The sequence below is a fragment of the Panthera onca genome, chromosome E2 (genome assembly GCF_046562875.1).
Source record: "Panthera onca isolate mPanOnc1 chromosome E2, mPanOnc1 haplotype 2, whole genome shotgun sequence".
NCBI classification, from domain to species: Eukaryota; Metazoa; Chordata; class Mammalia; order Carnivora; family Felidae; genus Panthera; species Panthera onca.
This window is the reverse complement of record NC_138353.1, coordinates 12,320,761-12,392,849: the sequence shown is the minus strand read 5'-3', so window position 1 is coordinate 12,392,849 and position 72,089 is coordinate 12,320,761. Positions and strand designations below refer to the sequence as shown.

Here is a 72,089-nt window from a genome sequence, read left to right as displayed (position 1 = left end):
CTCTAGAGCTTGTCTTTGGAGCCATTGTGGTCCTGATGAGTATGTGCCATATTAGTATGTCCCTAGATTGGGGGGGGGGGGGTTGCCTGAGGATTGCCGCATTAAGTGTACAATACAGTATTGTCACAATGTCCTACAGCAGATTTCTGGAACTTACTCATCTTCCATTGGGATGAGGTGAAACTATACCTGTTGAATAGCATCTCCCCCAGCCCCCTCCCCTCAGCCCCTGGCAACCACCATTCTACTTTGTTCCTATGAATTAATTTGAATGGAAATTCAATACCTCATCTAAGTGGAATCATTAATATTTGTCTTTTTGTGACTGGCTTGTTTCATTTAGCCTGTTTTCAGGGTTCATCCATGTTGCAGCACGTATCAGAATTTCCTTCCTTTTTAAGGTTGAATAACATTCCATTGCTTTTTTAATGTTTATTTATTTATTTATTTATTTAAATGTTGATTTATTTTTGAAAGAGAGATGCAGGTGTGAGTGGGGGAGGGGCAGAGAGAGAGAGGGAGACACAGAATCTGAAACAGGCTCCAGGCTCTGAGCTGTCAGCACAGAGCCCGACCTGGGGCTCAAACCCATAAACCATAAGATCATGACCTCAGCTGAAGTCGGATGTTTCACCGACTCAGCCACCCAGGCTCCCCGAATAACATTCCATTGTATGTATATACCACGTTCTGTTCATGCATGCATCTGTCCGTGTGCACACAGATTGTTTCAGCCTCTTGGCTATCATTGTGCATAATGCTGCCGCGAACATGGGCTTACAAACGTCTGTTGGGGACCCTGCTTTGAACTCCGTTGGATATATAATAAATCAGATCATGGCTTTGAGTAATGCGCACTATCGTGCCCTCACTTTCGTAGTTTCAAATATGTGATCAATGTTGCCAGTCTTTGCATGGCTGTTTGGCAGACAAGACACCGAGACAGAGGTCAGTGCTCAGGACCTTGGGACCAACAATCGTGGAAGGGAGGTGAAGGAGCAGGACTGGACAGAGGGAGAAGTTGAGCTGTAATTCATTCTCAACAAAGTCTAGGTCCACCCCAGGGGAACTCTCAGTAGCTGAGGTAATCCCCGTGGGAACAGCCACTGAGAGAGGCAAGGCCTTCATTCCTGAACAGGTCTTAGAAATCATGTTTCTGTCTACCACTATGTCCTTCAAAAGTTAAAATTTTTTACTTAAAGTGAATAATTTAAAATTTTTTATTTTTTATGCTTATTTATTTATTTTAAGAGAGAGAGAGAGAGAGAGAGAGAGAGAGAGAGGTGGAGAGAGGGAAAGAGAAAATCCCAAGCAGGCTCTGCCCTGTCAGCGCAGAGCCCCATTCAGGGCTCAAACTCAAAAACCGTGAGATCATAGCTTGAGCCGAGATCAAGAATCAGATGCCGAACCGACTGAGCCACCCAGGCACCCTTTAAGGTGAATAATTTTTAAGAGCTTAAGTGTTTAATATTCAAACATATTAAAATTATTAAATTTTATTTAATATTTTGAGACCAATATTAAAATTGACATTTTAAGAACTTAAACTTAGGAGTCTAATATCTGAATTAGATGGTTGGATTGGCAAAAAGCATACTAATGAAAGGATTTTTCATTTTCCCCCTTCCACTCATTTCTTGAAATTTTTCCTTCACGGTTTGTATAAGGGTAGGAGATAAATTCATGTCAATCATTAATAACTTTGCATTTAGCTACATTTTGCTGAAATAGCTGCTGTGGAAAATTTTTTTCTCCCTGCCACCTTATTTTTTTTTTTGCAAAAATGTATTCTGTGATCCAATTAGTTTTATGATAGCTTTCCATTTTCCAGTCGTGATTATTTTTTCCTTCTTGATAGATGTCAAATAGGGTTGATATTTTACCATAGAATCTTAACATCATAAAATAATATGTAGATGACAAGCCAGTAAACTTAATAATAGTTAATTTCTATACTGATGAAATTGTTAAAGCAATAATAAACAACTGCTATAATAATATAATTAACAGACTGTTGAGCAATACTCTTCAATTTCCACCCACAAACATTCTTTGTGGATTACTAAGGGTAAATTGGGTATTAATTATCATATAGTGATTCATGCCAAGTGAAAGGATGTGTGGACTTAAATTTGGAACTCAATAATTCTAGTCTGGTATGGCAAATAATTAGAAAACATGAACTGCAGTATGAAATGCTGAACGCGGCCAAAGCTCAGCCACCAAGCGGGATTTTTTTTTTTTCTCATTAAACTTTTGTTTTAATGGCTCTCAAAATTCTGTGACAGATTTTTGGTTCAATTGCTTCCACTAAAAAGTACTGATTTTAAAAACAAATAACTTGGGGAGACTGGGTGGCTCAGTTGGGTTAAGCATCTGACTTCAGCTCAGGTCATGATCTCACAGTTCATGGGTTCGAGATCTGCATCGGGCTCTGTGCTGACAGCTTGGAGCCTGGAGCCTCCTTCGGATTCTGTGTCTCCCTGTCTCTCTGCCCCTCCCCCGTTCACTCTCTGTCTCTCAAAAATAAATAAACGTTAAAAAAATTTAAAAAAACCTAGTAACTTAAAACTGCCACACACACACAAACCCACGCACGCATAAATGACCCACAAAACATTCTCCTTTCCTTCTGAAGGTTTTACGATGTATTGTTATCATTAACCAGTCTTTTTTCCCTAAGTTTCTTTACTTATTTTGAGAGAGAGAGAGAGAGAGAGAGAGAGAGAGAGTCCCAAATAGGCTCTGCACTGCCAGCACAGGGCCTGATTCGGGGCTCGAACTCGGAAACTAAGATCATGACCTGAGCCGAAACCAAGAGTTGGACGCTTACCCACCTGAGCCACCCAGGTGCCCCTCATTAGCCAACGTCTTACTATCAAGCTTAAAAGACCAACTGACACAAACAGTTTTGAGACCATGTTTCCACCACTGATTAAGACTGGGGTGGCAGTTATTGGGGATTCCATTCATTTAGCCTTCTGAGCCTTCTGGCCAGGCTCGGTGACCTTGCCAGCCCCAGCTGCCTTCTTGTCCACTGCTTTGATGACCTCCACAGCAACCATCTGTCTCACGTCACTAACAGCAAAAACCGCCCGCCGGGAGGATAGTCAGAGACGCTCTCAACACACACAGGTTTGCCAGGAGCCGTATCAACGAAGGCAGCATCACCAGATTTCAAGAACTCGGGGCCATCTTCCAACTTTTTTCCAGAATGACGATCAATCTCTTTCAGCTCAGCAAACTTGTGAGCAACGTGGGCCGTGTGACCATTCAGCACAGGTGCATTTCCGGCACTGATGTGGCCCGGATGGTTCAGGATAATCACCTGAGCTGTGAAGCCAGCTGCTGCCGTCGGTGGGTCACTTCTGCTGTCACCAGCCACACTGCCATGACGAACATCTTTAACAGATTTGTTCTTGACCCTGAAGCCCACGCTGTCCTCAGGAAGAGCCTCGCTCAAAGCTTCATGGTGCATTTCAACAGACTTTACTTCAGTTGTAACCTTGACTGGAGCAAAGGTGACCGCCATGCTGGGTTTAAGAGCACCGGTCTCCGCTCGGCCCACAGGGACAGTACCAATACCATCAGTTATGTGGACATCCTGGAGGGGCAGACGCAAGGGCTTGTCAGTTGGACGAGTAGGTGGCAGAATGCAATCCAGAGCCTCAAGCAGTGTGGTTCCCCTGGCATTGCCATCTTTGCGGGTGACTTTCCATCTCGTGAACCAAGGCCTGTGAGCGACTGGGCTCCAGCTCGTTGTCACCATTCCAACCCCAAATTGGCAAACATGCAACTGTGCTGGGGTTGTAGCCAATTTTCTTAATATAGGTGCTGACTTCCTCAACAATTTCCTCGTATCTCTTCTGGCTATAGGCTGGCTCAGTGGAACCCATGTTGTCAACACCAACAATTAGTTGTTTCACGCCCAGTGTGTAAGCCAGAAGAAGGGCATGCTCATGGACGGGTCTGCCCATTCTTGGAGATGCCTGCTTCAAATTCGCCACCAGCAGCAGCAATCGGGACAGCACAGCCAGCCTGTAATTACATTTTTGATAAGGTCTCTGTGTCCTGGGGCATCAGGGATGATCACATGATACTTGCTGGTCTCAAATTTCCACAGGGAACGATCAATGGTGATAACCATGTTCGTGTTCAGCTTTCAGTTTATCCAAGACCCAGGCATACGTCAAGGAACCTTTCCCATCTCAGCAGCCTCCTTCTCAAAATTTTCAATAGTTATTTTGTCAGTCCCATCACATTTGTAGATCAGATGCCCAGTAGTGGTAGGCTTGCCCAAATCTACGTGTCCAATGACATGATATGAGCATTTTCCTTTCCTGTTTCGGTTTAGGTTTAGTGGTGGTTTTCATACCTGGGTTCTGGTGGCAAAACCACTATGGAAAAAGGGGATTAAAAAAAAATGCTCTGCACCTCAGGTGAAAAGCAAATCCTTGTTCAGAAGCACAGGCTATTTTAGATTATATGAGATCAACAATGTCTTTCCATTTTCTTTCTTTTTTTGTGAGTATTTAAAAAATTTTTGTTTTTATTAATTTAGTTTTATTCCTTTTTATTGAGGTGTAATTGACATACATTGTATTAGTTGCAGGTGTAAAACATAATGATTCAATATTTTTATATATTGCAGGGCACCTGGGTGGGTTGTATGGTTAAGCATCTGACTCTTGACTTCGGCTCAGGTCATGATCTCATGGTTCTTGAGTTCAAGTCCCACATCAGGCTCCGCACTGACAACTTGGAGCCTGCTTGGGATTCTCTCTCTCCCTCTTTCTTTGCCCCTCCCCTGCAGTCTCTCTCAAAATAAATAAATAAACTTAAAAAATATTTGTATGTATTGCAAAATGATCACCAGAAATCCAGTTTACATGTGTCACCATACAAGGTCTTTCCTTTTTTTTTTTTTTTCTTTGAGAGAGACAGAGAGAGAGAAGGAATTGGGGAAAGGGGCGGAGAGAGAGGAAGAGAGAATCTTAAGCAGGCTCCATGCCCATTGTGGAGCCTGACACAGGGCTTGATTTCATGACCCTGAGATCATGACCTGAGCCACCCAGGTGCTCCAAGGTCCTTCCATTTTCAAGCTGATTTCTCCTAAGTGGTAGCTACCAACCATGTTGGACCAAGACACTTTGCTGCCATCTGCTGGAGTATGATTGCAATAAATTATAATTTACTTTGCAATCAGCAAAAGAATAACAAAATACACAAATATTTACAAAAAAATGGTTTCAAAATAATTAAGATGTCTGTGATGTGAATGGCACCTCTTGAAGTATAAGGCTCTTTCTTGTACAGTGTCCAACATGAACAGCTGTACATGGTGACTGTGGAAAGCCACACACAAGTGGGACAGGTGTTGGGGGAGAATCGACTGATAACAAAGTGGAAGACAGTCAGAAGGCTTCTAGGAAGAGATCCATAGCCAGGAGTAGCAGGACTTGGAAATTAGATAAGAGTGAATTTTAGGACCATCTAAGGTGTGTTTGGGGTTAGGGGTAGTCAATCAAAGTGGAAGGAATTATTGGAAGGTGATCAGGTGTGTGACAAGAGATGCAGGCTCTACTCTGCATTTACTGTGTCCTTAAGAGAATCCTTCCTCTTCCCAAGTTCTTTATCTCCCTTTGGATGTGGGAGGGGGCAGGAGTTGCTGCATTCTAGGAGCTCTGCCCTCTTTGACCTTCCAGGATCTCCAGGAATGGGTCAGGATGAGGGGTGGAGTCACAGGTTCTCCTTGTAGGAGCAGAGATGGCTGAACTTTAGGGGGGACTTGGCCATGTTCTGGCCACACAAGTGTATACACCCACCCCCAGTCTGCACTGGTGTGTGGAGGGACCAGAGGATCTCAGGTGAATGCTAGGAGGAACCCTCAGAAGAGTCTCCCTTACCCCTGGATTCCTCCGTTTGTATCCACAACCTTTTGGCTATGCCAAGCTCCCTCTATATTCCAAACTTCTCTGCCTTTTCCAAGGATCTCCATTGCTTACCCTTTCTCGGCCCTTCCACGTCTCCCCCATCATAGATTCCCTTACTCCCCTTGTGCCCCTTCCCCCTACCACAGCTTTCTTCCCCCTACCTCTGTCTCAGTTCTAGAACTATTTCCCCAGCCTTGCTTTCACTCCCACCCCTTTTTTTTCCCCACCTCTTTCTTTTTGCTTTTCCCAAGCTTCCCACTCTCTCCAAGCTGACCTTCCAGCCCCCTCTTCCCCTGCCTGTCATTTCCTGGCCCTTCTTTCCTGGGTCCATTCCACTGCCCCCACCTGAGATTGCCAGATGAAATATAGGATGCTAATTTAAATCTGAGTTTCTGGTAAACAGCAGATAATTTATAGTATAAGTATGTCCCAAATATTTTACAGTGCATACTTATACTATTTATCTGAAACTCAAATTTTATTAGGTGTCCTGTATTTTTATTTGCTCTATCTTACAAATCTACTCTTGTCTCTCCCCAACTTCCGTGGCCATGTTCACGCCACTCAGACTGGTCTCCTTGAAGACCCTGCAGCTCTCAGGCAGGCAGTCCAGTGCTCCTCCCCAAACCCTCCAACTCCATCCAGCTTATTAGCTCCTCACCAGCCACTCTGGGCGTCCTCACAACCCAGCAACGAAAGGGTTATCACCAGACAATGCAGGGGACCTGAAGGACATTGCACAGCTCTGTGGCCGGTATTGGTTCTGTTTGGTTGTACTAGGGCATATTCATTGTTGTGTGGTTTATTCCACTGATACATTTGTTTATCGTTAGGTCTTTACCATACTGACTTAATTAGCGTAGCTTTAGAATAAGTCTTGAAATAAAGCGGTATAAGTTCTCCTTTTTCTTCAAGACTGTCAGGGCTGGGGTGCCTCAACAGTTGGTTGAACGTTCCACTTCAGCTCAGGTCACGATCTCACGGTTCATGTGTCCGAGCCCCTCGTCAGTCTCTGTGCTGACAACTCAGAGCCTGGAGCCTGCTTTGGAGTCTGTGTCTCCCTCTCTCTCTCCCCCTCCCCTGCTCACACTCTGTGCCTCTCTCTCTCTCAAAAATAAATAAACACTAAAAAAAAAAAAAAAAAAAAGACTGTCAGAGTTATTCTGAGACTTTCCATATATATTTTAGAATTATCAACTTATATTTTTAAAAGTTAGCTGGGATTTTTATTGGAATTGTGTTGAATCTATAGACTCATTTGGAGAGAGTTGACGGGCTAACAGTGCAGAGTCTCCAGTCCATGAGTATGATATATCTCTCTATTTATTTGTCTTCGATTTTTCCAAGCCAGCATTTTATAGCATTTACTGTAGGCCTTGCCTATCTCCCTTTATATTGATTTCTAGATAATTTAGTTTTAATGTTTTTCAATTGAATTATAATTGACATACAATATTATATTCGTTTCAGGTGTGCAAGACAGCGATTCCATAGTTTTATATATTCTGAAATGATTTACTTACCCTCTGTCACCAAAGTTATTATTATCAACTGTATTTTCTGTGCCATATATTACATTCCCCTCATTTATTTTGTAACTAGAAGTTTAAAAAAATTTTTTTTAATGTTTATTTTTGAGAGAGAGTGAGACAGAGCATGAGCAGGGGTGGGGCAGAGAGAGAGAGAGAGGGAAGGAGACACAAAATCTGCAGCAGGCTCCAGGCTCTGAGCTGCCAGCACAGAGCCCAATACGGGGCTCGAACTCACAGACCTGAGCCAAAGTCAGATGCTCCACTGATGGAGCCACCCAGGTGTCCCTATAACTGGGAGTTTTTACCTCTTCACCTCTTTTATGTATTTCCCTTGTTCCCCCGCCCTCTGGAAACCCCCAGTTTGTTCTCTGTATCTATGAGTCTGTTTCTGTTTTGTTTGTTTTGTTTTTAGATTCCACATGTAAGTGAAATCATATGGTATTTGTCTTTCTCTGTCTTACTTATTTCACTTACCCTACTACCCTTTCGTTCCATCCATGTTGTCGCAAATGGCAAGATTTCATTCATTTTTTTTTTACAGTTGAGTAATATTCTATTGTATATACACACCACATCTTCTTTATCTGTTCATCTATAAATGGCCACTTAAATGCTTCCATATCTTCACTACTGTAAATAGTGCTGCAGTTAACTTAGTGTTGCAATTTAGTGTCTTTGTTTTCTTCAGGTAAATACCCAGAAATGGAATCGCTGGATTATGTGGCAATTCTTTTTTTTTTTTTTTTTGATTGTATGTATGGTAATTCTATTTTTAATTTTTTGAGGAAGCTTCATACTGTTTTCCATAGTGGCTGCACCAACTTACATTAATTTACTATCACTACCAATAGTGCACGAGGGTTCCCTTTTTTCAACATCCTTGCCACCACTTGCTACTTCTTGTAATAGCCATCCTGACAGGGGTGAGGTCGTATCTTATTGTGGTTTTGATTTGCATTTCCCTGATGGTGAGTGATGTTGAGCATCTTTGGATGTATCTGTTGGCCATCTGTATGTCTTCTCTGGAACAATGTCTATTCAGGTCCTTCACCCATTTTTAGCCAGGTTGTTTGGTTTTTGTTATTGAGTTATATAAATTATTTATATGTTTTGAGTATCAGCTCCTTATTGGGTATATCATTTGCCAGTATCTTCTCCCGTTTCGTAGGTTGCTTTTTCATTTTGTCGATGGTTTCCTTCATATGTAAAAGCATTTTAGTTTGATGCAGTCCCATTTGTTTATTTTTGCTTTTGTTGCGCTTCCATGAGGAAACATATCCAAAAAAATATTGCTTAGACTGATGTTAAAGAGCTTACTGTGTATGTTTTCTTCTACGAGTTTTATGGTTTCAGGTCTTAAATTTAAGCGTTTAATCCATTTTCAATTTATTTTGGTATATAGTATTAGACAGCGGTCGGGTTTCATTCTTTTTGGATGTAGTGGTCCAGGTTTCCCCAACACCATTTATTGAAGAGACCATTCCCCTGTACCCCCCACATTGTATGTTCTCGCTCAATTTGTCATAGATTAATTGACCAGATGAGTGTGGATTTATTTCTGAGCTCTCTATTCTGAGCCATTGACCTATGTGTCTGTTTTTGTGCCAGCACCACACTGTTTGAATTACTATAGCTTTGTAGTATAGTTTGAAATCAGGGCATGGGATATCTCCATCTTTGTTCTTTCTCAAGATCGCTTTGGCCGTTCAGGGTCTTTTGTGGTTCCATACAGATTTTAGGATTATTTGTTCTAGTTCTGTGAAAAATGCCATTGGTATTTTGATAGAAATTGCATTGAATCTGTAGGTTGCTTTGAATAGTATGGACATTTTAACAATATCAATTCTTCTCGTCTATGAACATGGTATATCTTCTCATTTATTTGTGTTGTTTTCAATTTCTTTCATCAATGTCTTATATTTTCAAGGTACAGGTCTTCCACCTCCTTGGTTAAATTTATTCCTAGGTATTTTTTGGGGGGGATACAATTGTAAATGGCATTGTATATATGCCATTTTGATAGTTCATTATTAGTATACAGAAATGAAGCATATTTTTTATCCTGCAACTTTACTGAATTCATTTGTGATTTTTCTTTTTTTTAAAGTTTAGTTATTTATTTTGAGAGAGAGAGGGAGAGAGAGCATGAGAGAAGGAGGGGCAGAGAGAGAGACAGAGAATCTCAAACTGATAGTGCAGAGCCTGAAGTGGATTTGATCTCATGAACAATGAGATCACGACCTGAGTTGAAATCAAGAGTTGGATGGTTAAGCCACTCAGACACCCCTTCATTTATTATTTGTAATAGGGTTTTATTTTGTGGAGTCTTTTGGGTTTTCTATACATAGTATCATGTCATCTGCAAATAGTGATAATTTTACTTCTTCCTTTCCAATCCGAATGCCTTTTATGTCTTTTTCTTGCCTAATTGTGGCTAGGACTTCCAATACTGTGTTGAATTAAAGTGGTGAGAGGGTCATCCTTATCTTGTTTTTCTTAGAAAAAAAACTTTCAGCTCTTCACCACTGAGTATAATGTTAGTTGTGGGTTTGTCATCTATGGCCTTTATTATGGTGAGGTATGTTTATTCTAAACCCACTTTTTTTGAGAATTTTTAGTATAAATGGATGTTGAATTTTGTCACATGGTTTTTCTGTACCTATGGAGATGTTCATATGATTTTTTTCTTTCATTTTGCTAACGTGGTGTAGCATATCAATTGATTTGTGGATATTAAACCATTCTTGCATCCCTGGAATAAATCCCACCTGGTCATGGTGTATGATCCTTTTAATGTATTGTTGAATTCAGGTTGCTAATATTTTGCTGAAGATTTTTACATGTTCATCAGGGATACTGGCCTTTAATTTTTTTTTGTATTTTTTTTTGTATTTTTTTGGGGGGGGCTTTGGTATCAAGATAATGCTGGCTTTGTAAAATGAGTTTGGAAGTATTTCATCTTATTCAACTTTTTTGGGAATAATTTGAGAAGAATGGGTATTAATTTTTCTTTCTTTCTTTCTTTCTTTCTTTCTTTCTTTCTTTCTTTCTTTCTCCTTCCTTCCTTCCTTCCTTCCTTCCTTCCTTCCTTCCTTAAATGAAATTTATTGTTAAATTGGTTTCCATACAACACCCAGTGCTCATCCCAACAGGTGCCCTCTTCAGTACCCATCACCCAGCCTCCCCTCCCTCCCACCCCCCATCAACCCTCAGATTGTTCTCAGTTTTTAAGAGTCATTATGGTTTGGCTCCCTCCCTCTCTAACTTTTTTTTTCCTTCCCCTCCTCCATGGTCTTCTGTTAAGTTTCTCAGGATCCACATAAGAGTGAAAACATATTGTACCTGTCTTTCTCTGTATGACTTATTTCACTTAGCATAACACTTTCCAGTTCCATCCACGTTGCTACAAAAGGCCATATTTCATTCTTTCTCATTGCCACGTAGTATTCCATTGTGTATATAAACCACAACTTCTTTATCCATTCATCAGTTGATGGACAACTAAAAGGCAACCAACGGAATGGGAAAAGATATTTGCAAATGACATATTGGACAAAGGGCTAGTATCCAAAATCTATAAAGAACTCACCAAACTCCACACCTGAAAAACAAATAATCCAGTGAAGAAATGGGCAGAAAACATGAATAGACACTTCTCTAAAGAAGACATCCAGATGGCCAACAGGCCCATGAAAAGAGGCTCAACGTCGCTCCTCATCAGGGAAATACAAATCAAAACCACACTCAGATACCACCTCACACCAGTCAGAGTGGCCAAAATGAACAAATCAGGAGACTATAGATGCTGGAGAGGATGTGGAGAAATGGGAACCCTCTTGCACTGTTGGTGGGAATGCAAATTGGTGCAGCCACTCTGGAAAACAGTGTGGAGGCTCTTCAAAAAATTAAAAATAGACCTACCCTATGACCCAGGAATAGCACTTCTAGGAATTTATCCAAGGGATACGGGAGTGCTGATGCATAGGGGCACTTGTACCCCAATGTTTATAGCAGCTCTCTCTCTTTTTTTAATGTTTATTTACTTTTGAGAGACAGAGAGACAGAGGCGTGAGTGGGGGAGGGGCAGAGAGAGGGAGACAGAATCTGAAGCAGGCTTCAGGCTCTGAGCTGACAACACAGAGCCTAACGCGGAGCTTGAACTCACAAACCACAAGATCGTGACCTGAGCTGAAGTCAGATGCTTAACCAACTGAGCCACCCAGGCACCCCAGTATTAACTTTCTTTCAAATGTTTGGTAGAATTCACCTGTGAAGCCATCTGGACCTGGACTTTTGTTTGTTGGTTATTTTCACTACTGGTAATTTGTCTATTCATATTTTCTATTTCTTCATGATTCAGTCTTGGAAGATTGTATGTTACTATGGATTTATCCACTTTTTCTGGGTTGTCTAATTTTTTGGCATATAATTGTTCACAGCATTCTCTTGTGATGCTTTATGTTTCCTTGATATTGGTTGTAATTTCTCCTCTTTCATTTCTGATTTTATTTATTTGGGCCCTCTTTTTTTCTTGATGAATCTGCTAAAGTTTTGTTGATTTTGTTTATCTTTTCAAAGAACTAGCTCTTAGTTTCACTGATCTTTCTTTCTTTCTTTCTTTCTTTCTTTCTTTCTTTCTTTCTTTCTTTGTTCATTCCTATTTCACTTATTTCCACTCTGATCTTTATTATTTTCTTACTCCTACTAACTCTGAGTTTTGTTTTTTCTTCTTTACCTAGTTCCTTTAGGTTATGAACTTCCCTCTAAGAACTGCTTTTGTTGGATCACAAAGATTTTGAAACATTGTTTCCATTTTCATGTGTCACAAACTATTTTTTAATTTCCTCTTTGGTTTCTTGATGCCTTGGTTGTTTAGTCTCCATGTGTTTGCGTTTTTCCCAGTTTTCTTCTTGAAATTGACTTCTAGTTTCATAGCATTGTGGTTAGAAAAGGTGCTTGGTATGATTTCCATCTTCTTAAATTTATTGAGACTTGTTTTGTGGCCTAACATGTGATCTTTCTGGAGAATGTTCCATGTGGACTTGAAAACAATGTGTATTCTTCTGTTTTGGGATGAAATGTCCTGTATATATTTACTAAGTCTCTCTGTTTAATGTATTGTTTAAGGCTAATGTTTCCTTGTTGATTTTTTATCTGGATGATCTATGCATTGATGTAAGTGGGGTTATTAAAATGTCCTACTATTATTGTATTGCTGTCTATTTCTGCATTTATTTCTGTTAACATTTGTTTTATGTATTTAGGTACTTCTGTGTTGGGTGGATAATTGTTACAAATGTTATATCCTTTTGTTGGATTGACCCCTTTATCATTATGTGATGCTCTTCTTTGTCTTTTGTTAGTCTTTGTTGTAGAGTCTGTTTTGTCTGCCACCTGAGCTTTCTTTTCATTTCCATTTTCATTGTATGTTTTTCCCATCCCTTCACTTTCAGTCTGCAGTATCTTTAGGTTTGAAGTGAGTCTCTTGTAGGTAGCATGTAGAAGTGTCTTGGTTTTTTGGTGTGTGTTTTTTTTTAATCCATTCAGCCACCCTGTGTGTTTTGATTGGAGAATTTAATCCATTTACATTTAAAATAATTATTAATAGATATATACTTATTGCCATTTTGTTAATTGTTTTCTGTTTTTGTAGTTTCTCTCTGTTCCTTTCTTCTTTCTCTCTATGTTCTTTTGGTTTGACTGGTTTCATTAGTGTTATATTTAGATTCCTTTCTCTTTTTCTTTTGTGTATTTACTATGTTTTTTCTTTGTGGTTACCATGAGGTCCACATATAATATCTTATGTATGGAGCAGTCTCTTTTAAGTTGATGGTAACATAATTTTGAATACATTTCAAAGCTTTGTATTTTTACTTCACACTCTCAACATTTTATGTTTTTGATGACACATTCTGCATCTTTTTATTTTATGTATCCCTTCACTAATTATTGTACTTTAAATTAATTGTGCCACTTTTGTCTTTCACCTTTCATACTTGCTTTGTAAGTATTTTATGCACTACCTTTATTATTTATTTACCTGTTCCAGTGAGATTTTTACTTTAGTATGTTTTATCATTAATTGTGCCTTTTCTTTTTAGTTTAGGGAAGTCCCTTTAACATTTCTCATAAGGCAAATTTAGTAATAATGAACTGTTTTAGCTTTTGTTTGTCTGGAAGACTTCTAATCTACTCTTCAATGTTATATAGCCTTGCTGAATAAAGAATTCTTAGTTGGCAATTTTTTTCTTTCAACACTTTGAATATGTCATGCCACTCTCTTCTGGCCTACAAAGCATTTGCTGAAAAATCTGCTGATAGCCTTATGGAGTTTATACATGGTATGTTGCTTTTCCTCCTACTGCTTTTAAGATTCATTCTTTATCCTTAACTTTTACCATTGTAACTATAATGTGTCTCAATGTGTTTCTCTTTGGGTTCATCTTTTTCAGAACTCTCTGGGCCTCCTAGATCTGGATGTCTACGTCCTCCCCCTAATTAGGGAAGTTTTCAGCTGTTATTTCTTCAAATACGTTTTCTCGTTCTTTCTTTCTCTCTTCTCCTTCTGCGCTTCTGAGACCCCTATAATGTGAATGTTCGTCTGCTTGATATTATCCCTGAAGTCCTTAAGGTATTCTCACTTCTTTTACTTCTTTTTTTTTACTTTGCCGTTCTGGTTGGGTGTTTTCAATTGCTTTGTCTTCCAGATTGCTGATTTGCACTTCTATTTCATCTGTTCTGCTGTTGAAACCCCCTGTGTATTTTTCAGTTCAGTTATAACGTCTGTTTGGCACTTTCTTATAGTTTTTTTAAATTAAAAAAAAATGTGTTTATTCACTTTTGAGAGAGAGACGGAGACTCTCTTTGCTGAGGTTCTTGCTGTATTCATCCATTCCTTTCCCAAGATAAGTAAGCATATTTATGACCATTACTTTGAACTCTTTATCAGGTAGGTAGGTTATATCCTGTGAGGAAATAGGTTTTATCTACATAAATGGGTTAGAAAAAAGCTTAGGGAGGAAAGCTGCCACCATGGGGCAAAAGCACCCAAGGTTAGCTACCGAGATATTGGAATAGGATCACAAGTAACTTGTTATATCACCTGCCGGAAATTACTCTCCATTTGTTGCCAATGTACCTGATCACAAACACCACTTGCCCCCAGACCCTTTGCTTCTTACTCACGTGAGTTAATGATTACTACCTGATTGTTTTCTTCACATTCACCATATTTGCAAGATCTTGAGAGCTCAATAAATACGGAGACTAAAGCCCTGTTTGGGGCTCTTGTCCTCCCAAACATTAGCCTCTCTCATATTCCGTTCTGTGTTTGCTCTCCTGTTGGACAATACAGAACCTCAGATTCATAGTCTGCGACAATCTCCATTGCATTAAGTTCTTTTTATGGGGATTTCCTTTTTAATTTGGTTTGGGACATATCACTCTGCCTTCTCCTTTTGCCTGTCTCTCTGTGTTTGTCCATATGTATGAGTGAAGGAGTTAACTCCCTTATTCTTAGAGGAATAGTCTTGTGTAGGAGCTGTTTTGTGTGGCCCCAAAGCACAGTCTCCCTTGGTCATTGGAGCCAGGCACTCTAGCCATCTCTCATGTGGGCTGTGTATTTCCTGGCCATGATAGGGTTGCAGCTCCTGCATGGGGAGGGTGGGCCTCGGGGAACTAGTTGGCCTGGTTGCAGCTTGGCTCCTGGGCAGGGAATGTGGGGCTTGAGCCACTTGCCTGTCCTGGTTATGGCTTGGTCTCTGCAAAGGGAGGACAGATGCATGGAACTTGACCCATCTGTGGCTTATATGCTATGTAGGAGGTGTAGACTATGGGGTGCTCATCCAGCCAGGTTACTGTGGGGCGGAAAAAACAAAAATCACAGTTGAGAAAGACAGGAATAAATAAGTTGACAACTAGCTCTTCTTACTGAAGGGAAATCAGTAAAAATGTGCTCCAATTCCTCCTCCAGTGCTAGCTGGCTAGAGGGAGGGCACCAAAAATCTTGCCTGTTGGTTCTGTCACCAGCAAATTAGGATGAGAGTGTAAAAACGGTGTCTTCCAGTGCTTCTGCCCCCAGTAAAGTCCCTGCAGGTTCCTGCCTCTCCAGTCACCACTTGGAAGTTAGTAAATGGGTTTCCCTCATTTATGATCTGGGCACCTTTCAGGTTTTTTAAAATTAAAAAAAAAAATTTTATTATTTGTTCTTCCAAATTTTTATTTAAATTCTAGTTAGTTAACGTACTTAAGAAGTAGTAATAGTGGCTTCAGAAGTAAAATTCAGTGATTCATCAACTACACACAATACCCAGTGCTCATCATAATAAGCGCCCTCCTTAATATCTATCACCCATGTAGCCCACCCCCCACCCAGATCTAGGCACTTTTCAATGTGTTGCTTTTGTGCTGGATCTCATGGCGAGTAGGTTTGCGTGCAAGGCCTTTAAGAGCAAGATCTCTATTCCCTATAGTTCAATGATTCTCTTGGTCTTAATCCCCACTGGTATTCAAAGCCAGATGTTTTGGGGGATTGTTTTTCTGGTACTGGCTCCCAGGGTTAAGGTTCCTGGTGTAGAACATTCCCTCCTTCACTCCTTGAGGGAATGTTCCATATTTTTGGGATCCCTCCTGCTTGTGGGGTCACTGTGTCTTGGGTGGGGAGTCCTGGGTTAGGCTGTGTCTCTGCCTCTCTTACCTTTCTTGAAAGTCTCTTTATCTTTTGTTGTGGAAGCACTATTTACCTATTTCTCAGGTTCTTTTCAGAGGAGAATTATTCCATATGAATCAGTAAATTTGTTGTGTCCAGGAGAGGAGGTGGGTTCAGGTCTTCCTATGCCACCATCTTGAACCTCCCCCCATCGCCCCACCTTTTTGTTAAATTAAAAAAAAATTTTTTTTAAGTAATATCTACATCTAATGGGGGTTTGAACTCACAACCCCTAGATCAAAAGTTGCATGTTCTACTGGCTGAGCCAGCCAGGTGCTCCAAACCCATTCCTTTTTAATACTATTTTAAATGGTATTACTTTAAAATTTCATTTTATAATTGTTTTCTAGTTTATAGAAATGTAATTGATGTGTAAACATTGACCTCATATCTCCCAACATTTCTAAATTTACTTATTAGTTCTAATTGTAGATTCCTTTGGCTTTTCTATGTACAGTTGTGTCATCTGTAAATACAGCTTTACTTCTTTTCCAATCTTTGTGCTTTTTCTTTTTCTTGTACTATTGCACAGTATGAGATTGAATAGAGTATGCATTCTTGTCTGTTCCTGATGTTGCTGTATAGTTTGAATATCACCTCTGTTAACACTTCTCAGAGTCTATATCATCCCCCTAAACCCTTCAATTTATCACCTTCACAACAGCAAAACATCAAGGTCATGGGCAGTGGGCCCTCTGTCCAACCATGTAGCCTCCAGGATTCAAGGCCAGCATCTAGGCAGGGATCTAACTGAATTTCTCAGGGCCTAACTGCTCATCAGGGTTAACTCCACATCCTGGGGGCCTGGGTGTATGGGGGAGAGACAAGGAGGTCAAGAAGCCGTGAGATACCTCTCAAATCCTCTGACCAGAGTCAGTTTCCTTGCACATCTGTCTGGGAGTCTACTCTAGAAATGCTTCATCAGTATCTTGTTCTTGATGATATCTTTTAAATCATTAAGTTTGATATTGGGTAAAGTTGTACATGACTACTTAGAGTTCTCCTGGTTGTGTTAACATGTTAGACAATAGGAGGGAAAAGAACCAATTTGTTGGATAAACACATGAAAAAATAGTGGGATAGCCATGGGGGTAGACTGAGTCTTTTTTATTTTTAAATATTTATTTATTTATTTTGAAAGAGAGAGAGAGAGAGCAGTGGAGAGGCAGAGAGAGGGGGAGAGAGAGAATCCCAAGCAAGCTCCATGCTCAAAATGGAGCCAGACAGGGGGCTTGATCCCACAAACTGAGATCATGACCCGAGCTGACATCAAGAGTCAGATCCTCACCCAATTGAGCCACCCAGGCACCTGAATAGGGAGTCTTATTGAGTTTTAGCACTTTCAAGATAGCTGGTAATTAAAACAAAGTTTGGTGGTTTCTCCTTTTTCCTTTTTGCATTTGATGATCTGAGGAAAAAAATACGAGGGTGCTTTGGAAATTGCAAATAATGGATTTTTCATTAATTAGGAATGATCTTAGTGGCATGGAGGAAATCTTAAATACAATTCCCAGATTCCCAGACCCTTAGTGGACAAATACAAGATAAGATTGTGGACCTAGAAACTGGTCCAAGAAGAAAGATACCAGTATTTTAACAGGAAAAGTCACAACAAACACATAAAAGGCTATTAGACCCGAAGGCATGATCAAATCCCTTTCTTTGGCAGCATTTGTATAGTTCTGACACTGGTCTAAAATATGGTAATAAGATTTATTAAATCTTCTCCTTTTTGCTTAACAAAGCTGTAAATAAAATCAAGAAGTGAATATTTTGAATTAACATAGTACAAGCAATGCTTCATAGATTAGCTTTGAAACGAAGGATAATATGGAATGGTAGAGAATCATGAAAATAAAGGCCATTTTCTTAAATTGTATTGTGGAAAAATTTAAAGGTGCAAAGGTGTTGAAATATTGGTTCGGTGATCATTTAAATTCCTACAACCTAGATCAAAATTATTAACAGCTGTCATACTTGTTTATTCTATCTGTATTTCTGCACGAGTTATCTTCTGATGCATAAGAAATTGCAAAGAAAACCTACTGGCTTAAAACAACAAGCATTTTATCTTCTGGTAAGGATTGACTTGACCCATCACTGTCAAGACCTATCATGTGTCAATGGTCAGCTGGTGGATTGGATGGTGGCTGCATGATCTCAGATGATCCCATTCACAAGACTGATGGTTGGCTGGCTGTCATCCAAGCCTCAGTTCTCCTCCACATGGCCTCTCATCCTCCAACAGGCTAGACTGGACTTTTTTCATATAGGAGTGGCAAGGTTCTAAAGGGCAGCAAGAAAGGGCAATCAACAAGTACTTCCAATCAACAAGTACTTTTTATGCCTCTCCTCAAGTTATGTTTGCTAACTTGTCTCATTGGCCAGAGCAAGTCACAAGGCTAGCAGAGAATCTGTGTGGAAGGGCAGTAAGCAAAGGTATGGATAGATAGAGGCAAATAACTTGTGGTTGTTTTTTCTATCTCTATCTATCTGTCTATCTATCTATTGTTGTCCAACCACTAAAAGCAAATGGAAGATGTCATTTTGCTTCACTGCTAAATAAAAATCCTGGAGTAGGCAAGGGGTTTCCCTTCCCTCTCTGCCAGTTATTTTTATTACTGTTTCCCCCTGCAGGTTATTTTTAACAAGCTAAATGATTTGAACACACACACACACACACACACACACACACACACACACCACATTCCACCTGTCATAGGACATCCCTGCCCTCTCGTGTGCCCAGTCATGCAAATACAACATCACCTTTCCCACAGTGTGACACACTCTTGACTCTATCACGCGCCCAATGTTCACATCCAAACCCTCCATCATGTGTGTGCCTCACCATCATGAAAACACACTCGGGCTCTGTCCCACGCCTGTCCCTACATCACGTGAGCCAGGGAGACACCTGACCCTATTTTGCCCACCTTCTCCCTCAAGTCTGTCACACCATCACCTCCCTCAGCTGCTCACGCCTTCCACCTCCTAACCCCACCGTCGGCTGGGGTCAGAGGGCTTTACGTACTCTGTGTTACGTACTCTCTACCTGTGTTGATTTTTCCTTTTCAAAGACTTGCTCACACGCGGAACCCTAGAGCCCGCGGATGCTCTAGGGGACCTCGGAGACCCTCCATCATTCGGGCCCGGTGGCCTATGGGAAATGTAATCCAGTGCAGGAAAAGCAGGAGACTAGGAAAGCCAAGGGCCATTGGACCGCCCCGCCTCGGGGGTTTCTGGTAGTTGTAGTCAGTCTCTCAGTGCGCAGGTGTAAGCTCGAGCCAGCCTTGCACAGGGAAAACTGTCAGCGTGGGGTAGTTTGGCGCACGTCCAGGGCTAGTGGGCCCCTGAGTTCCGCGGTCGGTAAGGCGGAGTGTTGTGTATGGTGGCCAGTGAAGGGTTCCAGCCCTTGGAGCAGGGCTCGGAACATGTCAGGTGGCGTGTGTGTGTGTGTACACGTATGTGTGCCTGGTGCGTCAGAGGATTGAGTGGCGGTAGACGGATGCAGCGGTGTGTGGGAGCCAGTTCTTACTGGCAGATTCTCAGAACACTTGACACTTGTTTTGAACACAGCCATTATTTTAAAATTATGTAAACGTATAATAAATACACTAGAAACTACGCTAACAAATAGTCAAACGCATCACTTTCTAATTATTTTATTATCTGTGCTCTTGAGATTATGTCTTTAGTGTGTGTATGGTGAAAATACTTTATCACGATGTACTACTGCGTATCCCTTCCCAGCTCCACCTTCGGCGATACCACTTTGGTGGCTAGAAATTGGCCATGATGGGACTGTTTACACTATGGGAATTGACAGTCACTACAAATTAGGCTTGATTCATTGTTTTTGTTGATTGGGGATGGGGGAGCTCTCCAAAGTCTGATCTCTTGCTCCTAAGTGTCCTTCCGGCGCCCTCTTCTGGTAGAGCGTGCTATTGCGCTCACTTTGAAGGAGAAATACTTAGGACAATCCCTTTGTTTATCCCAGAGCGTATATTGAAGCGTGCATTCGGGGCTGAAGCGATAAAATGATAACAGAAACAAATGTCATACCACGTTTTCAATTATCAAATTTCAAAAACAAATGTAGATAGCATACAATATTTTTCAGAATGTGGGGAAATGAGAACTCTTGTAGGTCGCTGTTGGGAATGACTACAGCCTTTCTAAAATTAAATTGAGTAGTAGCTATCCCGATGTCTGAAGGCAACCCCCTAACAGCCAGTGTTTTTATATATAGGAACATACCCCACAAAACTTCTGACTTGAAGGGAAAAGATGTGGCCACAGTAATGCTTACTAAAGCCATGTTTGTAATACTGAAGAGCTCAAATCAATCTCAATGTTCACTTCCTGAGGAACTGTTAATCTATGCTGACCAATATGGTAGCTATTTGTGGCTATTTAAATTTAAAGTTGTTAAAATCAAATGAACTTTAATATTCAGTTCCTTCGTCACGCTAGTTACAGCTGAAAAGCTCCTTAGCGAATGTAACCAGTGGCGACCGCATTGGACAATATAGATGTAAATAAAACATTCCCAAAGTCACAGAGAGCTATGGTGGGCAGAGCTGGCTTAGACAATAATTCAGCAATGAAAAGAATGAGTTAGAGCTCTATAATACTGACCTAAAATAGAGGAGTTGTGTTCAAGCAAAGAGGGCAAAGAGAACAGCATGATCCCATTTCTATATAAAATAGGTGATCTTTATACATATATTCAGTGTACAGAAAAATCTGATAGAAGATCTAAAAATGTTAATTTGGTCAGTTCTGTAGAGAAGGAATGAGTAGAAGAAGATTCCTCTACGTCAGAGTCTTAACTACGGAGTACAAACTTACAAACTGATGGTTGCCAGAGAGGAGGGGTGGAGGGATGGGTTCAATAGGTGATAGGGATTAGGGAGCGCACTTGTGATGGGTACCGAGTGTGGTATGGAAAATTTCGAATGATTATATTGTATACCTGAAACTAATATAACACTGTATGTTAACTGGCTGGAATTAAATAAAAATTAAAAAAAAAAAAAGATACCTGTGATTCTTTCCATCAAAGAAGATGGCTGTTGGGTGGGACACCACCAGTGACAGCCACACTGGGAAAAATCTTCACATCCGAGGAACAGAGAAAGACGTCTCAGACCTGGAGGAACTCAGCAGTTATGCCAACCGTCTAAACTGTCTAAGGGAACTCTAAGGAGAGGGCATTCAGCCAAATAACATTTAAATCAGAACTAAGCTTTCAGTGAAGGGGAGAGGAGGTGAACACCAGGCAGTGATACTCCTGCTCTGAGCTTTCAGTTCCTTTCAAAGCCTCCAAGCGCTTTCCCCTCTTGAGGCTTTTGTAACGGCAGGAATTCTCTTCTCCCTGTCTTTGCCTGCGACACGCATCCTCTTTTGAACTGCAGCTTAATTACTGCAGAAAGAAAGATTTCTCTTACTGGCCTTCTTCTACCCCAAGTCACGTCATGATCACCCACCACTGGTTCTCAAAAAAATCTCCTCTTTTTGTTCTTGTCAGTACTTATTACATGGGTAATTTTATGTTTATGATATTGCAACTATTCTATTTCTCTGCCATCTAGTCAAATAAAATGACCATTAGGGCAAGAATTTTGACTCTTTGATTATTCATCAATAGCGGGCATCAAAAAAACTCTGACCTCAGGCCAAATCTGACCCACCACCTGTTTTGCACGGCTAGTGAGCTAAGAATCATGGTTATTCTATTTTTTTTTTAATTTTTTTTTCAACGTTTTTTATTTATTTTTGGGACAGAGAGAGACAGAGCATGAACGGGGGAGGGGCAGAGAGAGAGGGAGAGGTTATTCCATTTTTAAGCGGTTGGAAAAAGAAAGATGAACAATAGTTATGGACAGTTGAAAGTTATAAGGTTCAGATTTTACCACCCATAAATAAAGTTTTATTGGAACACGGCTACACTGGATTGCTTACATATTGTCCATGGCTGCTGTCCCACTGCTATGGCAGAGTTGAGTAGTTGCAACAGAGACCCCGTCTAAAATTCTTAGCATCTGGCCCTTTCCAGGAGAAGTGTGGCAACGCTGGACTCAGTAGAGAGACAAATGCCTGGCAGATCATGGAATCTATTGGTCCAAATTCAGTGTATCACTTAGACGTCAGGCATTTACCTCAAGAGCTGACTTTTACTTTTTTCAAAGTTTATTAATTTATTTGGGGACACCTGGTTGGCTCAGTCGGTTAAGCCTCTGACTCTTGATTTCAGCTCAGGTCATGAACTCATGGTTTGTGGGATCGAGCCCCGAGTCAGGCTCTGCGCTGACAGTATGGAAACTGCTTGGGTTTCTTCTCCCTCTCTCTCTGCTGCTCCCCTGCTCCCTCTCTCTTTCTCCCCAAATAAATAAACAAGCTTTAAAAAATAAATAAATAAAAGCAATCACTTGTTCAGCAGTGGGATGACAAGAGGCCCCCCTAGAGCTAACAGGCAAAAGGAATCGTTGGCTGCTGAAAGGTCAAGTTTGTGGAGTCAGACAAGGAGACACTGGTAGATGAAAATGTCACCGTGGGGACATGGGAGTTTGCACTCATCCACACAAGGGACCTCTGTACCATTCTCAAGACATGTCTGTTTCCACATATCACAGAAAAGTTTCTCTACAAGTTATGTTGGTCTCTCTGGGTTTTTCTCACTAAGTGTTGCTCATGTTATTTATTTATCTTGGGCCAACAGTTTCTCCGGGATATTATCAATTCCCCTTGTAGACACTGTCATTGCTACTGGTGACATTATAATTGCTGCACTGGTGGGAAATGAGATCATGGTGTCCCTTATCTATAACTTGGAGTCAGGTGCTTTCTCACACTCTCAGGCATAAACCTCGGCAGTGACAGACTCATTATCCAGGTAGCAGAGATCTGCTTGGTGAGTTTTTTTTTTTTCTTTTTCCTCCTTTTAGAAAATATCAGAAAAAGTCACTTTCAGTGTTAGAGCTTTATCTTAGAATCCTAATATGCTTCTTACCTGGGAAGCGATGCGTGCGATATTAAATCTGAGGATTAGAGAGAAATACAGTACCTTCAGGAGGGCACTAATATATCTCGTGTTTATACTTTATTTGGAGTTATCCTCTTTCCCTTGATTTCCTTTTTGTTCTTGGCTTCCCGAAACCTCCTGTCTATCCTGTCTCACTATCAGACTTGCCAGAAATCTCCTCCTTTCTCTTCCAACCTTTTAAACCCTCTCTTTAAAGTTGGGGACCACAGACTCTCCACTGTAGGAATATTATGATGAATAAATAAGATACGTGTCTGGCTTTAAGCATGACATTTTTTTCTTGTTTTCTCAGTGGTCAAAACTGGCTTCAGAAGAAAGCCATCCCTTTGGGCAGTGTGAGGAAAAGGCATAAATCATATTCTTCTCAGGTTCTTCTTAGACCAAAGGAGAGAAGTGTAATTGTTGACTCTAACTCTCTTAAGGAGGGAGATATTCCTGAATTTATTTCCCAGAATCAATAATGGACATAAAGCCACTCATTGACCACATCCCCAGTGCTGAGCCAGTGTCATAAATGGGCCATGGCATTAAGACAGGAAATCCTGAGTTTGGGGCTCTAATTCAGGGAACTATCCCTAGGTCTGACCTTACCCTGCCCTTGGTGTGACATGGGAAAATGAAACATGCCATCAGGAAAATGTGCCATACAAGGGCAGGGCCCAGCAAAGAGCCCATGGAATATAGGGTTATTTTTAACATTAGTTGTTGGTACCTGCAGGAGCCACGTGAAGGCTTCCACCTGGCTTCTCCCCACCCGGCTAGAGGCCACTGCCTAAAGAAGGGCTTTAGGTCTGCCTTTTCTGTCTGCGTATATGACTTCCTGCTATTTTCCCTTTAACGACTGACTCATTAAAGGGAAAATAGCTAGCAGTCCTTTGTTGCCCTTATATATAGTACTCTTTTTTGACAAAGGAAGCCTGGATCCTAAATATTTGGATGTCCGTGTTCTTTTTTCTTTTCTGGGTGTTTTTTTTTTTTAATGTTTATTTGTTATTGAGAGAGAGAGAGAGAGAGAGAGAGAGAGCAGGTGAGGGACAGAGAGAGAGGGAGACACAGAACCTGAAGCAGGCTCCAGGCTCTGAGCTGTCAGCACAGAGCTGGTCGCGGGGCTTGACCTCACGGACTGCGAGATCATGACCTGAGCTGAAGTCGGGCGTTTAACTGACTGAGCCACCCAGGCACCTGTCCTTGGTGGTTTCATATTTTATTTTTGGAAAATGTAGAGCATTAACATGGTCTGAAAACTCAAAAATATATGAAATCTTATTATTAGAGAAATGTCCTTCCCTCTCTTAACTCTCTTTTGAGTCTGGGAGCATGCATTTTCCATCCCTGCCTGGTAATCTCTCTCTTGTGGAAAAGTCACAAGGCTCTTGGTGCCCTTGCTCAGTGTAAGGAGAGGAGAGGGGAAGAGCTGTAGGTCAGAAAGCCCCAGGTTCCACGGAACCACTAATCCTGCACTGAACCCCAGGGGCGCCTGGGTGGCTCAGTCAGTTGAACCTCTAACTTCAGCTCAGGTCACAATCTCGCAGTTCATGGGTTAGAGCCCCGAATCGGGCTCTGTGCTGACAGCTTGGAGCCTGGAGCCTGCTTCCGATTCTGTGTCTTCCTCTCTCGCTCTCTCTCCCCCTCCCCCTGCTCACACTCTGTCTTTCTCTCTCTCTCAAAAATAAATAAACATTAAAAAATTTTTTTTAAAAACCCTGCACTGAACCCCAAGTTCGGTTGCCCAGTTGCTTGAAAGGCCAATACTCAAGAGACAGTTTAGATCAGAAAGGAATCTCAGCTTTATTCAGGAGGCGATACATCTGGGGAGAAGCTGAGCACTTGTCCAAGATTTCTGCTTGGCCCAGGGCTTTGTTTTGTTTTGTTTTTTTAAATTTTTTAAATGTTTATTTTATTTTTGAGACAGAGAGAGACAGAACATGAGTGGGGGAGGGGAAGAGAGAGAGGGAGACACAGAATCCAAAGCAGGCTCCAGGCTCTGAACTGTCAGCACACAGCCCGATGCAGGGCTCGAACTCTTCAAACATGAGATCATGACCTGAGTTGAAGTCAATGCTCAACCAACTGAGCCACCCAGGCGCCCCTGGGCCAGTGTATTTTAAAGAGGTTTAGGGATGAGTAAAGGCAGTGAAATAGTCTGTAACTTTTCTTTCTTTCTTTCTCTTTCTTTCTTTCTTTCTTTCTTTCTTTCTTTCTTTCTTTCTTCTTTCTATTTTATTTTAAAGTAACCTCTACATCCAACATGGGGCTCAAACTCACAACCCTGAGATCAAGAGTCGCATACTCCACTGACTGTGCCAGCCAGGCACCCCTGTAACATTTCTTGATTACATGTGGAGTCATTGGTGCCAGCGACAAATATCACCTCTGTGCTCATGGGTTGTACGAGGGGCTCCAGTTTCTGTTCTGTGATGTGCAGGACTCTGTTCTTTCTGCAAAGGAGGGCAAGATCCACAGCTACACAAAGGGAAGTCAGGAAAATCATTTGTGTGACCTAAAAAAAAGAAGAGCATTTTACTAAAAGAAAAAAAAAATTGCTAGGCTAATTATAAATTGAGGTGGCTTCAAACAGATTTGCTGACCTCTGTAGCACAGGAAAATTCTGGTCCTTCTCTCCTCAAGGCCAGTTATCTGTCTGCTGTGGATCAAAGGACTTAGGTCAGCAAATAAGCTGTGTGTTAACTTGAAGGCAGTTAACCCTTAAGACCAGCTGCAGTGCTGTTTACAACTCCTCTAGAAAACTTCTCTGGCCAGGGACTCCACTTTCAACACTAATAAGGGAGCAGAACTTTATTGGGGAGATTTCTTCCATAATCTGCCTTTCTGGGTTTTGGTGGAGAAAGAAGAGAGCATCTGGGGAGAGCTGATTATCCTACATCTGATGTCATCATTTTCTCAATTCAGCAAGACTTTTAATCTTCCTGGATAACCCCCTCCAATGTCATGCCACCTGAGATATGGCTATCTAGTGCTACGGATAGGGATCAAGAAATATCCTCTATGATATAAGGGAGAAGCAAGTGCAGAATATCAAAGCTCTCCAAAATTATTTCCTTCTTCTGCATCCATCAACAAAAATGTTTCTAAAGCTTGTGCATGTAATATTCTCTTATGATGTTTAAAGCCTATCTATGGGGCGCCTGGGTGGCGCAGTCGGTTGAGCGTCCGACTTCAGCCAGGTCACGATCTCGCGGTCCGTGAGTTCGAGCCCCGCGTCAGGCTCTGGGCTGATGGCTCGGAGCCTGGAGCCTGGAGCCTGTTTCCCATTCTGTGTCTCCCTCTCTCTCTGCCCCTCCCCCGTTCATGCTCTGTCTCTCTCTGTCCCAAAAATAAATTAAAAAAAAAAAAAATAAAATAAAGCCTATCTATATCTACTGTAATATTCTTTTACCATTATAAAGTTGTTAGTTTTTTCCCTTTTGTCTTGACCATATTTACCAATGTTAGACTCATTTATATATCTTTTATATTTTTGTCAATTATAGTTATTTTTATTTCTGTTCATTATATTATCTTTAGTGCTGTCTTCCTTCTACTGTCTTCAGTAAAATTAGGAGAATGCATAGTTTAATTTTAAAATGTTTTTTTTTCAGTTTAAAATTATTCCATAAAATCTGTTAAATCAGGCAGCCTGACGACGTTATTCATATCCTCTATATTTTACCTATTTTTGTGAACTGAGTGGCATTCTCACAGAGAAATCTGTTAAAATCCATCTTGTGTCCTTATATTTCCCAAAGCTTTTTGTGTATAAAGAGACAACTGTCAGTTCAAACCTTACAGGGTTGAGCCATTAACATGAACGGATAAACCTGGTTTCACGAAGGCTGTTATGAATTAGGGGGTGCCTGCCCTAGTCAATGGAGTTGACATTACCTGGCTCCATAAACCATTTATTATGGGAGAACAGTGGTCACACCATAGAATTTTCTAATTAAAAAAAAATTTTTTAATGTTTATTTATTTTTGAGACAGAGAGAGACAGAGCATGAACAGGGGAGGGTCAGAGAGAGGGAGGCACAGAATCTGAAGCAGGCTACAGGCTCTGAGCTGTCAACACAGAGCTGACGCAGGGCTCGAACTCACGGACTGTGAGATCATGACCTGAGCCAAAGTCGGATGCTTCACCGACTGAGCACCCAGGCGCCCCAGCATTTTCTAATTTTTAAAAAGAAACAAAAACTTTCAGATCATGTAAAAGTTGGCAGAGAATCTAAAATATTTAAACTACAGAGTGGGAAAAGGAAGTGAAATATTGGGACCATAAACTTACCATTTCCTACCCTTGGGTAGCCTGTGTTTAGAAAACTGTCATTCATAAATGTGCATCCACATACCCTAAATGAAATGCTAGCAAATCGTATACTCTTGGAAGAGAACTAGATTCCTCTTTCAGAGTAGTTCGACTCAATATTTGTACATCCAATAATATGAAGTAGGATTTTGCAAAGAGGAGTAAAGGTGAAATTTGTTAATAATGAATTTGCCATGCTAAAGAAAATAATGCACATATTATTTCTCTCTAGATCATCTGGCTTTGAATAAAACAAGCTCCTTCTGGGCATTGACATTATGGCTTCTTGTGAGTTTGTAGTGGGGATTCTCTTTCTCTTCCAGACTGGAACTGGGCTCCTAGGGAATTCCTTACTCCTTTATTTCTATGTGTTGACTTTGTTCACTAAACACGCTCAGAGACGTACAGACCTAATTCTCAACCATTTGGCCTTAGCCAACTTTCTGATCCTTTTCTCTAGGGGAATCCCTCAGACCCTGGCTGCTTTTTGTTTGGACAATTTCCTGGGAGAAGCTGTGTGTAAGATTGTCTTTTATACGCACAGGGTGGCCCGAGGGGTTTCTCTCTGCACCACCTGCCTTTTGAGTGGCTTCCAGGCTATTACTATTAGTCTTAACAATCCCAGGTGGGCAGAACTCAAACTGAGAGCTCCTAAGTTTGTTCAACCCTCCTGTTGCCTCTGTTGGATTCTTCATCTCCTGATAAATATTGTCGTGCCAGTGAAAGTGACTCACCCAGGGAGTACTAGAAACATTACAAAAAGGGATTTTGGATTGTGTTCTGTCAAAGGGTCCAATTCATTCGTAAGCTCACTCTGTGCATTCCTGTTTACCTTCCTTGATATTTTGTGTTTGGGACCCATGGGTTGGGCCAGTGTCTCCATAGTGCTCTTCCTGCAAAGACATAAGCAGAGAGTCCAATACCTTCACCACACCAGTCTCTCTCCCAGAGCCTCCCTAGAGACCACTGCCACTTTTACTGTCCTGCTTCTAGTGAGCTTGTTTCTTTCCTTTTACTTTCTGTCCTCCCTCTTATCACTCTATATTACTTGCTTTGTCAACCCAAGCCTGCAGCTGGTGAACATCGGTACATTCCTTTCTGCTTGTTTTCCAGCTTCCAGCCCCTATGTGCTCATCAGCCATGAAATTAAAGGCTTTGTCAGTTGTAAGACAAAAATCTCCAAATAGTCCGTTTACAAACAGCTACCCTTCATTCCACAATTTTTTTGAGTACAAAATATTCGGCAACTGTGAGTCTAACTGTGGCCTCATTTAAAATATATCCTGGTTATGTTTCAATGTGAGATTTGTCTCGTGATTTAATTTTCTAAATGCATTTATTTTCTTGTTGAATATTGCCTTCCAATGTAGCAAAATATGTTCTATTCTCTGCAGAAACTGCATAACCCAAGAAAAATGGGCTCACTTATATTGACACTTGGCTTCACCCTAATGACATGGCAGGACCTATATAATAACCTTAATAGGAGACCCACTGGATACTCTTTGTGCCCTACCACACATGATCTGAATTCGCTTTTAAAGGCCTCATCTTTTAATATGAATCAGCCAAAGGCCAGCAGCCATTTGAAGAAACATTCTACCTTGATAGAAAAACACAGGGATGGGGGCGGGGGGGGGGGGAAGTAACATGGAAAAAACAAAGCTTATTAAGGAAGTAGACTAAAGTCCTGCAATTTGTAAGTAATATCATTGATGAGATATGAAATTCCACTGCATGCATGAAGCAAGGATAGGATGCTATTAAAATGAATGATAGAAGACTAAAATGAGCTTTTGGGAATCAGGACCATGACAGAAGAAAGTACTCAGGCAGAGGGGTTGGAAGGTAATATGAAGCAACCTCTAGGAAATTGGAAGAAGGGGAAAGAACACTGGAAACATTAGAAAAACAGCAAAACTTTACTGGATGAATAATAGCGCTGGGAGAAAGAAATGTAAATGTGGAGAGGAGAATAACATCAAAGAAATTCTACAAGATGGTTTGTCACATCCATTAACAGACTAACGAGGCCTATTTGTTTAATGGGAAAAGGATCAAAATAAGCCCATATCTAAATTTTAAAATATTGGAGAGACTAATATTCTATAGTTCCATCCATGGCATTGCAAGTGGCAAGCTTTCATTCTTTTTTATGGCTGAGTAATACTCCGTTGTATGTATTTCACTTATGTGGAATTTAAGAAACAAATGAATATTGGGGGGAAATAAAGAGAGGCAAAGCAAGAAACAGACTTGTAACTATAGAGAACAAATTGATGGTTTGCTTGGGGGGGCAGTGGACTGGGGATGGGTTAAATGGGGGATGGGTATTAAGGAGGGCACTTGTGATGAACACTGGGTATTATATATGAGTGATGAATCACTAGCTTCTACACCTCAAACTAATCTTGCACTGTATGTGAACTCACTGGAATTTGAATAAAACTTGGATGAGAAAAAAGTATTGGAGAGAAATAGCAACTTCCTAAAGATTCTGGAGAGCAAACAACTGGTCATATCCAAAGGGAGGAAAATCAAAATGGCCTCAGGTTTCTAAAGAGCAACATTGAAAACTGGGATGTGATGGAACAATGCTGTCAAACTTCTGAGATAATGATTTACAAACTCAAATTGGATACCTGTCAAACTAAATTAAAAAAAAAATTTTAACGTTTATTTATTATTGAGAGACAGAGAGAGACAGAGCATGAGCGTGGGAGGGGCAGAAAGAGGGGGAGACACAGAATCCAAAGCAGGCTCCAGGCTCTGAGCTGCCAGCACAGAACCAAATACGGGGCTCGGACTCACAAACCGCCAGATCATGGCCTGAGCTGAAGTAGGACGCTTAACCAACTGAGCCACCCAGGTGCCCCTCAAACTAAATTTTTTTAATGTTTATTTTTTAGAGAGAGAGAGCACAAGCAGGGGAAGGGCAGAGAGAGAGGGAGACAGAATTCGAACCAGGCTCCAGGCTCTGAGCTGTCAGCACAGAGCCTGACATGGGGCTGCAACCCACAAACCGAGGGATTATGATCTGGGTTGAAGTCCTACACTCAGCCGACTGAGCCACCCAAGCGCCCTGGATGCCTGTCAAACTAAACTCAGGGATGATATAAAAAAAAAAAGGTGTTTTCAGGGGCGCCTGGGTGGCTCAGTCGGTTAAGCGTCCGACTTTGGCTTAGGTCATGATCTCACGGTCCGTGAGTTCGAGCCCCATGTCGGGCTCTGTACGGACAGCTCAGAGCCTGGTCAGATTCTGTGTCTCCCTCTCTCTCTCTGACCCTTCCCCGTTCATGCTCTGTCTCTCTTGGTCTCAAAAATAAATAAATGTTAGAATTTTGTTTTAATTTCTAAAAAAAATAAAGGTATTTTCAGGAAGGCAAGGTCTCAAAATACTCTATTAATGCTTTCCCAGGAATTACTGAAGGCCAAACTCTGTAAAGAAAGTAAGTGAAAAAGGGGGCGCCTGGGTGGCTCAGGGGGTTAAGCGTCTGACCTCGGCTCAGGTCATGATCTTGTGGTGTGTGGGTTCAAGCCTCTCATCGGGCTCTGTGCTGACAGCTCAGAGCCTGGAGCCTGCTTCAGATTCTGTGTCTCCCTCTCTCTCTCTGTCCCTCCCCCACTCGTGCTCTGTGTCTCTGTCTCTCAAAAAGAAATAAACATTAAACAATTAAAAAAAAAAAGAAAGTAAGGGAAAAAGAAGAAAATATGGATCCCTAGAAACTGGAGATTCAACGATATGAGATAATGAGATCTGTTCAGTGGTAGAGAAAGGAAAGCCTAGGTTGACAGCTGTATAGCCAGTCTAGAGATTACATAGTCCAGTTGGTGGCAGAGGAATGTACTAAAGAAGAAAATTAAACTGATAGAATTCCTGATGGGTTCCACTGAAAATTTGGGAATGAATAAAGAGTTTGTACACGGAGAAGCCAAGTATATTAAAACACATGAATTCTAATTTGGGGAAGTTAAAATTGGTATGAGAATACAAATTTAACATGAAACCTCACATAGCTCAGCGGTTAATAGTCGTAATGTATAAACACTGATGATTTATTTGATCAAAATAGATGTATTTAAGCTAGTGTGGAGGGTTTGTTTGCTTTTCCGTCAAATGAATCTCTAAATGATACACTGGCAAATATTATGGAAATATATTAGGTACGCCCGACTCCCAGGGGCAGTCCTGTGAGCGGGATCAGGAGTTCCCTGTCTCCCTCTCCACTTCCAGCGGGAAGTCACTAAGGACTAACACCTTTTCATCAGATTTCCTCTGATTTACCCTGAAGTGTATGTGAGAAGGATGTGCATTGCCAAGAGATGTGGAATTAGGTTCCAGACTCCAGCTATTATCTTCCTCTATGAGAATGAGATAAAGGGGGAAAGTTGCCAACGTGTCATGCTAGTCTGAAACTTTTCAAAGTGTTCAGATTGCAACAGAACTGCTGAACAATTACAGAATAATCCATGACACAAGAGTTACCTGGAACAAGTGTCCCTGGGGCAGCTAGAGAAGTTATTCCGTTTTTTCAAGGTCACTTGTGGGGGCAAAGTCTGGCAAAAAAAAAAAAAAAAAAAAAAAAGTGGAACAAATTCAATGGGAAACAACCCTTGATCCTGAGGAAGACTTGAACAAAGTAGATGGCAAGAGACTTGCCAAAGAAAGAGAATCATGGGGCACCTGGGTGGCTCAGTTGGTTAAATATCCGACTTCGGCTCAGGTCATTATCTCGTGGTTCATGAGTTTGAGCCCCACATCTGTGCTGACAGCCCAGAGCCTGGAGCCTGCTTCAGATTCTGTGTCTCCCTCTCTCTCTGCCCCTCCCCTGCTCGTGTTCTGTCTCTCTCTCTCAAAAATAACTAAACATGTGAAAACAAACAAACAAAGAAAGAGCATCATATATGAGCTTTCTGAGAAAAGCTAGAAGAAGGATGATTCAAATTTTGTTTATGACATTGAAGTTGAGTTCCCACAGGATGAACAACTGCAGTCTTGTGGCTGGGACACAGAGTAAGCTGATGAATTCTGCTATATAAAAACCTCAAAAAAATATATTGGGCTGGCAGAAAATCTATGTGTATACAAAAAAGTGTATGAACACGGTTCTAGCAAAATCCATTAAAGAACACTAAATGAACATGTTGGGTCATGTTTGGATTGACCATGTTACTTTTCAAAACTGGGACATGTAGAGTATCTACTATTTAGATGCATGAGGAAAATAAGGAAAACAAAATATAGGAATCTGCATTTAAGGAGCTTACAATCTTGGGATGAGCACTGGGTGTTGTATGGAAACCAATCTGACAATAAATTATATTTAATTAAAAAAAGGAGCTTACAATCTAATTGCAAGATAAGCAAAAAACTTGTGAAAAGCTAATTAACAGTATTAGGCAGAAAAAAATATTACGGCCACATGCTCTTTAAAGATTAAAGAGGGTCACAATATTCAAAGATATAATGTCAGAGAATGACCTAGATTGTAAGGAAGTCATGAAGTAGCAATGGAACGACATTAGCACTTAAATCTAAATCACAATCTTCCTGACTCACCAATCAGATGTGGACTCCAGAGTCCATTCAAAGATTAGCGTTTCCTTACCTGGTTGTAGATAATGTAATTGGGGCATTCTCTGTCTCCTACTTGTGTGTTACCCATAGATACTGCATTTTTCCTCTTATCTCACGTTTGATCTGGGTTTTTTAGTTGTGTTGTTGTTACATTTTGCGTTTGTTTGTTGAGGATGTGTTAAGCAATTCAGAATAAAAGAAACCAGGGGTCCTTAAAAAAAAAAAAAAAAAGATTAAAGAGGGTCAGATTACCATAGGGTAGGACAGTCAGGGAAGACTTTGTCCTTTAGTGGTGAGATCAGACTTTGCCTGGTCCTTGAAATGGTGGTATTTGGATAGAAGTTTATATAGAATTCCAGGTGAAGGAAACTGGGAGGGAAAAAAAAAGGCGGGGGGAGGAAGGTAATGGTAAAGAGATAGGGATTAGGATATTTTATTTGAGGAACAGTAAGCAAATTACGGTTTGATAAGGTTGGAGGGCATATATGGCTACCAGGGGATTATTCTGTATGCATTATGTCTTTATATGTATTTAGCTCTGTTTGTTATGTAGTTTTCTCGTCTATTTGTTATGTATTTAACTCTGGAGTAGAAGAATGCCCTGCAGTTGCAAGTGGGTGCCATTTGATGGACAACAGGGGAAATCTGTGCCCCCGGGATCAGGAAATATATGCTAAAGACTTTCTGAAACCCTGAAGCTCTTCCCATACATAGAGGTTTGCTTGTAAAATGGGAAATCTACCCATAATAAATGAACATAATAAAGGCCAGTTTAGGCCTGTTCTTGAGTTTGGACCTACAAAGAGAACATCTTTGTTGAACAAGGTTTATGTGTACAAATACATTTTTTGTCATATTAGAATACTGTGTAATTGGCAGGAATTCTGTTTTCTGCAAGGAAATTAATACTCCTTAAATAAATGTTTAAACATTTTTTTTTAAAGAAATATACTAGGTAATATGGAGAATGGTAAAAGGTAGGATCAGAAAAGTGACGGGGGCAGATCATGAAGGAGATTATAAGCTATACAGGCCATGCTTAAGAGTTTGTCATTTGGCTTTCATTGTGTGAAAGCCTTTTTTTGAATAGTTACTTCATTCTGTTAACTGTTGCACAGCTGGGCTGTGGGAACTGAGTATTTTGTACTGATAACGTGATCCTGACTGCCGTCAAACTCAGCCATCTCTGATTTCCCATCCTGCGGGCCCATTTTTGTCATCCATTAGCTACAATGCTTTCTGGAAGCTGATGCAAAGTTCAAATACCGGAATCTGCATTTACCCTACCAATTTAAAGTGTAAAGAAATTTAAGAAAATAAACACAGGCTTACAAAATCATCGAATGTGCTAGAGAAAAGAGATCTAGACAGGACTTTCAGGAAGTAAAAGATGGCCAAACTGGAAATTGTATTTCTGCAGTCGATTTCTGTCACAGACAGGAGGGGGGGATGTCATGAGGGTACCACCGGAACCGTCATGTTCAAGACCCAACACCATAGCTAAATCTGGGCATTAGAAGCCTTTGCCACTGACACCTCATCGGACTTTTAACATTTTAGTAGCTAATAATTGGGGATATAACCTTCTGTAAATAAGATCATTATCTCCACAACCTTGCCTGACAGAGCAATCAGCAGGAAAATAGCATCTGTCTCACTTCTATCTTCCAAACATCAGCCAAGTGTTAAGAGAACTTAAATTTTATTTGGATTTAAAGAAAAATTTAAGAGAACTTTTAAAACCTAGTCCACTCCCACTAACCTAGCCAAAAGGAACTGGTGAGTTTATATTTTTTAGCATTACAGCTTCCTCAGTTCAGGAAGGCACACTGAGAACACAGTGGATTGATCCTGAGGGTCAATTTACCACATCCATCAAAATAATTGAGAAAAGATTAATCTAGAAACCAAAGCATGAACATTACAAAGTCTGTTAATATAATTCACCGTATCAATTCTGAAAGTAAAAATTCAGATGTTACTCTCTCTAGAGTCTTTTTTTAAATTCCAGGATAGTTAAATGTACAATGATATATTAGTTTCATGTGTACAATATAGTGATTCAATAAATCCATACAACTCAGTGCTCATTATGGTAAGTGTACTCTTAATCTCTCTCATTTATGTCACCCAGCCCCCCACCCCCCTCCCCTCTGGCAACCATCAGTTTGTTTTCTATAGCTGAGTCTGTTTTTTGGTTTGCTTTTTTTCTTTGTGTTGTTTCTTAAATTTCCCAGGCGAGTGAGATCATATGGTATCCGTCTTTCTCTGACTGACTTATTTCACTTGACATCCATCCACGTCATTGGAAATGGCAAGGTTCCACGGTTTTGATGGCTGAGTAATATTTCAATGTATATAGATACCACCTCTTCTTTATCCATTTATCTATCCATGGAAACTTGGGCTGCTTCTGTAACTTGGCTATTGTAAGTAATTAATAAACATAGTGGTGCATATGTCTTGTTGAAATGGTGTTTTAATATTCCTTTTTAAATGTTTATTCATTTCTGAGAGAGAGAGAGAGAGAGAGAGAGAGAGGGAGAGAGAAAGTGAGCAGGGGAGGCCAGGGAGTGAGGGAGACACAGAACTCAAAGCAGGCTCCAGGCTTTGCGTTGTCAGCACAGAGCCCAACGCGGGGCTCAAACTCACGAACTGAGAGAACATGACCTGAACCGAAGTTGGACGCTTCACCGACTGAGCCACCCAGGTGCCGCAATATCTTTGGATAAATACCCAGTAGTGGAATACTGGATTGTATGACATTTCTATTTTTAATTTTTTGAGGAACCTCCATACTGGTTTCCACAGTGGTTGCACCAGTTTGCATTCCCACCAACATTGCACGAAAGTTCCTTTTTCTCTACATCCTCACCCGCACTTGTTTCTTGTATTTTTTATTTTAGCTATTCTGACAGGTGTGAGGTGATATCTCCTTGTGGTTTTTGATTTGCATTCTCTGATGATTAGTGATGTTGAGCATCTTTTCATGTTTCTTTTGACCATCTGTATGTCTGCTTTGGAGAAATGTCTGTTCATGTCTTCTGCCCACATTTTAATTGGATTATTTGTTCTTTTGGTATTGAGTTGTATAAGTTCTTTTTTTCCTTTCACCGATTTTTAAAAATTTTTAAATTTATTTATTTAAATTCAAGTTAGTTAACATACAGTGTAGTATTTTTTTAATGTTTATTTATTATTGAGAGAGAGCGAGAGAGCACAAACAGGGGAGGGGCAGAGAAGGGGGAGACACAGAATCTGAAGCAGGCTCCAAGCTCTGAGCTGTTAGCACAGAGCCTGATGTGGGGCTCGAACTCACAACCTGTGAGATCATGACCTGAGCCAAAGTTGGACATTAACCGACTGAGCCACCCAGGCACCCCAACATACAGTGTAGTACTGATTTCAGGAGTAGAGCCCAGTGATTCGTCACTTACATATAACACCCAGTGCTCATCCCAACAAGTACCCTCCTTGATGCCCATCACCCATTTAACTCATCCCCCCCCACCTCCCCTCTAGCCACCCTGTTTGTTTTCTGTATTTAAGCATCTCATGGTTTTCCTCCATCTCTGTTTTTATCTTATTTTTCCTTCTCTTCCCCATGTTCATCTGCTGTGTTTTTTAAAATCCATGTGAGTGAAATCATATGATATTTGGCTTTCTCTAACTTATTTCGCTTAGCCTAATACCCTCCAGTTCATCCACATTGTTGCAAATGGCAAGATTTCATTCTTTTTGATCACCAAGTAGTATACCATTGTTATTGTATAATTATATTATATTTATTATATATATATAACATAGATATTATTGTATAACATGTTATTGTATAATTATATATTATATAATTATATACTATATGTGTGTGTGTGTATATATATATATATATATATATATATATGTATGTATATACACAATTTGAGGCCTCTTATTTGGTAGGGAGGCCTACCACTCATGCATCCTGTGTTCTGACTCTTCAGAGGGCTGCCCATTTCTGTCTAGCTTCATCCACAACACTTACAGAACCAGCATAGCTTGAATACCTGAGGGCTGCTGAGAACAAAAAAAAAAAACCAAAACAGGTGGGGAACAGCTTGCTGCAGTCAGTATGCTTTGGTTTGATCAGGAGAAAGAGCATAACCTGAGGCTTCTCCCTTGGAAGGGAGGGAGAAGGGTGGAGCATGCACCCAGCTCCATGCCATCCAGAAGGCTGTCTGAGGGACAGGTATCTGTTTTACCTGACTAGGGCACAGATGGGGAGTCAGCATACTTGGGATGCCTCCTGGCCATTGAGAACAAGGGAGAGAGGAAAGCTTGTTGCTATAGAATGGGACAACTTGCGGTCCCACAAACCTATACCAGAGGTAGTAAGAGATTACATACTTCTATAAAAGAAACCGGCAAACCTAACTGAGAAATTGTACACACAGGCCCAGAGAAGTTGCACCCCTCCTAAAAAAGGTCTCAGAGACTTCCAGAATCTTACCAGGCTTATTGGTAAGGGTCTTCTCCTAAATGAAGCCAGTCCATAAAGACTGGAGAAAGTGGTTGTCTTTTGAAATGCATGGATCTTAACACAAAGTTATGATACATATAAAGAAATAAGCATGGCCTAAACACAGGAGCAAAATAACCCCCCAGAAGTTGGTCCTCAAGAAATGCAGTTATATGACTAACTTAAAAATAATTCAAAATAACCATCATAAAGATGCTTTACATGCTCAAGAAAATGATGCATGAACAAAATAGGAACATCAACAAAGAGACAGAAATTATAAAAAAAAGAATCAAAAAGAAATTTTAGGACAAAAGAATAACTGAGCTGAAAAATTGACTAGAAGGGTTCAACAGCTGACTTGATCAAGCAGAATAATCAATGAATTCAAAGATAGATCAATTAAAATTATACACTCAGAGAAATAAAAAGAAAAATGAAAAAAAAAGTGAAGAAAGCCTAAGGACTTATGGAATGACATAAAGTGGACCAATATATACATTACGGGAGTCCCAGAGAAGAAAGGAAAGAGAAGGGGGCAGAAAGCTTATTTAAAGAAATAATGGCTAAAAACTTCCCAAGTTGGGGAAAAGAAATGGATATTAGAATCAAGAAGCTCTGTAGATTTCAACTAGGATGAATCCAAAGAAATCCACACTGAGACACTTTATAGTTGAGTCTTGAACAATGTGGGAATTGGGGGCACTGACTCCATCTTTTCAACATGGCAGTCAAAAGAAATTCCATGTATAACTTTTGACTTCCTTTAACCTTAATAGCCTACTGTTGACCAGAAGCATTACTGATAACATAAATAGTGACTAACATATATGTTGTATGTTATCTGTATTATATACTGTATTCTTACAATGAAGTAAACTAGAGAAAAGAAAATGTTATTAGGAAAATTATAAGGAAGAGAAAATACATGTACAGTACTGTACTGCATTTGTAAAAAAAATCTGTGTGTAAGTTGACCTGTACAGTTCAAGCCCATGTTGTTCAAGAGTCGACTATATAATCAAATTGTCAAAAGTCAAAGACAAAGAGTATTTTGAAAACAGCAAGAGACAAGCAGCTTGTCATGTATATGGGAAACCCCATAAGGCTCTCAGCAGATGCCTTGCAGGCCAGAAGGGAGTGGGATAATATATTCAACATGCTGAAAGAAAAAAAAATGCCAACCAAGAACTTATATATCTGGCAAAACCATCCTTTACAAATGAAGGAGATGCAGAGACTTTCCCAGAAAAGCAAAAGCTGAGGGAGTTTATCACCACTAGACCTGCCTTACAAGGAATGCTGAAGAGAGTCCTTCAAGTTGAAATGAAAGGATGCTAAATAGTAACATAAAAGCATACGAGGGGTTCCTGGTTTGGCTCAGCTGGTGGAGCATGCAACTCTCGATCTCTACATCATGAGTTCAAGCCCCACGTTGGGCATAGATTACTTAAAAAAAAAAAAAAAAAAAGCATATGAGGGGTGCCTGGCTGGCTCAGTTGGAAGAACTTGCAACTCTTGATTTCAGGGTCCTGAGTTCGAGCCCCACATTGGGTGTAGAGATTGCTTAATAAATAAAACTTTAAAAAAGCGTATGAAAGTATAAAGCTCACAGGTAAGTTCACAGACAAATACAGCATACTATAAAACTGTGATGGTGGTGCAGAAATCACTGTATGGTTTAGAAGTTAAAAGAAGTATAAAAAAGCTGCAACTATTAAAATATGTTAATGGATGCACAATATAAAAAGACACAATGTATGACATCAATAACAAGGTGAGGGGAGAAAGGTGAAAGTGTTGAGTATTTCTTTGCAAGTGAAATTAGGCAGTTGTTAGTTTAATACAGATAGCTATTTAAAACATTTTTTAAGTGTTTATTTATTTTGGGGAGACAGAGAGAGCACAAGCGGGGGAGAGGCAGAGCGAGAGGGAGACACAGAATCTGAAGCAGGCTCCAGGCTCTGAGCTGTCAGCACAGAGCCCCACGCGGGGCTCAAACTCACAAACCGTGAGATCATGACCTGAGCCAAAGTCAGATGTTCAACCAACTGAGCCACCCAGGTGCCCCAGACAAAATAGATTTTAAGTCAACAAATGAAGGCCATAAAATATAAGGTGAAAAACACCTGAAAGCCTACTACCTTGTGACAATAATTATTATTTTTTAGCTATCTTTTAACACACATATGTAAATAACAGTGGTGTAGGTATGCCTTTTACACTTTTAACTGGAATTTCTTTTTACACCGGTTATCTATTAGTTTCTACTCCGTACATACCTTCACAAGTTCCCACAGTCCCCTTGGGTAGAACATGTTAAAAATTGGGTGTACATATCCCCCTCCCAACACACACAGTTGCATTCAATTCCTATACCAAAAAAGTTTTAAGATTTCATCACGAATAAACAAATATTTATAACTAATGAGGAATACATCAAAATAACAGTATACAATTATGTAATAGAATCCAGTTTAAGAAATACAATACATAAAATAATTGTGCTTTGTTTTCTTGTAAGAACAACTCAGCAAAATAAAATTCCAGTTTATTGTTGGAAAACACTGTTTCACACACACTTCAAACAGGGCAAACAATAAATAAACAGCAACTTCATAGACAAAAAAGGGGGAAAAAGAAATTTTATCTTGGCCCTTTTTCATTAACATTTTTAAAGTTTATTTATTTTGAGAGAGAGAGAGAGAGAGTCTGCATGGGGGAGGGGCAGAGAGAGAGAGAGAGAGAGAGAGAGAGAGACTCCCAAGCAGGCGCAGGGAAGCATCTCACCAACTGTAAGATCATGACCTGAACCCAAATCAAGGGCGGGAGGCTGGACGCACTGAGCCTCTCAGGCGCTGCTAAGTTTTGATTCTTTTCTCCTCCCTTGTTGCAGATTCCCGCTGTGGTTCTGGGGGGCTGGCAGAGCAAGAGGTCATCTGGGGGTGGCGCTCCCCACGATGGGACTCTCCACTCAAAGATGACCCTCTTTACATTTTGAGACTGGACGTGGGGGCTGAAGAGGTCCTGGTGGCATTTTTTGTCGTTGTTTATCAAGTTTAACTTTCCCTTTTTCACTGTCTAGTCATCGTCATCGATCTTCCGCTTCTTGGTGTCGACATCAGCAACCTCACCATCTTCCGCTGCCCGTGTGTCCGTAGCTGCCTCGGCCTCATCATCTTCCTCTCCATCCTCTTTCCTCACCTCGGCCCTCCACCTCCTTTCCCTCCTCCCCTTCTTTGTCTTCCTCATCTACCTCATTGTCGGCCTCCTGCTCCTGATTTTCCTCATTAGTGTTCCCATCAGCAGGTGCAGCTCTTCCCTTCTCCACCTCCTCCACAACTTCCTTCTTCTTCTGTAAGTCCTTGGTGGTGATATCGGAGCTGGGGTCCACGGCCGTGCCTGAAATGATGGGGCATGCCAGTGGCCCCATGCAGCAGATTCAAAAGCAAGCGAGAGTTGGAGGACCATCAGGGAGCAGGCATGCGCCCGAGGTGGGAGAGCGGGTTACCCGAACAATGCAAAGATGGCTTTTCAGAGCAGCCCATGGGGCCATGAAATAGCTTTGAATCCCTTTAAAAACTACCTTTTCATCTTTCCTCCTCTCTGAACTTACCACATTCCTGAATTTTATTCACCATGCCCTTGTTTTCCATTATCTTCCACTTAAGCACAAAATATCATTGTTTTGCTTCCTTTTTAAAATTTTATGAATGAAACATCCTGCAGGTATATTTCTATGGCTCAATGCTCATGTTATGATAGATTCAGTAACTTTCACTGCTATGTACTATTCCGATGTAAAGGTACTCCAGACCTAATTGTTCACCCTACTTTTGATGGGTGTGTTTCATTTCTAGATTTGTTACTTGCAATATTAATGAGAGCAATGCTACTGTGTTTGATGACAGGGAAAGCATTTTAAGAATTTGTGGCTGTGATTAAGGCACTTAGGGGGAAGCAAAAGACAGACTTTTGGAAGAGAAACAACAACAACAAAAAAGGTCAAACAAACAAACATTTTTCTCCCCGGGAACATTGAGGAGTTTCTTCTGAAATTGTGTTAGAAAAGGAATTTTATCTTCTTCCCTAACAGTATAACCATTAGCTCTTTATCTTTGTTTCTATCTACTATTTGATATCTGAAGGAAAAGTGTCAGAAATGTCAAAGAAATACAAATATTTAGGTTCAAAATTGCCAACTGCAACAGAGGAATCAGGCACTGTTTAGGAAGTGGTTTTTGTATACTCAGGATATAACAAAATGTAATTACCACTTTTTGAAATAAGACAAGTAGTGTTCTGATGGACTAATTATGTAGTCTCAAACAGGTTCCTTGCCTTGCATGACCTATAAACTAGTACATCTGATTCCCTAATTCTGGGCTCTGTTCTAATCTACCTGCGTTCACAAGCAGGAAATTATTTCCTTAGTCTAGGGCTTTCAAAGTTATCTGGTTAAGTACCCTTAACATCACAGAAGAATGGAAACCTACAGCAGCCACTCTATGACCGGATATGACTGATTTCTTCTTGCTTTTAAAACATTATGCCAATTCGCATTCTTTCCCATAAAGCATCATTGATTCATTATAAAATATCTAAATTATTTGGCGGATAAATTGTAAATATTTTTCTGCATCTTAAATTTGATGCTCCAAGAAGATGTAATTGTACCACTCTTATAGATAATGAAACTGTGGAAATAATGAAACTCACTATCCTAACAGTTACAATTTTCCAGGTACATATAGTGATTGGCAGTCAGATCATCAAACTAACACATACTAAGCCACACAACACTGCACTGTTTTTCGATCTCAGCTGGACAGTGATCCACTTTCATAATCACCATAGTATGCAAACGAAAAGCCTATTAAAAAAAACCTCACAAATACTAAATTGTCCTCAGTTACTGACATTAACACACAATGTCCCAGATCTCATCTCTCAGTCCTACAGGGACCTTTGCACATGGTCACAGTATCAATTCACGACCACGTATTGTTGCTTTTCTCTTGAAAAAATATATAATCTCTAACAGAAACCACCTTACACGTAAGGAAACAAGGATTCACACCAGCAGAAACTATCCCATGAATATAAACAACTCCACACGAGGTCCTAGTCACCGAATTGGACCCACAAACTCAGAGCCACACGTATCCATCTGTTCAACCCGCCAGACCCTACTCGAGTCCCTCGTAAACCAGGTAAGCCCGTGGCCTCGCTCAGGGTTATTCCCATGGACCTTACTTGCGATGTTGCCGCCCACTGAAGCCTAAGTCCCTGGTCATAGCCCCCCACGCCCCTCTCCGCCGACGCTCCCCTTCCAATCTCTAACACTCTCAGAATGCATTCCTCAGCCTTCCTTGAAAACCATTTAATTCTCCCTCAGTCACATCGAAGATTATTGAGATGTGACGTTCGCCTAGCCGGGACCTACTCGCTGCAGCAAAAACTAGAAGTTCGGGTTGACTTTGGAAAAAGCGCCTTTGCTAGGCGTAGCCGAGTTGCATGCTGGGAGCATTCTAAGGGTCCTGGGTCCCAGCTTCTGAGGATTTGCCCGCCGTGGACTACATTTCCCAAAAGTCTCCGGGCACAGGTCTTCTTCCGGGCGGGGTGAGGCTGCCCGCGGAGAGCTCTTTGGATGGCCCGGTTCTCGCCCTCCGGGGACTTGCCGTCTCTTATTTCCCATAAGCCTGTGGGTCCGTTTCCGGTGTCCTGAAGGTTCTCGGGCTCCGCGCAGTGAGTTGCTCGCGTCGGGGGAAGTAGTCAGCGCCGGGTCAGAAGCCGCAGCCAGTGTGGGGGTGACTTCGGGAAGCGCCCGAGGTGAGGAGGCCCGGTTAGCGGACTGGGTGTGTCGCGTTCGGAGCCTCCAGCCTGTGTGTGCGCTAGCGGCTGAGCAGGATGGTGCGTGGCAGGGCCGGGGTGTGCCTCCGTGATGGTGTATATGCGATTGGGAATGTGTGCCCGGGTGGATGGGGTGCGTGGCCTTGTGGTTTTGCTTTGGCTGTGTGCTCTGGGTTCCCTCTAGACTTTCTTTGGGCCTGCCAGTTAAATGCCCGCAAGAAAAGGGGTCCTACCCTAAGCCCTAGAGGGAACGTTTCACGCCAAGAAGGCATAAGGCTAGTCTTGGGATGGGAATCGTACATCCGGAAGTGTCCTCGTGACATGCTTCTAGGAAGACGTGATGGGGGAGGCCCCAGAGGTAAGGTTCGTAGAAGGGGCGCGCGTCTCGGAGCTCCTTGGGAGCCAGCTACATGTTTCAGAGCAGCCAGACCTTCGTGCCCAGCAGTTGCTGTCAACTCAGGGACAGATTGCAACCTTCCTTCCTTTCAATTCCGTTGGGTTTTGTGTGGCTGAAGGTGAATACGGCTCTAGGCGGTGTTTCGGTTTTCCTTTTTTGTTTTTTTTTTTTTTTTGTTTTAGTTAGGTCTGTGCTCCAAGAAATGCTGATGTCTCATGAGTCTTTCGGTGTCCCCCTCCCGCACCCCCACCCCCACCCCCACTCCCACTGCTGCCGGGTTTCTAAGAAGGATCCTGAGGAGGAGTGAAGAATTGTTGCATATTTTGAAGTCAAGGATCAGGGTGAGTTTGTGTTTCTTTCTTATTCACACAGTTACTTTCGTTTTTAGATCATGAGAATATTTGCTTTCTTGGCCTGAAATATCACTAGTAGTGACTATCCTGGGTTTTCCTCCTGATGAATGACCTACCCTGCTCATGCATCCCTCTTCTTAGTCGCCCCTTATTGACCTTACTCTCAATTAATAGCCAGCTATTCAAGTTTGAAAAAGTGACCAGATGCTCAAATGATCTAGTAGAGGAAATCTTAACCTGAGGTTTTGTCCCATTTATAATTGCCAGATGATCACAAATCTCTTGGATTTGAGACCAAATTTTTATAAATATTTGTAAATTTCTTCTTTTAGTGGGCAAAAATGTCTGTAATTTCATGAGATTGTCGAATGTACGTGACCCAAAAAAGATCCAGCTCCATTGGTCCGGGATTAGGATTTAATAGCTGGGAAGGAGATTTTACAAGATTAGTGTCCAGTGATATGGAAACAGTGCAGTAAATTGCAGTTGTCTCCTGTAATGGAATAATGTGTACTTGATAAAAATTATGTTTATAAAGAATCAGAAGGAAAATGTAAGTAATAAAATATTAAGTAATAGTTATAAACAAAAGTCCACAAGAATATTGTGAGTTCTGTATGAATCCCATTCAGTAGGAGTTATGGGAGACGTTATTCTCAAAAAATGTTTTTAATGTTTATTTTATTTTTGAGACACAGAGCACGAGTGGGGGAGGGGCCGAGAGAGAGGGAGACACTGATTCCACTGCAGGCTCCGAGCTGACAGCACAGAGCCCTACACGGGGCTCGAACCCACAAACTGCGAGATCAGGACCTGAGCCGAAGTCGGACGCTTAACCGACTGAGCCACCCAGGTGCCCCTGAAAGACATTTTTCAAGGATTGTCTCCAAAATGTTTTAATTGACCACAGTGAACAGGTGGAGGGGTGTAGCCACACTTGTTGAGCATCTGTTCTGTACCAAATATTATTCTATTTATGTGCATGTATTTCCTTCCTCAGACTTTGAAGGTGACTTAACGTAACTGGTGTGTTGGTTTCAGGGGAACCTTGATAGTGAAAGTGTCTCAGTGTAGGGGTCAGCTCCAGCTCCAGCACGTTCAACAGCTGGTCAGTGTACTTTGTTTCTGGCCCACTGATCTTCAGGGTTGGCTCTGTTTTTTGCAGTTTTCTTAATGACTGAAATATGCCCCTTCCCTATCATTCAGTTTTTTACATTTGGAAATATCTTTATATTTCTGGTTATGGAATTAATGCAGGTTTATTGCAAAAAAAATTCAACAATCCAGGGAACATAGAGAAGGAGTTAGAATTACATCCTCTAGAGGTAATCATTCTTTAAAAAAATTTTTTTAACGTTTTATTTATTTTTGAGAGAGAGACAGAGTGTAATCAAGGAAAGGACAGAGAGAGAGAGGGAGACACAGAATCCGAAGCAGGCTCCAGGCTCTGAGCTGTCAGCACAGAGCCCGATGCGGGGCTCAAACTCACAAACCGTAAGATCATGCCCTAGCCGATGTCGGACGCTTAACTGACTGAGCCACCCAGGTACCCCTAGAGTTAATCATTCTTAATATTTTGGTGCATTTCTGTTAAAAATTTTTTTTTCCTGTGAGCCTATGTGTCTGGTTTTGTTTCTGCTGAATAAGATAACAGTAATTGGTGATACAACTGAATTGAAGACTCTCTAGCTTTTATTTTGATGGAGAAGTCCAACCCACGTGTGGGTTTTGTTTTACTCTTGAATGTGCAGGAAGAAGAGAGAAGTGTTAGTGATTTCTTCTTTATTTAAAAACCTGAAGTATTCACGGCTTTTAGGAATGTAAACACCATTTAAAAGTTAATTACAAGAGCCTCAAAGACAGACTTTCAGAATTAGATTATTTTAAAGGTTATTTCCACAGAAAATAGTGATAATTTGCAGTGTCTTTGTTCTGTCTTATAAAAACCTATTTTACAAATAATATTTCCAAGGACAGATATTAATAACAGAAGGTAGAATAAGAAGGTTATAGTTATGGACATTTAATAAACCACCAATTTGCACAGAACAAGATCACACCTCTGGTTAATGTTCTCCTCTTGACATCTAATTGGGTTGTATTTTCTGAGCCAGCTTTATGATGTTGAGTCCTGTCTCTATCTGCAGCTTCTGGGAGTGGGGGATATCTCCTCTGTGTCTTTCTGAGAACCTGTTGTGCTTATGTTGTTATTTAGGAAGAATAGTGGGCTTAAGGCTGGACTGTGAAACTTTAGTTTACTTTGTAAGAAAACACACCTGAGAAGCATGGATTTTATTATGAAAATATGGAAAGGGTCATTAACTTTTCTTATTATAACAGAATAAGGGACAGTAATCTCCATTTTCAGTAATAATGGCTAAAACTTAGGTTAAGTAATTACCGTACACTAGGTTTTTTTTTTGTTTGTTTCTTTTTTTAACATTTATTTATTTTTGAGATAGAGAGACAGAGCTCGAGTGGGGGAGGGACAAAGAAAGAAGGAGACACAGAATCCGAAGCAGGCTTCAGGCTCTGAGCTGTCAGCACAGAGCCCGAGGTGGGGCTCAAACTCATGGACTGTGAGATCATGACCTGAGCTGAAGTCGGACGCTGTATTTATTACCTGAGCCACCTAGGCACCCCACTATTTTTTTTTTTTTTTTTTTTTGTAATTTAAGAAATCTCTACACTCCGCATGGGGCTCAGACTCACGGCCCTGAAATCAAGAGCCTTATGCTCCTCCGAACGAGCCAGCCAGATTCCCCTATCGTACACCAGTATTATATGTGGATTTTCTTACTTAATCTTCAGTGCAGCCCTCTGTAGCAGACAGTGTTCCTATCCTTCTCTTATTCTTTTATTGACGAGGAAATAGAAGTGTTGAGAAATTGGTCACTGTCGAGCCCAGATTCACATCCTCAAAGTCGACACCAGAGCCTTTATCTTAATTTCAGATAGACTTCCCACATTGTGTATCCTTTACAAAACTGCCTGTATCACCAAGAAATTGATTATGTGTGTCTTTCTTCAATTAATATGGTCTAATACCACCAAACTAATGAGGGCACAGCAGGCCACAGTTGAGCAAACCTTTTGCTTACTGTTAGGTAGTTTCTAATTCTTGGTTATCTCATAAATGATTTTTGGTTGAATATTCTTGTGTATACATCTGTACTTCTCTAGCTATTTAAGGACACGTTTCCATAAGGGAATTTTGGGTTAAAATTTGTCCCAAATCTAAGACCCTGAGATAGGACTTGGGTAGTGATACAGTAACTGAAAGACATGGTTGTTGCCTTTAAGACAAGGAAGACTAAATTTACATCGGAATGAAGTTAAGGCTGCCAGCAACAAAGGCCAAGAAACAACTCAGGTAACCTGTCTTGGAAACTCATAGGAAGGTAATTACAGGCAATACTGTTGGGTCACGACTGGTTTTGCAGAGGCAAATAGAATTTGTCCTGCGTGTTGGATACCCTGTAGTTTGTATCCTACGAATGTTAGTTGCTAAGTGAGACCAGTAGGATCAGTTCAGCAATTATCAGGAAAGTATCCTGTCTAAAAAGACAAGTTTAGATATAAAATCAACCCATGTGTCAGAAGACATGAAGAGAAGCAGGATTGAGATCTCATCAATATATCCATGACATTTCTTGGGGGAATTTCAGCCACTTTTTTTCTAGGCAAAACGGGAGTGTATGTAGAAATTATATGGTTAGTATAATGCATGGCCATGGCTACAACAGTTATGCAGAATACTTAAACAAAAAGAACATTATGACCACAATAAAAAGAAAACCCTTATTGTATATAGATGTATAACTTTCTTTTTTTTTTTTTTTTTTAAATTTTTTTTTTCAACGTTTTTTATTTATTTTGGGACAGAGAGAGACAGAGCATGAACGGGGAAGGGGCAGAGAGAGAGGGAGACACAGAATCGGAAACAGGCTCCAGGCTCCGAGCCATCAGCCCAGAGCCTGACGCGGGGCTCGAACTCACGGACCGCGAGATCGTGACCTGGCTGAAGTCGGACGCTTAACCGACTGCGCCACCCAGGCGCCCCTAGATGTATAACTTTCTAAACACTTTTTTTTCCTAAACACTTTTTTCATCTGTGGACATGTGATTGTCAGTCTTTTCTATATTGTTATACACATACAATTTATAAATATAATCATACTATACATCCTGCAAGCTGTATTTTCTATTGACAGTATATTTTGATTATTTTCCCCGACTTAGCTTAGTTTCTCGTATTCTGTTGCGTGTATGTTCTGAACGCGTTAAGAGGTCAGCTTTTTGGGCTCAGGCAGTTGTACATCCTGTCCACCCCTGTGTCTTGACCAACCTTCTTGAGCCCCGAGCCCATGAAAGATGTTCTCACTTGGACTGTGGTCCTCTTTCTCAGCTTGGAGAGGCAGAATGGTGGGAGGGAGATCTGGTCTGGGAAGGACCGGTGGTCCAGCCTCAGTCTCATATCAGCATCCCCAGTATCAGGCACTGCCAGAAACCTTCCTACTGAAGGACCTTTGGGTTTGAGGGGAGAGTTTAGATTTCAAAGATGGTGTGGGAGTGTGGGGGGTAGGAGGAGGAATGGCAGAGGTAGAAGTTTATATTAGCTTAAGTTAGGATGGGATCACTTCACATCTGTTCTAAAGCTTTTTTTTCCCCTCCCCAGCTCTGACTTTTCTGGATTCTGTGCTTCACCAATAGAGGAACCCCATGGATTATTAATTAGTTCTTGCAATTCTAGAACTATGACTGATGTAAGTTGGTTATTTCTCTCTCCTTGAAATACTGTGATTTTTAGGTCATATGAATCTTTTCCTTAATTATCCGAATGCTTTCTGCATAACAGAACCCCGCTCCTGAACCTGCCTCTCAGTTCCCCCTATTCCAGTAAAGGATAGGGCCAAGTAGCCCAGTGTCCTTCATATGTGCCTTTCCATTCAGTGTCGTCATGGTCATTGAACACATTCAACATCTGTGTGCTCGGTCTTCTATCAAGAACAGCGAAGGGATGCAGTCTTTTGAGGGAAATACTTAAGCTTCTGTCAAAGAATAACTTGAAGAAATGTAGTTAACAGCACACTTTTACTTATATACAAGGAAAACCAGCAGTAGACTGCTATCATCTATTAAAACACCAACGATTTATTTACAAGGGAAGGAAAAACGGGAGAATGAAGACTGTAGACATTTTGAAAACAACAGTTATTCCTTTTTCAGGTTAAGGTGCTGATTGGCTGGCATCTAGGAAAGAAGCCAGTCAGGATACAATGCCCTTAGACAGCTGGATGGTCACCCAAGAGAACAATTTCAGTTGCTTGGGCCTTCTCTGGAAGAGCTTTGGTGTTTACCTAGGACATATCCATGGTAGGCTGTCTTGGGTGGTGCCCTTCGTTATCACTTCTGTCTTTGGTCCACTAGGGCTGTGCCATTTCCCTTATCAGAATTCCTTATTCCCATCTCAGGTCTGTGGTGTGATGAGTCAGTGATGAGGGTCCCATTTGGTCATACAGGCAAACTTGGAACTTCTTCATGGACCTGAGTCTCCCAGAGAGATAAGATTCTTGGGCTCAGCCTCAGTCTCTGTGAGGCTTTGCAAGGCTTTTTGGATGCAGGGGCTTGTGAGTGGGTCTTTCAGGGAAAGTGTGGTTCCCCAATCAATGAACACCAGTGTCAGAGTCCATTTGGTTATTGACCAGGATGCACAGATCTTGGTGACACCTGTGTCATATATGATGTGCTCTATTGGCAGTCTCCTGCTTGGGAATGAGGAGGGTGTCAGGTGAGGTGTGGTTGATGGTAACAAGGAAGAAGGTGACAGATTTCTAAATACTGGATGATAGTAGATTTCTAGAATTGAGAAAGTCTTTAGAAGTTTTGTTCAACCTAAATGTATAAATATAATGGAGATATTAATTTCATATACCTATATGATGAACTGAATGCAGCTAATAAAAACATGTATTTGTAAGATGTGTAAGAAAAAAATGCTTACGTTGTAATCTAATGGAATGGTTTACTTGAGGCTTAATGATAATCTGTAATTTAATGGAAGTCATTTTTCTGAAATAGAGATTTTATAGTGCATTTGGGAAAAAAATTTTCTTATTTGTGTCTTCTGTTCCTTAAAGCCTGAAAGGGAAAAGATGGTGTAGCAGTTTACGTTTATAAAGAATTTACGAGACAGGCACATAGCAGGTTGTATGTATGTTTACATACTCATAAACAACCTCCCCCCCAACACCACTTTTATTTAATAGAAGAGAAACTGGGATTATTTTATATATTACCAGACAAGTCTAGATAGCTTAGTTACCTATCTCACAATATCCAAGAAATTTTTCCTGCTGTAACAGGATTCTTCTAGAATGTGTAACACTCTGCTTTAGTTGTACTAATTTCTTTACTTTTCTCTACCTATATGTATCACAGGCCTCCAGCCTACTTGATTGTTACATTTTCCTCTTCTTGCGGTTTATCCTTCGTAATCCTTTTTCTTAAGTTCTTAAATTTCTTTAATTCCCCAAGTAATGTATGGGTTTTTGGTTTTAGGGCTTGGTGACTTTCAGGGATGTGGCCATCGACTTCTCTCAGGAGGAGTGGGAGTGCCTGGACCCTGCTCAGAGGGACTTGTACGTGGATGTGATGTTGGAGAACTATAGTAACTTGGTCTCATTGGGTAAGGTCATCTGCCTGAAATACTTGAGAATCTTCTCTGCAGCATTGGCTTTCCCTGTGGGAATTATAGGGCTGTCTTTGAAGAAACCAGGTCAATTTCTTCTCCCTGTTCTCAAAGGGACAACTTAATATTTGTTGGACTAGAAATGGGTTCAGCAAGCTCCTTGATCGTCCCATACCTTCACACCTTCCTCTGGCTTTTCCTGTAGTGGCCTCTCTTCTTTACAAGGAGCGGGATTTGCATTATGGGGCATTCAGTTCGTAACCATTGTTTCATGCTGTGTTTAACTTGAACGTGTCTAACGATTATCTGTGTGCTTGCTCCTCAGAATGTGATTGTTAATGTTTGAGGAACCATAGGAAGACCAGAACAGAGTTAGTGAAGGAGAGGATACCAAGAAGTTAGTGAAGGAGATAGGCAGGGCCCAGACGGTAGGCGGTTTTGTTGGTTTGGGGGAGGAATGTGGATTGTTTTCTGAGTGATTAGAAGCCTTTATTTGGTTTACTGGGGTTTTAGCTTTTTTTTTTTTTTTTTTTTTTTTTTTTTAGGTCATTTATTTATTTTTGAAAGAGAGTATGTGAGCAAGCGGGGGAAGGGCAAAGAGAGGGAGGGGAGAGGGAGAATCTCAAGTAGGGGTTTGAGACGTGGGGCTTGATCTCACTGAATGGAAATCAAGAGTTGGATGCTCAACCAACTGAGCTACCCAGGTGCCCCGGGGTTAGGTTTTTTATTGTTAAATATTACACACATACCTAACATCAGCTGCTTCTACCAGCTTGTCTTTTTTTTTTTTTCCCCCCCAAATTAATATTTAAATTCTAGTTAGTTAACTTATAGTGTCATAGTGGTTTCAGGAATAGAATTTAGTGATTCATCGCTTACATATATAAGTGAATGAATTAATGCATGAAGTATTAAAAAAAGAAATACAGTTGCCAGGTCCTATCCCAGACATGCAGAACAGGGTCTACGTTTACACAAGATCCCTGGGTGATTTTTTTTTTCAACGTTTTTGTTTTTTTTTTTTTTTTTATTTTTGGGACAGAGAGAGACAGAGCATGAACGGGGGAGGGGCAGAGAGAGAGGGAGACACAGAATCGGAAACAGGCTCCAGGCTCCGAGCCATCAGCCCAGAGCCCGACGCGGGGCTCGAACTCACGGACCGCGAGATCGTGACCTGGCTGAAGTCGGATGCTCAACCGACTGCGCCACCCAGGCGCCCCTGGGTGATTTTTATACACATCAAAGAAGCACTGCTCTTTGTTAGTTTTTGACCCACATGCAGAGAGTGCAGCTAGAAACAGGGTCCTGATGTACTCCGACTTTCAAAAGAGCCCCTTCACTTTATGCAGTGGAGGATTGAATAAACAATTCATTTCACACTAAGCGAACACATTCCTTTCAACATGTTGGAAGCTGAAAGTTGCGATCTGTGAACCTTGTATTTTACAAAGTTAAACTCTACACCGAATTCAATCCTAAAAATGTCTCCTGAAACTTCTTTTCCTGTTAGCAAAATAACAATAGTAACTCTGACAATATTAACACTTAACACTGTGCTAACCATACGCCAGGCTGTGTTGTTTTCTCTTTTTTAAGTTTATTTATTTTGAGAGAGAGAGAGCACATGTGCATGTGAGAGCTCGGGAGGGACAGAGAGAGGGACAGAATCCCAAGGAGGCTCCATGCTGTCAGTGCAGAGCCTGACGTGGGGCTCGATCCCCACAAACTGTTGAGATCATGACCTGAGCCAAAATCAAGAGTCAGCTGCTCGACCGACTGAGCCACCCAGGCGCCCCAAACCAGGCTGTGTTCTAAGCAGAGCAAGTACATTAGCTTAATTAACTTTCACAACATCCCCATGAGGCAAGTATTGTTTTTATCCCCTTTTAATGGATGAGAATACAGAGACACATATAGTGTAAGTGACTTCCCGGGGTCACACAGCCGGTGGGAGAAGGTTGCAGCAATTGAGCCTGCAAGGAAGTCTGGCTCATGAGCCTGTATTCTTGACCCTCGAATATGCATTTAAAAAATATCCTTTGTGGTGAAATGGGAAATATTCATTAAACTCTTCTGCTGTATACCCAAGTGTGGTACGCGCCTTGAGGAAAACCAGTTGTGCAGGTGTTTGAATTGTGAGTTAAACTGGCTGTTCTTTTCATGGGACGCCACTTTGTTTTTGAAAGAATGCCTAACAGATGAACTATTATACTATTATTGAGACTTAGGTAGTTAGAAAAATGTTCTCACAAGGGAGCCCGCCACTTCAAAGACAAGTAACAGTATTTTTTGCCAGTGATAGAATTCAGACTTTGAAGTAAAACTTAGAATTGTGTGAAACTTACATCTACCATTTTGAGCTTTTACAACTTCCCAATACATAAACATTTTTCTGATGAGATAGAAGGTAATATTAACACATGATTTTGTAAATATTATGTAATGAGATATGTGAACATTTCGAAGATCTGCATAACTCCACGAGCCACCATTTTTCACATGACCAGTGCACGATATTACAAAATTATGCCCGGATAAAAGATCATTCAAAGTGCAGTGGATTTTAAGGTGACTTAATATGAAAAGTTCATGGGTATATTTGCATATTTCACCTTGCAACTAACCTTTATGAAACTATCCCTTCTCAAGTTTTACTGTAGCATCAAATAGTAACATACCCACAGTATCAAAGAATAACAGTTGCGTATACGTGGGAGGCTCGATTTCCTTCGTATACTTCAGTCACAATAGCATATTGCCATAGAGTGAATGCAGAAGCAGATATGAGAATCCAGTTGACTTCTGTTAAGCCATATATTAAAGAGAGTCACAAAAAATTAAGATAATACTTACTTTTTTGTTTTAGAAAACATAACTTTTATAAATTTATTGTATTGACAGAATGATTCATTATTTTCAAGTGAATTAATAAATATCTTTAATTTTTCCATTTTAATTTCTAATATGGTAAATATTGGAAAATCTAACTTGCACAAACAAAAGCTCTTTTGAGCCCTCAGTGATTTTTTTTTAACATTTATTTATTTTTAAGTGTTTTTATTTTATTTTTTTGAGGTGGGGGGAGCAAATGTGTGAGGCAGAGGGGGAGAGAGAGAGAGAGAGAGGGAGGGAGAAAATCCCATGCAGGCTCTGCACTGTCAGTACGGTGCCAGAAGTGGGGCTCATTCTCACCTGATGCAGAATTCAAACTCACGAACTGTGAGATCATGACCTGAGTGGAAGTCGGATGCTTAGCCGACTGAGGCATTCAGGTGCCCCGGTTTTTTTTTTTAACATTTAAAAAGTAGTTAAATCTCTTTTCATTTACTAATATTGTTAAGCCTTCCTTGCCAAGTAATTGTAATATAAGCTCTTGCATGGCAGTTCAGATTGGTTGAACTAAATTCAAGTTTACTGAACTATCTGTTGATGCTAAGCTATACAAGAGTGCATTGCATTTAGTTTATATTTGGCCATCTCAAGGTAGTTGTAAGATTAGATTGGTCGGTTTAAATTCTGTGACTTCCTTTTGGATGTACACACAGTTCTTATACCCAAATGCTCATGTATACAAAGAAATAAAACATCGTTAAGTAAAGCAGCAATAGTTACTACAGTTTATCTATGACCAGTTAAACATCATTAAAATTACTTCCCACAGACCTATCCCACAGTACTCCTCTACCCTTTAATAAGTCACCTAAGATATCATAAAATCACCATTACACAAAAATACTAACCTTGTATATTTTGTATTGCAAATACACTTATGCATGAGCAAGCAAAGAATTCACCAATAATTAAGAGTATAAGGGGTTCTGAGACCAAGTTTGAGGACTACTGCACCAGATGATGTCTTTCACTATATGGGCTTTGTGAGGCCTCAGATGAATGCCTCTTTCCACTCAGTCTGGGTTGGTACTCCAAGTACCTTGTGGAGAGTCACTGTATGGGTGCACAAATTAATATTTAGTTACAGATTCATGGCTCCTTTACTTGCTAAACCATGAGCTACAAATTCCAGCTGCCTTAGCAGTCCTGAACTCAGACACCAGTATCCTTTGCCCAGTGAAACCACTGCTGTATATTTGGACTTCATTTTCCTGTACCTTATTTTGGAGGACGCAGCCAGGCAGAAAGGGTGAATATAAAGTTCTCCTAAGAATTGTCTCTAAAAGTTTTTCAGCCCTGTGTCTGGTACACGTTTGTTTTTTTAATTTTTTTAAACGTTTATTTATTTTTGAGAGACAGAGCACGAGGAGGGGGAGGGGCAGAGAGAGAGGGAGACCGGGAATCCGAAGCAGGCTCCAGGCCCCGAGCTGTCAGCACAGAGCCCGACGTGGGGCTCGAACCCATGAACCGTGAGATCGTGACCCGAGCCGAAGTCAGTTGCTTAACCGACGGAGCCACCCAGGCGCCCCATCTAGTATACTGCTTTATAGCTTTAGAGCTGTTTATAGTGTGAGAGTAAGTCTAATGCCAGATTTTTCTTCATGGCTGGGGCTGGAAATCTCTCATCTTCATTTTGAAGAATACTTTGTGCTTTATATAGAACTTTAGGTTGAAAGCTTTCTTTCTTTCAGCCATTAAAGATATCATTCCATTGTCTTGTAACTTCCATTGTTACAGATGGGAAGTCAGCCTCAATTCTTATAGTTGTTCTCTAATTTTAATGTCCCCCTTTGCCTCCTTTTATTATTTTTCCTTTATTTTCAGTTTTCAACTATTTGATTATGATGCTCCCAGTTGTTGCTTTTCTTTGTATTTATTCTCCTTGCAGTTTGCTAAAAAGTAGATTGCTTATTTATACATTTCATACATTTTAAGAATATGGCAATAATAATCTTTTCAAGTACTTATTTGGCTCCTTCTGGAACTGCTGTTGTCTGAAGTTGGATTGTTTAATATTGTTGCACAGGTCTGACTCTCTTTTTTTTTCCCCATCCTTTTTCTCTTTGCATTTCAGTTTGGGTTTTTTATTTGTAGAATTTTCCATTTTATAATTTTAGAGTTTGTGTTTCTTTGCTGAAATTTCCCATCTGTTCTCTATCTTTTCTTCCAGAATCTGTAAAATATAATTCAATGGCCTTGCCTGCTGATTCTAATATCTACGTCAGCTGTTCTTTGTCTCTTTTGTGTTTTTTGGGGGGGCTGGGGGTGTGATTTTAGGTCACACTGTCCCTGTTCCTCACCTACCGCATAAATTTTCATTGTGTGCCAGACATTTTGAAGAACAGTAAAGAATAGATCCCTGCCTGTTTCTCAAATCAGCTATTTAGGGGGAGGGGCTGATAACTCAGATCCCCCCAGGCTTAGAGCTGAGCTGGGACTGGGTCATAGCTTTCATTAGTTTCAGTTTATTTCTGGTTTCAAATTAGATTGAAAAATTGTTCTTTGCTCTAAACTTCCTGCATGACCACTGATGTGCTTATCTCTCTAATTGTATCAGAATTTGAGCCAAGTGGAGGTTCTATTACAGTTCTGGTTGGTTTTGTTTCACACGTTTCACCTCCAGTAGAGCCTTGGAACTTAGTAGTTTTGTCTGCTTTTATCCCAACACCAATCCCTCAGAAAAATTCCTGTGGAGTATTATGTAGCTTAGTGTTTTGTTTTTTTAAGTGTAGCTGACATACAATATTAGTTTCAGGTGTGCTTGATTTTCTAGATTCCAGTTGATGATGCCAACCCGCCATAGTTGTGAAAAAGTTCAGCCGAACCACCCCTGTGCACATAAGGGCTTGCTGGATGGAAAGGCATTTTGTGTAAGGGGTCATCCACACAGGAAGATAAGGAACTTGTTAAAATGATCTTTGAGGAATCCTCCAGAAAACTGTCAGATCAGAACATTAAGAACATAAGAGCTGAAAAGTCAAAACTGAGATTGTTGTTCCAACAGGGTAGACACTTGATGCTTAGGAGTGAGCTCAAGAAGTCTTATAATCCAGTTCTTTTATGGGTATTCTTTCTTTCTTTCGTTTTTTTTAATGGGTATTATTTCTAATTTGCCTTGTATTTCTGTTGAGGGTTTTTTAAATTTTTTTCTGGTAAACAAAATAAAATATGTGGTTTTCTTGTTTTCTTTCAGATTTGGAGTCAACATATGCAACCAAAAATAAAATTTCAGAAAAAGACATTTTTGAAATACATTTTTCCCAATGGGAGAGGACGGAAAGAAGTAAAACTCTTGGCCTTGAGGCATTCATTTTCAAAAATAATTCTAAGTGCAAAAGCAAATTGGAGGGGCTACAGGGACATCAAGAGGCATACTTTAGTCAAATGATAATTAGCTATGAAAAAATGCCCACTTACAGAAAAAGCAAATCTTTTAGTGCACATCAAAGAATTCGTAATAGAGAGAAACGCTATATTTGTAAGGAATGTGGGAAGGCTTGTAGTCATGGGTCAAAACTTGTTCAACATGAGAGAACTCATACGACTGAAAAACACTTTGAATGTAGTGAATGTGGGAAGGACTTTTTTAGTGCCTATCAACTTACTGTGCATCAGAGATTTCATACTGGTGAGAAACCCTACGAATGTAAGGAATGTGGGAAGACCTTTAGTTGGGGATCTAGTCTTGTTAAACATGAAAGAATCCATACTGGTGAGAAACCCTATGAATGTAAAGAATGTGGGAAGGCTTTCAGTCGTGGCTACCACCTCACTCAACATCAGAAAATTCATATTGGTGTGAAATCTTACAAATGTAAGGAATGTGGGAAGGCCTTTTTTTGGGGCTCAAGCCTTGCTAAACATGAGATAATTCATACAGGTGAGAAACCTTATAAATGTAAAGAATGTGGGAAGGCCTTCAGTCGTGGTTATCAACTTACTCAGCATCAGAAAATTCATACTGGCAAGAAGCCTTATGAATGTAAAGTATGTGGAAAGGCTTTTTGTTGGGGCTATCAGCTTACTCGACATCAGGTATTTCATACTGGCAAGAAACCCTATGAATGTAAGGAATGTGGGAAGACCTTTAATTGTGGCTCAAGTCTTATTCAACATGAGAGAATCCATACTGGCGAGAAACCTTATGGATGTAAAGAATGTGGGAAGGCCTTCAGTCGTGGCTATCACCTCACTCAACATCAGAAAATCCATACTGGTGAAAAACCTTTTGAATGTAAGGAATGTGGGAAGGCTTTTAGTTGGGGTTCAAGCCTTGTTAAACATGAGAGAATCCATACTGGTGAGAAGTCCTATGAATGTAAAGAATGTGGGAAGGCCTTTGGTAGTAGCTATCAACTTACTCGACATCAGATATTTCATACTGGTGAGAAGCCCTATGAATGTAAGGAATGTGGGAAGACCTTTAATTGCGGCTCAAGTCTTGTTCAACATGAGAGAATCCATACTGGCGAGAAACCTTATGAATGTAAAGAATGTGGGAAGGCTTTCAGTCGTGGCTATCACCTTACGCAACATCAGAAGATCCATACTGGTGAGAAACCTTTTAAGTGTAAGGAATGTGGGAAGGCCTTTAGTTGGGCTTCAAGCCTTGTTAAACATGAGAGAATCCATACTGGTGAGAAGTCCTATGAATGTAAGCAATGTGGGAAGGCCTTTGGTAGTGGCTATCAACTTACTGTTCATCAGAGATTTCATGCTGGTGAGAACCCTTATCAATGTAAGGAATTTGGGAAGACCTTTGTTAATGGCTCAAACCTTGTTCAACATGAGAGAACTCATAGTAATGATAAACCTTATGAATATAAAGAATGTGGGGAAGCCTTTATATGGACAACTTAAATGAGACAATTGATACTGATGAAACTTCATGATTGAAGAGATGTGAACACATTTTTTATGTGTACGAACAATACAAGGAGAATCTTACTCTTGAGAAAACTTATAAATGCAGCGAATGTGTAAAACCTTTACCTGTGTGTGGACAGTTTACTTGATATATCAGAAAATTCATACTAGTGAGAAATGCTTTGAATATAAGGAATATGAAAAGGCCTTTAGGATTTTGTACAATCTTATTGAACATCAATTTATACTGATGTGAAACCATTCAAATGTAAGGAACGTGTGAAGATCTTTATTCTTGGCACAAAGTCTGGTAAACATTGGAGAATTCATACTCGTTAGAAACACTTTAAGGAATGTAGGAAGAACCTAATCGTAATTCAGTTTTTGCTCTGCACATTAGAGAACTCATACTGCTGTGAAATATTATGAATGTAAGGAATGTGGGGAGACTTAGAGATGTGATAAGTATCTCAGGGTACATCATAGACTTCATCCAAGTGAGAAACCCTTTAAATTGGGATGTAGGAAGGCCCTTAGAGAAGTACTACTAAAACTTGTCTAGAGCCTACTGCCAGTCCACAAAATTGTTACCTGTCCATCATGAGATGAATGCAGACAGCGAGAGTAAATGTTTGGAAACTTTTATAGCAATTTGTTACTGCCATAAAATTATATTTTATAAAAGTATCAACCACTTTATGAATGATTAGAAATGAAGAAGTTTGCCCTTTTCCAGAAATGACGTGAGAGACAACATTTACAGTTTCAAGAACATGACACAAGTCACAAGACGATTTAATTAGAATAAGAAACCCCTCACTGTCACCTCTCTGATTAGAATGGCAGAATATTCACACTATAAGGATGATTTGGCTAATGTGAGACACAACTTCCTTATGCTTATAAAAGCATAGAGAATTTACAATAAACACGTTTGTTTAATGAAGGTATAGAAACGTTCTAACACTACCTGATCTTTTTTTTTTTTAAGTTTATTTTATTTTTGAGAGAGAGAGCAGAGCAAAAGTGGGGGAGGGAGAGGGAGGGAGACACAGAATCCGAAGCAGGCTCCAGGCTCTGAGCTGTCAGCACAGAGCCCGATGTGGGTCTTGAACTCAGGAACTACGAGATCATGACCTGAGCCGAAGTCTGCGCTCAAACGACTGAGCCACCCAGGTGCCCCTATCCAATCTTTATAAAACTTAAGTGAATTCCTCCTAGAGAATAACCCTATTAATGTAGCAAATGTAGGAAATCCCTCCCTCATGGCACAAACCATACTCAGTGTCATCACAATTCCACTTCCTTACTACCTTTGGGATGTCAGGCAAAATGCTCCTCCCCTCTGGGCATCATCTTTAAAATGCTAGTGATAGTAACTTTCTGTCCTGTTGCAGAGATTGGGTGGATTTAGTATGCATCTGATCTTTGGAAGAATGTCTGGTATGTAGCGTATGCTCAATACAAACTTGCTATTCTTATTATCCTCATCATTAGTATTACTACAGTGAATTCTTAGGAAGAGAATGCTCATTGGTGTAATAAATTTAGAAAAGCTTTCATAACTACTCATCCATCTAAATTTCAGATAGTCCATTATGGATACAATTTAGAAAAACTCGAAAGGGTTTTTATTCAGTTTATCCCTTAAGCTGCATAAAAAATGAAGGCCGAAAAGAAATGTGGATTTAGAAAGCGTTAAGATGTTGGGAATGTACCTCTTGAAGCGCAGGGGGTGTAAAGCAATTTGCCTGTAATGAATCCCAACAGAGAGGTAGCCAGTAGTTAAAATTCTCTGTTCACGTTGTGTATTTGGGAATTCTTTCCCCAAATACTATTAGGACAAATTTCAGACACTCTGAAAAACTTAAAGAATAGTATAATATCCATATATTCTATTTAGAATCAATAATTGTCAATATTTGGTCATATTTGTTTTCTCTATGAATTTATACGTACATATGTGTATGTATACTCATGTCATTTGACTTACGATGTAGAAATTATGACACTTCCTTCCTGAACATATTAGCGTGCATCTTTTAAGAATAAGAACAGTCTTGGGGTGCCTGGGTGGCTGGTCAGTTAAGTGTCCAACTCTTGATTTTGGCTCAGGTCATGATCTCATGGTTGTGAGATTGAGCCCCGTGTCATGCTCCATGTTGAGTGTGGAGCTTGTTTGAGATTTTCTCCCTCTTCCTCTGCCCTTCCACTGCTTGTGCTTCCTCTCAAAAAAGATTTTTAAAGAATAAGCACAGCCTTTAAGACCATGGTCATACAGGAAAATTATCAATAATTCTGTAATATTCTTTTATATTAACTTTATATGTCCCAGTACTCCCAAGCTACCCTATTGCTTTGTATTTTCTTTTTATTTTATTTTTTATTTTTATTTTTTAACATTTATTCATTTTTGAGAGACAGAGGGAGACAGAGCATGAGTGGGGAAGGGACAGAGAGAGGGAGACAAAGAATCTGAAGCAGGCTCCAGGCCCTGAGCTGTCAGCACAGAGCCTGACACGGGACTCGAACTCATGAACTGTGAGATCATGACCTGAGCCGAAGTCGGACGCTCAACCAACTGAGTCACCCAGGTGCCCCTGCTTTGTATTTTCTAATAAGCATCTCATCTATATTCATGCATTGCATTTGGTTTTCATGTCTCTAGATTTTAATCTTGAACAGACTTAAGAATTTTTTTTTTACATTTATTTTTGAGAGAGAGGGAGACACAGAATCCGAAGCAGGCTCCAGGCTCCACGCTGTCAGCACAGAACCTGACACAGGGCTCAAACTCACAAATCGTGAGATCATGACCTGAGCTGAAGTCGGATGCCTAACCGACTGGACCGTCCAGGCACCCCCTTGAACAGACTTTTTGAAAATTAAGGAAAGCTGGTTTGTAGAATCCCATGCATTCTAGATTTGTTTCTTCCCTCGTGGTGAAATTTAAGTGTGCCTCTGTCCTTTGTATCTCTGATAAAGTCAAGTTAGAGCCAGAAGCTTAAACATTTTTGGCCAAATACATCATAGGTGGTGATAGGTACTTCATATTGCAACACACCAGAGACACTTGCCAAAACTAAGTTTGCTCATTTGATTCCGATGGTGACTGCTAGAGCTCCCCATCATAAAGGTCCATTATACAACTACTTGGCCAACTACTTTTGAAAATGTAGTCCTATCATATGTATATATAAGTTCTGAATTAAAGAGAAAATTGAAACAATTATAGGTTGTTCGAAAAGTGATGATGGAATTGCGTATCAGAACCTGTAGAATGTGCCTGAAGCTCTGTTCCTTGGAAAATGCCTTTTAAAGTGTCTTGGAGAAAACCAAGATGCATCTGGCCAAATGGAGGGCCAGACCTATGCCTCGTTTTCCCCAGTATCTACGTGGTCCCTGTCACACTGAACTAAGAAGCTATCAAAATAACAAACCCTAAGCCAATATACAGAAACCATTTATACCACTAAAATTGTCCCAGAACTTCTGAAGTTATGTGTCAAAAATTACCAGGACTGAATAGTGCTTGAGAAACCGTGGGAATCCCTGGTTAAAGAAGCTGATGAAGTAGCACTTACTAAATCTCTCAAGGAAAAATCAAACGCACCGTATCAATTTATTGGAAAACTAAAGAGTATTCTAGTGAATAAAGTTGTTCAACTTCCTTTAAGTTGGTGTATCTCAAACTTTGCCACGGAAATACAGATTCCCATTATGTATTTCCATCTTAGGGATATGAAACTGTATTGGGAAATGCTGCCATAACTAGAGGCACTAAAGTTGGGCATTTCAGTCACCAAACCTGCCTGGGAGCTATGAGGGAATGGGCAGTCAGCATGATGCTCTCAAACAATTGCCTTCTAATGTTTTCTCTTACTCGTGAGTAAAAATCTTTGTTGTAGCTAAGTCGAAATGGCTCCTGAGTCTTACCAAATGTCATTTCATCATCCCTTCCTGCAACGTATAGTATTTAATTTGTTAACATGATAATTTATATTGACAGATTCTCTTGAATCTTTTTCCCATTCCCAGATAAACCCAGGTTAATTGTGTATATATTTTGATGTATTTTATTTGATATATTTATTTTACTTTGATATATATTTTGTATGTATTTTGATGCACTGCTGGATTTCATTTGCTCCCACTTAGAATATTGAGATTTTATGAGTGAGACTACATAATAGTGTTATTTTTAAGGTATACACACACACACTTGTATTGCAATTACCTGTTCTTTAAAACTGTATTGGGGTGTTTCGAATTGGAGATCTTTAATCACATTTCTAGTTCTATCTGTTGATTTTTCTTGTCTTTGAATTCTGCTTTGGACACAACAAATTCAGAGTGCCCAGCATAGTTCCTTTAAGGAGACTTTTCAGCCATGTAGTACCGGTCACGATCCACATAAACGAGCATTCCAACATGGCCCCTCGTTGAAAACCCTTCATTATGTGTTCTTGGGAATACTATGTTGGGAAGTCAGAGCTCCTCATCAGACTATTATGATCATACTTGTACATGTCTTTCTCCATATACTGGAAGTGGAGTTGTTTGGGTTTGGTCAGGGATATGCTCGTGTTCAACTTTAATTCTTCTAAATACATTCCCAAACAAGTGTACCAACTGGCACTCCCACCAACAGTTGTATGAATGTTCTGCTTTCTCTGTATCCTTGACAACATTTGGCATCAGTTTAAAACAATGTTTGCTACTCTGGTAGGTATCATGGTTTGCATTTCCTTTTTTTTTTTTTTTTTTCTGATTATGTATTAGCTGTTTGGATATTCTTGCAATTTCTCTACTCCTTGCTCCTGACATTGGATGCATTAGGGGTATCTGGTTTCACAAAGCATTTGTAAAACATGCAGGGCAGGATGTAACACCTGGGCAGTGATAGGCAGTGACTGTGTGTGTGTGTGTGTGTGTGTGTGTGTGTTCATCCCCCAGCAGACATGAGCTGGGTGATGGCTGTGGTGGAATCAGTTTTATCTTTGCCTCTCTAGCTCCCAATATGGGCCATGACCCTTAGTTATTTGATGTAGTTAGGATATACTCAGGAAAAATCAGAATACCAAACTAGCTGAAGCAATGAGGAAGTATACTGAGTCAAATAACAGGCTCTTGGGAGGAGAGGAGTTTCCAGAGATTTTTGATTCATCAGCAAAAGGAAATATTCAGAGACGCAGATTCTCTTCTGTTTTTTACTATGCATTCCTCAGTGTTGACTAGGGTACCATGATGGCTGACAGACATTTTAGACATTATATACAGGCATGACAATATTCAGGGCAAAGAGTACGAGAGATCATTTTTTGTGACTTTTAGGAGCAAGGAACATTTCCTATTAGCCAACAGTGTATGTCTGCTTTTATCCTAATTGTTAAATTGGGTCACAGGTAATTTCTGAAATAATCACTGGTATTACTTTAAGTTAATCACAGACTCTTGAAGGTTTTATTTAAATAAACAGATCAGGCTCAAAGATTTCTTTTTTTTTTTCTTTTTCTTTTTTTTTTTTTTTTTTGAGAGTGAGCGAGCGAGCACAAGCAGGGGAGGGGGCAGAGGGAGAGAGAGAATCTTAAGCAGATTCCACGCTAGCCCGACATGGGGCTCAATCCCATGACCCTGTTATGACCTGAGCTGAAATCAAGAGTCAGACACTCAACTCACTGAGCCACTCAGGTGCCCCTTCGTTATCTTTTTATGCATGTATGAAGAAAGAACCAGTGATCCTTTATTTTAACAATAACAAAAAATTTTACATGTACACATGTCACAAAACAGATGACAATTTAAAATTAAATGTATATATTAAGACCACCAAACATAATCACAGACTAATCAGAGGTTTGCGTTTATTTCGCAAAGACAACAAAAATTCTGAAGTAGTCAATATTATTAGAACATTTACTAGTACCTTTTTATCATCTGATTTTTTTGTGTGTGTGCACCTATGAGGGACAGGGGAAATATTAATGGTTTAACCTTGTAAAGTGTTTTTTTTTTTTTTTTTGTTCCCAGAGTCAGAGAAGCCTACTCTTTTAGCTCCTGGAATTCTGTTTCAAGGATGAGAAGGTCAAGGTTGGCAATGTGGAAATGAAGTCAAAGGTGTAAGTAGAATTGGGGGGAATGTATTTGCTAAGTTTATTTTTATAGCACACAAACATAGTGCTAAATACAAAAGAAGTGTTATTCTGTCTCCTTTCCTATACAATGACTCTTCAGAGACAACTACATTTTTCATCTTCTTCTGTATTCGTGGGCAGATATTCTGTATAAAATAGCAGAATATATTGCCTCAGAGTAGACATTCAAGACTGAAAATATTCCATTAATGCCTCATAATTCAGTGTCACCCATATGCCATTATTATGGATTTCACCAATAAAAATTGTCATTCAGTTTACTTTTACTATTCCTGAGTGTTTACTGTGGAGGAAAGGGTCTGCATTATCCTTGGCCACAATTTTTAAATATTATCCATTCTTAATGCTTTTTATGCCTGTTGCTCAAGAGATGTTGTGATTTCTTCTACCACCATCACTATGGTGATTTTCTTTACTTCTCTCCTATGTTGAATTTTTAATTTTCTGTTCATTTATCTGGTGGAAAACCTCTAGTTGCTTTCTTAGAAGAAGTGATTTTGAAATCATGTGGTTAAAAAAATTATTCTACCCTTCTGTTTCTAGTGTCTCCTTATTTGGGTCATATTGTGTTAAATTTATGCCTACATATAAATGATTGCTTTTAAAAGTCTAGCTCTTGAGGTAAATGCCTGATGTCTAAGTGCTACATCGGACTTAGACCAATCCATTCCATGACCTGCCAGGCATTCTTCTCCCTACTGAATATAGTGCAGGAGTTGGCAGATTTTTTTTCTGTAAAGGGCCTGACAGTATTGTAGTTTGTGAGCCACGGGGTCTTTTTTTTTTTTTTTTTTTTTTTTTAATGTTTATTTTTTTCTGAGACAGAGAGAGACACAGCATGAGTGAGGGAGGGGCAGAGAGAGAGGCAGACACGGAATCTGAAGCAGACTCCAGGCTCTGAGCTGTCAGCACAGAGCCCAACGTGGGGCTCGAACTCACGAACTGTGAGATCATGACCTGAGCCGAAGTTGGACGCTTAACTGACTGAGCCACCCAGGCGCCCCTGGATCCCCTTTCTTAAGAGTTCCCTTAGACAGCTTATGTGGGTCACTTACAGTAAATGGCAGAATTGCTGAGCCCTTGTATGCCTGAGATTTCTTTTGCTCTTTTATCAGTCTGGGTTCTCCAGAGAAACAGAACCAATAGGATAGATAGAAAGATAGAAAGAAAGATTAGATAGATGATAGATAGGTAGATAGATAGATAGATAGATAGATAGATAGATAGATAGATGAAATCTGTAGAGTACTATATATGTATGTCAATCCATCTGTCTATCTATCTATCTATCATCTATTGAACCAATAGGATGGAAAGAGAGAGGTAGGCAGTCCAAGAAGTCCCAAGATCTGAACTTGACAAACTGGAGACCCAGGAGAGTCAGTGATACATATATCACCATATATAGTGCCAGTTGGAGTTTGAAGGCTAAAGCTGATGACGGTTTAATTTCCAATTGGAGTCTGAGTCAGAAAGCAGGAGCAGACTGACTGATGTCCCAGCTTCAAAACAAACACAGAATTCTTTCTTATTCAGCTTTTTAATTCTATGCAGGCTTTCCCTGGCTTGGGTGTGGCCTCCTCACACAGGGGAGGGCAATCTGCTTTACTCAGTCCTGATTCAGGTGTTCATCCATACAAGACACCCTCACAGACACACCCAGAAATAGTGTTTAACCAAATACCTGAACACCTATGGCCCAGTCAAACTGGCAGATAAAATTAACCATCACAGCTCTGATATGATAGGGGGATTTTGGCTAAAGCAATAGATGCAATTCGTGTTCACCCTAACGATCATTGTCAGCTTTATTCCAGCGACAACATGCCTACCCCAAGGAGGGGGACTAAGTAAATTATGTTTATGCTTAATGTGTCTGGTGCAGTGCTAAAAGATTCATATAGTTGGGGCGCCTGGGCGGTGCAGTCGGTTAAGCGTCCGACTTCAGCCAGGTCACGATCTCGCGGTCTGTGAGTTCGAGCCCCGCGTCAGGCTCTGGGCTGATGGCTCGGAGCCTGGAGCCTGTTTCCGATTCTGTGTCTCCCTCTCTCTCTGCCCCTCCCCCGTTCATGCTCTGTCTCTCTCTGTCCCAAAAATAATAAAAAACGTCGAAAAAAAAATTAAAAAAAAAAAAAGATTCATATAGTTAACCAATTTAAATCTAGAAACAAAACCCTGCATGTATGGTAATGATATTGCCATTATAACAAGGAGGAAAAATAGAGTTTATGAAAGTTAAAAAACTTGTCCAAGGCCCACCAACTTCCAAGAGGGGGGACATGGATTTGAACTGAAATGGTTGTGGCTTAACCACTCTTTATATATAATCTTTAATTATATAAATATTAAAGGAGGAATTATTATCTTCCTAAGGATGAAGAAACTTGAATTTCAAATTTTTATCAACTAGTTAGAATTAGCCAGTGTCTAGTATCATATATACTCTTAAAAATGCTGTTTATGTTACAGATTTATATTTTAGGGCACATCTACAATTATACAAAATTGGGGAGACCTATTTTTGTATATAACCTGTTTTTTCTTATTTCTTTTTTTTTTTTTTTTTTTTTTTTATTTTTTTTTTTTCAACGTTTTTTTATTTATTTTTGGGACAGAGAGAGACAGAGCATGAACGGGGGAGGGGCAGAGAGAGAGGGAGACACAGAATCGGAAACAGGCTCCAGGCTCCGAGCCATCAGCCCAGAGCCTGACACGGGGCTCGAACTCACAGACCGCGAGATCGTGACCTGGCTGAAGTCGGACGCTTAACCGACTGCGCCACCCAGGCGCCCCTCTTATTTCTTGAAATGTTGTGACTATCAGCCATTATACCTCTACATAATTACTATTATTAACACCTGCCCAGATTCCCATTTTTAGAATACAATACTTTATTTGCCTATTCATAATTATTGTTTGCTAGTATAATTAATCCTATGAAAAATAAATTTTTTTTCACTCTATCCATTACTGCGAAGTATTCTTTTTTCTGTTTATTTTTTGTTTTTGTTTTTAATGTTTATCTATTTTGAGAGAGAGAGTACATGTGCACATTGTATGAGTAGGGGTGGGGCAAAGAGAGAGGGAGAGAGAGAATCTCAGGAAGGTTCTATGCTATCAGCCTGGAGCCCAAAGCTGGGTTTGATATCACAATCTCACAAACTGTGAGATCATGACCTGGGCTGAAATTAAGAGTTGGACGCTTAACTGACTGAACCACTCAGGTGCCCCTGAAGTATATTCTTTTAAATGGTTGCTGGATTAAAGAACATATTTTATTTTATTTTTATTTTCTTAGAACATACTTATTTTTTAAAAACTTTTTTAGAGAGGGTGAGAGAGAGTTCATGATTAGGGGAGAGGGGCAAAGGGAAAGAAAGAATTTTAAGCAGGCTCCATGCTCAGCATGGAGCCCAATGCAGGGCTTGATCCCATGACCTTGGTGTCATGACCTGAGCTGAAATCTAGAGTCAGACTCTTAACCAACTGAGCCACCCAGGTGCCCCTAGGGCATATTTATTTAGGAAAGTTGTATATGGATTATTTTACACCAAATTAACTTGGAATTGATAGCACATAAAAATTATGGTACAATGGATATTATTTTTATAAAAGTTTGCCAGTTTTTAGGCTAATACGTAATATTAGTAACGTTTCTAGTCATGTCATAAATTTAGATATATTTTCATGTACACATTTGTTTTATTAAATCTCCATTTATATCCTTAGCTCATTCTTTTTCATATCAGAGTGTTCATCTCTGTATTGCTGTACATAAGCTGCTTACTGAGGTGCCTGGCTGACTCAGGCATGTGACTCTTAATCTCAGGATTGTGAGTTTGCACCCCACATTGGGTATAGAGATTACTTAAAAATAAAATCTTTAGGGGTGCCTGGGTGACTCAGTTAAGCATCTGACTTTGGCTCAGGTCATGATCTCACAGTGCGTGAGCTCAAGCCCGACGTCGGGCTCTGTGCTGACAGCTCAGAGCCTGGAGCCTGCTTCAGATTCTGTATCTCCCTCTCTCTCTGCCCCTCCCCTGCTCACACTCTCTCTCTCTCTGTTGGATTATATGGTAATTCTATAATCTCTGTTGGATTATATGGTAATTCTATATTTAAAATTTTGAGGAATCATCATAGTTTTCCACAGCAACTGCACCGTTTTACATTCCTGCCAGCAATGCACAAATGTTGCTGTTTTTTAACGTCTTCATCAACCCTTGTTATTTTTTTCTCTTTTTAAAACATTTTTTTAATGTTTGTTTATTTTTGAGAGAGAGAAAGAGACAGAGTGCGAGCGGGGAGGGGCACAGAGAGACAGAATCCAAGGCAGGCTCCAGGCTCTGAGCTCTCAGCACAGAGCCCAATGTGGGGCTGGAACTCACCAATCACAAGATCATGACCCAAGCCGAACTGACTGAGCCACACAGGCACTCCTCTTTTTCTTTTTTTAAATAGTCATCCTGCTCAGTGTGAAGTGGTATCTATTTGTGGTTTCGATTTGCATTTCTTTAATGATTAATAATATTGATCATCTTTTCATGTGCTTTTTGGCCATTTGCATATCTTCTTGGGAGATACATATATTCATTTGCTCTTTTTAAATTGGGTTGTTGTTTTGTTGTAGAGTTGTAGTAATTCTTTATATATCCTGGATATTAATCTGCCAGATAGATAACCTGAAATATTTCCTTTGTTTCTGAGGGCCGCGTTTTCACTATATTTATAGTAACTGTTGATATACAAAGGTTTTTAATCTTGGTGAAGTCCAACACATCTGTTTTTTCTTTCCTGTGCTTTTAGTGTTATATCCAAGAAATCACTGTCAAATCCAATTTCATGAAGATTTCCTCCTATGTTTTCTTCTACGAATTCTACCAGCTCTTAGTTTTGATCCATTTTGGGTTATTTTTTGTATATGGTGTGAGACAAGGGTCCAGCTTTATTCTTCTGCATGAGGGTATGCAGTTTTCCCAGCATCATTTGTTGAAGAGACTGTTCTTTCCCCATCGAATGGTCTTGGCCTCCTTGTCAAAATCAGTTGACAGTATAGTGTATGGGTTTATTTATGGTCTCTCAATTCTATTCTATTCATGTGTATGTCTATCACTTATGTCAGTAACAGTTTTGATGATAGCTTTGTAGTAAGTTTTGAAATCAGGATGTGTGAGTTCTCTAACTTGGCCAATCTTTAAACAACCCATATACATTTTATTCAGTGCTTAAGTACATGGCTTTTATAATATGCTCATAAGATCAACATATTGATCATGCAATTTCTATCTGTTTGAACGTTTTACTGAGAGATGTGTTAAAATCTCCCACTATGTGTATGGATATGTCTGTTACTCCTTGTAGCTTCTAGCATTGTTTTTGTCTCCAGGTCCATTCATTTTGTAACATCCCAAGTAGCCCCAGCATTATTGCCTTTTCAGTTAACTTTTTCATTTTTGCCCCAATGCAGATTTAATATTCTCAGATACTCAGCTCTATAACATTTATAGAATATCTATCAGCATTTGAGATAATTTTTCTATTTTACTGAGCATTTCCTGATATTTTGTAGGATTTTTCAAGTTATCTAGTCTGCTCCAAATAGAAGTCTTCATATTATTTCATGAAGTCCTGCCAGATTCTGTTTGTTTTCAGTGCCTACCTACCTCTGCCCCCTTTACTCTTATTTCATAGCTCTTAGTTGTATGGCATTATAAGTGTCATTTTATTGGTCTTCCTTTCTAACTCAACAGGCAGATCTTTGAAGGGACATACATTTCAGATTCATCTCCGTGTCCTCAGTAGAAGAGCTATCTCTAGGTTAAAAGAAGGTTCTTGGTCCCAAAATCCTGACAGGAAATGAAATCACAAAGTGTCAGAGGTCATGATTGGAACTAATGCAAATTTAGTAAATAGTAGGCTCATGGAAGAAGTACTTAAAATATTTGTTTCTGGGCTAGGTGAGAGAAGGGCCAATCACATGTCTGAAGGGGATAATTTGGGTCTAAGAGTTCACAGGAGTATTTACTTATCCCAAGCTTTAGGGCAAAAACCCTCATCCTTACAGTGCCAAGGACTTAAGTCATGTATCTGGTTCTGTCAGGAAATAAGGTCAGGAAAGGTTAAGGACAAACATCCTAGCCTAGACCTCAATCCTCAGACTCTTCTTTGGGTCCAGTTTCAATTCTACCCTTTGTAAGGAAAATTGTAACCCCTTTCTGCAAATTTTGAATGAATCAGGATATGGCATCTAATAGGCTAGAGTTCTGTCTCCACTCTTGAAAGAACCTAGGGTTCCCGAGGTTGGAGGTAGCAGTCCGGATTTGTGAAGTGCGAGTTGCAGAATGGAATTACTGCAAGTTGCCTAATTAGGCGTGATAAGTCAGCACTGTTCATTCATGGATTGTAGCTCCTCTTTCTCCACCTGCTTCAAAGCAGTTTTCTGTTTCAACTTCCCAAAGATAGACATGGGGGACTAATCAGTTTAAAAGCCAAGGATAGCAGGCTTTGATAATTCCACTATCTTCTGCTAATGCTCACTGCTTATGTTTCCCAAGCTTAGAAGCATTTATTTTACTTAAGTTCCTATTTTACAGTGTTCTATAAATTATCTTAGCTCCTCTTCCCCAAGGAAGGTCTCAAATAACAGCCACTAATGCCTTTTCCTCCAAAGTTCATGTAGTCTTCCAAAATGTCATTTAGCACTATTTGAATTGTTAAAAAAGCAGAAAAGCATGTCCCTAAGGAGGGAAATATCAGTGTCTAGATATCAGCCAGATTTCCCCAAACTGCCACACAATCTCAATGGTCTCCAGTTGGCCATAACAGAAGATCCATAATAAGGCGGGGGAATCATCATTCTGAGTTATAAACATAAGCAAATAAAGAAGTGGTCATTCTTTTATTACGGAAGAAAGTGGATGAATATAGGAGATAATTAGCACACTTGGCCCTAATTCAAATACGAACCATGGAAACCATCTTCTTGGATACCAGTATTGAACAAAAACGCTAAGGAGTAAATAATTGAGGGGTGCCTGAGTGACTCAATCGGTTAAATGTCCGACTTCGGCTAAGGCCATGATCTCATGGTTTGTGGGTTTGAGCCCCGCATTGGGCTCTGTGCTGACAGCTCAGAGCCTGGAATCTGCTTTGGATTCTGTGTCTCCCTCTCTCTGCCCCTCTCCCACTTGTCCTCTGTGTGTCTCCCTCTCTCAAAAATAAACATTAAAAAAAATTTTTTTTAAATAATTGAAATGGGAGTTTACAGGTACACTTACAGTGTTTAA

At 40.2% G+C, this 72,089-nt stretch overlaps 2 protein-coding genes and 2 pseudogenes across 2 annotated transcripts; 3 read left to right on the top strand and 1 right to left on the bottom strand.

The window, feature by feature from the left end:
• Positions 1-2,944: 2,944 nt before the first annotated feature.
• On the bottom strand, positions 2,945-5,998 carry LOC132690654 (elongation factor 1-alpha 1 pseudogene; annotated as a pseudogene).
• A 21,800-nt stretch (positions 5,999-27,798) lies between these two features.
• On the top strand, positions 27,799-28,707 carry LOC132690655 (vomeronasal type-1 receptor 1). Its single transcript, XM_060651369.3, has one exon. The coding sequence runs from the start codon at positions 27,799-27,801 to the stop codon at positions 28,705-28,707; it is 909 nt and encodes a 302-aa protein (XP_060507352.3).
• A 3,119-nt stretch (positions 28,708-31,826) lies between these two features.
• On the top strand, positions 31,827-40,659 carry LOC132689918 (centrosomal protein of 19 kDa-like; annotated as a pseudogene).
• A 2,540-nt stretch (positions 40,660-43,199) lies between these two features.
• Positions 43,200-58,853, top strand: ZNF283 (zinc finger protein 283). The gene is made up of 3 exons (XM_078438347.2): positions 43,200-44,187; positions 50,761-50,887; positions 56,976-58,853. The coding sequence occupies exons 1-3, from the start codon at positions 44,062-44,064 to the stop codon at positions 58,640-58,642; spliced, it is 1,920 nt and encodes a 639-aa protein (XP_078294473.2). The 5' UTR covers positions 43,200-44,061; the 3' UTR covers positions 58,643-58,853.
• The last annotated feature ends 13,236 nt before the right edge of the window (positions 58,854-72,089 follow it).

Coding starts and splice junctions, on each gene's coding strand:
- ZNF283 (XM_078438347.2), top strand. CDS start 44,062: ATGAGTCTTTCGGTGTCCCCCTCCCGCACCCCCACCCCCACCCCCACT. Junction 44,188..50,760: donor TTTTGAAGTCAAGGATCAGG/GTGAGTTTGTGT, acceptor TTTTGGTTTTAG/GGCTTGGTGACTTTCAGGGA. Junction 50,888..56,975: donor TAGTAACTTGGTCTCATTGG/GTAAGGTCATCT, acceptor GTTTTCTTTCAG/ATTTGGAGTCAACATATGCA.
- LOC132690655 (XM_060651369.3), top strand. CDS start 27,799: ATGGCTTCTTGTGAGTTTGTAGTGGGGATTCTCTTTCTCTTCCAGACT.